The sequence below is a fragment of the Scyliorhinus torazame genome, chromosome 5 (assembly GCF_047496885.1).
Source record: "Scyliorhinus torazame isolate Kashiwa2021f chromosome 5, sScyTor2.1, whole genome shotgun sequence".
NCBI lineage: Eukaryota > Metazoa > Chordata > Chondrichthyes > Carcharhiniformes > Scyliorhinidae > Scyliorhinus > Scyliorhinus torazame.
In genome coordinates, this window is record NC_092711.1 from 310297917 (window position 1) to 310370005 (window position 72089).

Genomic DNA, 72089 nt, shown 5'->3' on the forward strand with positions numbered 1-72089 from the left:
TACTCAGACTGACGAACCAGTCTGCTACAATCCATGTGGTGGGTGTGGTGTGTTTCAAATCAACCCGGTGTACACACTGAGTGTCTCCACTGGAAAGAGGAAGATCATGTGTGCTGTGTCCTTTTATATGGGTTGGTGTAATGCCCTTCTGTGGTGGTGTCACCTCTGTGTGTATCGTGAATGCTCATTAGTCGTGTCCTATCTTACTGACCTATTGGTTGACTGTCTGTGTGTCATATCTCTGGTGCTCCCTCTAGTGTCTAGCTAGGTGTAGTGTATGTGCATTAACCCTTTGTGTACTTACAGTGATGTATATCACCACATGCTGCTGGCCTTGATCTGCATCACAAACTAGCTGTCTAGCCCGCTGAGCTAAATAGTACCCGTTCCTCCACCGATCTCATGGCCCAACATTTTTTTTTCTCCTTCAAATATTTGCCCATCTCCCTTTTGAAAATTCCTGTTCAATCCGCTTCCATTGCCTTTTCAGCCAGTGCAGTCCAAATGACCATAACCTGCTGTTCAAAGATCACCAAAATATTAACAAGTTTTCCTTGTTATCTGAAAAACCTAAACCAGTGTACCTGTTGTGCTTTGAACAGAGCACCTTTGCAGTATTTTATTTCAAAATATAAATCCTTGCCCTTTCTCCTCAGGTGTTCTGTGGTCAAGGCTTTCAAGTTTATGTATATATGTTTGCTGTTTCAATCAAGCATCATAGAATTTACAGTGCAGAAGGAGGCCATTCGGCCCATCGAGTCTGCACCGGCTCTTGGAAAGAGCACCCTACCCAAACCAACACTTAGGGCAATTTTGGACACTAAGGGCAATTTAGCATGGCCAATCCACCTAACCACATCTTTGGAATGTGGGAGGAAACCGGAGCACCCGGAGGAAACCCACGCAAATACTGGGAGAACGTGCAGACTCCGCACAAACAGTGACCCAGCCGGGACTCGAACCTGGGACCCTGGAGCTGTGAAACAATTGTGCTAACCACTACGCTATCGTGCTGCCCTGAAACAGTATCGATAAACAGTACCCTAAATTTATTCACATTGATTATTCTATGTTACAGCCGTCTGATTGAGGGTCCAAGTCTATTCAAATACAATCAATCTCTTTTCTAGTCACTGTTTTCCCACATTTCAGTCAAGAATGGACACCTTGGCTGATATTCCCAACCCTAATCTGTGAATGGTGAGGATAGTTCCACTTTCTCAGCTGTGATTCAATACGCACTCGATCGCCTCTGCGAGCGTCATGAGTTGGAAGGTCATGAGTCCAAGTCTCAAACTGAAGACTTTTAGTTTGCACTTGCTCCTTCATAGCTTTGTCTGTTATTGGCAATCCATACTGACACCCCGATGCAGCACCGAGGGAGTGTATTTGTAAATGTGCAAGTCTTTCTTTCCCCTCCAAATGTGATCTGCGCAGCTGGAAATTCTAAACCTGATTTCTCCTTGCACTCAGAAAGCTGAAGGGAAGTTTTGGGATGTGTTTTTATACCAGTCACTTGAGAGTTTGAGCCTCTGTGATTTCCATATGAATGTCATGTTAACAATGACCACATTGTAAAAAGGTAACTTAGAGCCAAAACTTTCTGTGGCGAGTTTAATTTGATGGGAAAAGAGTAAGGGCTGGATTTACTGTGCAACCCTTAGCGTGTGTCAAGGCGTGGGAGGCTACGCACCATTGGTCAGCGGAGGATCTTCTGGTCTTGCTGTTGTCAATGGGGTTTCCCATTGAATGGACCTGTCACCGCTGCAAAACCTGCGGCAGGGGGGTGCGCCGTCGGAGGGAGAAGGCCAGAACGTTCCAACCCAAATTACCCAGATTAACAGGGAGGTTGAGGACATGATGCTGTTTGTGCAAAACAAGTGGCTGAACGACGTAAACAGAGCAGCAGGTTCTGGAGATATGCAACTTGCTGATTTTTTTTTTCTTAATCCCCAGAATTTTCTCATTAATAAATGAATCTTGCTAATGGCTGATATTTTCTCATCCCCATTCTCCTGCCTTCTCCCCATAACCCCTGCCTTCTCCCCATAACCCCTGATCCCCTTATTAATCAAGAACCTATCTATCTCTGCCTTAAAGACACTCAGTGATTTGGCCTCCACAGCCTTCTGCAGCAAAGAGTTCCACAGATTCACCATCCTCTGGTTGAAGAAATTCCTCCTCATCTCAGTTTTAAAGGATTGTCCCTTCAGTCTGAGGCTGCGTTTTAGGGTTCTGGTTTCTCCTATTCGTGGAAACATCCTCTCTACGTCCACTCTATCTAGGCCTCTCAGTATCCTGTAAGTTTCAATAAGATCCCCCCTCATCCTTCTAAACTCCCAACGAGTACAGACCCAGAGACCTCAATCACTCCTCATGCGGCAAGCTCTTCATTCCAGGGATGATTCTTGTGAACCTCCTCTGGACTCTCTCCAAGGCCAGCACATCCTTCCTTAGATACGGGGCCCAAAACTGCTCACAATACTCCAAATGGGGTCTGACCAGAGCCTTATACAGCCTCAGAAGTACATCCCTGGTCTTGTATTCTAGCCTTCTTGACATGAATGCTAACATTGCATTTGCCTTCCTAACTGTGACTGAACCTGCATGTTAACCTGAAGAGAATCTGGACGTAGGACTCCTCAGTACCTTTGTGCTTCTCATTTCCTGTAATGACACACTGTTATTTCCAGTGAGACCTACTCCAATGTACGTTCAGTGCAACTTGGATACGTTTCTAATGCAATTCTGAGGTAAAGGTTCAGGATGGCGAATAACTCTTCTCTTGCAATGCGTTGCAGCAAGCTTTATGTGGGCCCAGCAGAACATCATTTCTAACCAGTCGCAGACCTGACACCACTCGGCTTTACGATCACAATTCTTACTGGAGGGTGCATGCTGGGAACTACACCACACTCCCTGAATATTTGAAGATGCACGGCTACTTAACCATGTCAGTGGGGAAAATCTTTCATCCAGGTAAGAACTCCACTTCTGCGTAGCATAGGAACATGGATAGGCCATTCAGTCCCTCAGCCCTGTGCTATCATTCAGTCTGGACATGGCTAATTTCCATTGACGCCCTTTGCTCTGTATCCATTCAAGTAATAAATGTGACGGTTTGTGTGGCGACGGGACTTTTATTTTAATGGGGATGATCGAACCAAACAGCAAATCCCACATTTCTCAACCAAACGTCCGAACCACGCCTCTTGAGAAATCTGGAGTGTAGCTATTAGCGGGTGGTCCTCGATGCCGGAGCATGATGGAGACCGCTCCGCATTCTGTTTTACAACACTAGCTGCCGTGTACTGATCAGTTTAAATGTGCCTTTGCTTAAATCCCACTTTGACAAGCTACAGAGAGGAGGTAAGTGCGCAAGGTAAGTGGGTGAGGGGGTTAGGGTGTGTCTGGTGTGAGGGGCTAGTGAGTGGTTAGTGGTAAACATGCATACGGATATGCAAATTTGGAGCAGAAGTAGGCCACTTGATTCAATAGAATCACGACTGATCTGATTGTAGCCTCGAATCCACATCCCCACTTACCCTTTATCAACCTCAGCCTTAAAAATACATTCAATGAATTGGCCTCCGCCCCCTTTTCAGGAAGAGGGTTCCAAGGACTCACAACCCACTTGAGAGAAAGAAATTCTCCTAATCTCTGCCTTAAATGTACAACTCTTTAATTTTAAACTGGGACCACTAGTTCTAGATTCTCCCACAAGAGGAAACACTTTTTAACTTTTAAAAATATAAGTGGCATGGTGGTACAGTGGGTAGCACTGCTGCCTCACAGCGCCAAGGACCCGGGTTCAATTCCAGCTTCGAGTGCCTGTGTGGGGAGAATGTGCAAACCCCACACAGACAATAACCCAAGGCCGGAATTGAACCCGGGTCCCTGGCGCTTGTGAGGCAGTAGTGCTAACCACCGTGCTGTCCCCGTTTTGTGGGGCAGACACACTGGCAAAGACCAGTGATCCTGTTTCTCTGTAATAGCAATCTTTGTAACTACTGCTAAGAAAAGGTTCTCATTGACTATGCATAGGAGATTGAAACAGCTAATTGTAATGATGATCTTTCTGTACCAAATGACCTGGCATAAAAGATTAACATCTGGCTTCATCTTAAAATGGTTGTTCTTTTGCTATATTTCATTTAATATAGTCTTTGAGGCATGATCGGCAAAGTTAAGCTTAACTGAAATGTCTCTCATCTTTCAGGGATTGTGTCCAATCATACAGATGATTATCCATACAGTTGGTCTATTCCTCCATTTCATCCCTCCACGCAGAAATATAAAAATGCTAAGGTAAAGCTTCAATGTTATATTTCGTGAAGGGGATGAAGGTGATGCTGACCATGTTGCTGAGGACATTTAGCCAACCAATGTGTATTTGAGTCTAGCATAAGCCAAGGCTTCTTCCGTAGTACGTCCCAAACCCATGAACGATGCTACTTAGGGGGGCATGGGCAGCCGAGGCGGGGAACACCACCACTGCCAAGCCACACAGCATGCTGATTCTGGCAATGTTCCTTCAGTCTTTCTATCCCAAGGTGATCATCCGTAACCGAGGAAATCTGTTCATGGACCTGTTGGAGTGGAGTGCTGACAAATCATCTAATCTTCACAGATTGCAACTAGTATCACAAATGTTAGAGACCGATTCGGCAGCACTGCTGCAGTTGATGCCTTTGCTCCAGAGCGAAGATTCATTAACTTCATCTTTATCTGATTGTAATTTGTATTTTGACAGTCAGAATAATTTCATCCAAATATCATGCCGTGTGAGACGGGTGAGATTCAGTTTCCTGCTGTTCCATTCACTCCATACTTTGCTTGTATGGGTAGTGTGTGAAGAGTTCAGTACGGATGCAGCTGACCATAGTATAATGTATTTGATGCAAAAAGAAGTACTGTTGCACTGAAAATGTACCATTGAAATTCTTGCAAGTGATGCGTGCCATGACAGCCTATTCAAAAGATGAATGCTGGACACAAGAGAGCTTCATTAACTGAGTGATTTCTCCAGCTAGGTCTGCAGAGGACTGGATGGTAAAAAACACGCAAACTTAGTTTGTCCAGTGGATGTTGAGGAAATGCCAGAACGCACACTGCCTGATATACAGAGCACTGAAGAGGCAATCCGATTGTTAAAGAGCATGAAAAGCCTGGAAAACCCTTTCTTTTTGGCTGTTGGTTATCATAAGCCGCACATTCCACTGAAATATCCGAAGGTAAAATCTCCACAGACTGGTGACAGTTTTGGGAGCTGCCTATTATATATTTCTGTGCGTGCGCATTAGTTTTGCACAATACAGATACTGTAAAGATTGCTGTATAAATATATTAAGTACGTGCTTGTTACGTAACGATCTAATTGTGCTGTTGCCAAAAGGAGCTTGCCCTCCCCGACCTCCGGATATGAAGCACTTTACAGCCAATGGGATACTTGTTGGAGTATAGTCTGTGTTGCAATGTCAAAACTACAGCAACCAATTTGCACACAGTAGCCTCCCACAAACAGTAATGCAATAATGATTAGATAAAGTTTTGGTGATGTTAATCAAGGGATGAATATTGGTCAGGATACCAGGGAGCATTCCACTACTATTTTTCAAAACCTGTGGGGGGGGGGGGGGGGGGGGGAAGGGGGGGGGGGGGGGTAAATGGACCTGAGTTCCTGAAAAGCAGCTGCTCCCTCAGGCAGCACTCCATTGATCCAGGACTGAAACGTTTCCCTAGATTTTCTGCAAGTGAAAATGGCTAGAAATTTGAAATGTTCCATACGAATTGTTCCAAGTTTGTGTGTATCTCTATGCATTTCTGTTCTTCTGTTGTTTACTTGTGGATCAAAGTGGTGTTCTTTGTGTTGCTTATTTAGGATGGATAGCGTAGTGTTCCACAAAGACCACAGTAATGCTTTTACTTAGACAAAGCTACGATTTTATTTACACCACTAAACAGGGTTTCGACACTTCGTACTTTTAGAATACCGAATTGATCAATAACATCTAACTACACTCATCTACTGCTAATCTGGTATAAACTATAATCTAACCTTCTCACACAAACTGCTCTTATGACCTTCACTAGCTGTCTCCTGCATACACTCCTCCCCTAAAACTTCACGGTTTTGTGAAGGGGAGGTCGTGTCTCACTAACTAGAGTTTTGCAAGGAGGTCACAAAGATGATTGATGCAGGTAGGGAAGTGGATGTTGTCTATATGGACTTCAGTAAGGACTTTGACAAGGTCCCTCATGGTAGACTGGTGCAAAAGGTGAAGTCACATGGGATCAGAGGTGAGCTGGTAACGTGGATACAGAACTGGCTAGGCCATAGAAGTCAGAGAGTAGCAATGGAAGGGTGCTTTTCTGATTGGAGGGCTGTGACTAGTGGTGTTCCGCAGGGATTAGTGCTGGGACCTTTGCTGTTTGTAGTATATATAAATGATTTGGAGGAAAATGTAACTGGTCTGATTAGTAAGTTCACAGATGACACAAAGGTTGGTGGAATTGCGGATAGCGATGAGGACTGTCAGAAGATACAGCAGGATTTAGATTGTTTGGAGACTTGGGTGGAGAGATGGCAGATGGAATTTAATCTGGACAAATGTGAGGTAATTTTGGAAGGTCTAATACCGGTAGGGAATATACAGTGAATGGTAGAATCCTCAAGAGTATTGACAGTCAGAGAGTTCTAGGTGTACAGATCCACAGGTCACTGAAGGGGGCAACACGGGTGGAGAAGGTAATCAAGAAAGCATACGGCATGCTTGCCTTCATTGACCGGGGCATTGAGTATAAAAATGGGCAAGTCATGTTGCAGCTGTATAGAACCTTAGTTAGGCCACACTTGGAGTATAGTGTTCAATTCTGGTTGTCACACTATCAGAAGGATGTGGAGGCTTTAGAGAGGGTGCAGAAGAGATTTACCAGGATATTGCCTGGTATGGAGTGCATTAGCTATGAGGAGAGGTTGAATAAACTCGGTTTGTTCTCACTGGAACGAAGGAGGTTGAGGGGCGACCTGATAGAGGTCTACAAAATTATGAGGGGCATAGACAGAATGGATAGTCAGAGACTTTTTCCCAGGGTAGAGAGGTCAATTACTAGGGGGCATAGGTTTAAGGTGCGAGGGGCAAGGTTTAGAGGAGATGTACGAGGCAAGTTTTCTACACAGAGGGTAGTGGGTGCCTGGAACTCGTTGCCGGAGGAGGTGGTGGAAGCAGGAACGATAGTGACGTTTAAGGGGCATCTTGATAAATTCATGAATAGGATGGGAATAGAGGGATACGGACCCCGGAAGTGTAGAAGATTTTCGTTTAGACGGGCAGCATGATCGGCGCAGGCTTGGAGGACCAAAGGGCCTGTTCCTGTGCTGTAATTTCTTTGTTCTTGTTCTAAGATCTAGCATCACTGCTTTATATAGTAGTATCTCCCTCATGTGGCTATTCATGGTACTACATTAACCCTTGTAATGCTGATAGTTATGATAATCCCACAACATGGAATCTGTGGACATCAACCTCGTGCAGAACAATTCTGCATTGGTGGAGACACTGCCAATCAGTTATAGAGCTATTATTGTGCAGTCCACTCTTTAAACCTATTGGTTTGTAGTCGTATGGGATTGAACCTAGATGGAGTTTTGTGGCCCAGTGTCTGAGCCTGCTGATGGTGGCACAGTGGTTAGCACTGCTGTCTCACAGCACCAGGGACCCGGGTTCGATTCCGGGTGACTGTGTGGAATTTGCACGTTCTCCCCGTGTCTGCATGGGTTTCCTCCGGGTGCTCTGGTTTCCTCCCACAGTCCAAAGATGTGCAGGTTAGGTGGATTGGCCACGATAAATTGCCCCTTAGTGTCCAATGATGTGCAGGCTAGGTGGGGTACGATGATAGGGTTCCCGGTTTGTGTCACTGCCTGTGCGGAGTCTGCACGTTCTCCATGTGTCTGCGTGGGTTTCCTCCGGGTGCTCCGGTTTCCTCCCACAAGTCCCGAAAGACTTGCTGGTAGGTAATTTGGACGTTTGAATTCTCCCTCCGTGTACCCGAACAGGTGCCGGAATGTGGCGACTAGGGGCTTTTCACAGTAACTTAATTGCAGTGTTAATGTAAGCCTACTTGTGACAATAAAGATTATTATTATAGGGTGGGGGAGTGGACTTCGGTCGGGTGCACTTTTAGAGGGCCGGTGTAGACTCGATGGGCCGAACGGCCTCCTTCTGCAGTGTTGGGGTTCTATGGTTCTACAAAGATTTAAAACCATAAGAACATAAGAAATAGGCGCAGGTGAAAGGTCACACAGGCCCTCGAGCCCGATCCACCATTCAATAAGATTATGGCTAATCTGCTCTTGATCTCAACTCACTTTCCTTCCTCTCCCTCAAACAAACTCTCAGCTCCCTTGTAGGCCAAACTCTGTCTTACTCGGTCTTGAACATATCCAATGATCCAGCCTCCACTGCTTTCTGAGGTTGAGAATCCCAAAGATTAACCATCCTAGGGAGAGAATATTCCTTCTCATTTTCGTATTAAATGGGAGACCCCTTACACTGAAACTACATCCCCCACAAAGAACATAAGAACTAGGAGCAGGAGTAGGCCATCTGTCCCTTAGAGCCTGCTCCGCCATTCAATGAGATCTTGGCTGATCTTTTGTGGACTCAGCTCCACTTTCTGGCCCGAACACCATAACCCTTTATTCTTCAAAAAACTATCTATCTGAAATCATTTAACGAAGGAGCCTCAACTGCTTCACTGGGCAAGGAATTCCATAGATTCACAATCCTTTGGGTGAAGAAGTTCCTCCTAAACTCAGTCCTAAATCTACTTCCCCTTATTTTGAGGTTATGCCCCCTAGTTCTGCTTTCACCCGCCAGTGGAAACAACCTGCCTGCATCTATCCTATCTATTCCCTTCATAATTGTATATGTTTCTAGAAGATACCCCTGCATCCTTCTAAATTCTAACGAGTACAGTCCCAGTCTACTCAACCTCACCTCGTAATCCAACCCCCTCAGCTCTGGGATTAACCTAGTGAATCTCCTCTACTCATCCTCCAGTGCCAGTACGTCTTTTCTCAGGTAAGGAGACCAAAACTGAACACAATACTCCAGGTGTGGCCTCATTAATACCTTATACAGTTGCAGCATAACCTCCTGAGTCTTAAACTCCATCCCTCTAGCAAGGACAAAACTCCATTCGCCTTCTTAATCACCTGTTGCACCTGTAAACCAACTTTTGGCGACTCATGCACTAGCACACCCAGGTCCCTCTGCACAGCAGCATGTTTTAATATTTTATCATTTAAATAATAATCCCTTTTGCTGTTATTCCTACCAAAATGGATAACCTCACATTTGTCAACATTGTATTCCAGCTGCCAGACCCTAGCCCATTCACTTACCCTATCCAAATCCCTCTGCAGACTTCCAGCATCCTCTGCACTTTTTGCTCTACCACTCATCTTAGTGTCGTCTGCAAACCTGGACACATTGCGCTTGGTCCCCAACTCCAAATCATCTATGTAAAAGGTAAACATCCTTTCAGTACCCACCCCGTCAACAGCCCTCAGAATCTTATGTTTCAATAACATCATTGCTTAATGGTTTTAGCTGTAAGTGTCTTCAGACACTACTCGGACCAGTTTGGTCCCAAGGAATGTACCAGAGACGGCTTGCATTTTTAAAAGATTTGAAGATGCCTTTTTGTCAAGATTGTTTTGCATAAATCTAAACTTGTGTGATTTTCATTCTATTCAGGAATTTTTAAAATTGTATCCACGTGATAAGATCCCCCTGGCACCTGACCACAAAATCCCACTAAAACTACCCCCAGTGGCATATAACCCATGGACTGACCTGAGAATAAGAGATGACGTGAAGGCTCTCAATCTAAGTTTTCCATATGGCCCCATTCCTGATGATTTTCAGGTATGTCTTTAATCTGATCTTAAAGGGAGCATTCGGTTAATGAAAATACCAGATGTTAAGCACAGCTTCTTTTGCACATGCTGAAGAGAATGGATGTGTAGCTTCTCAATGTTTTGGCTGGGTACAGCTGGTAATGTATTCCAAGTCTTGTGATGGATTTTGAAATATTTGGAGAGTTTATTGTCCTCTTTACCAGCCTTCTGTCTGTTTCGCTCAGTGTTGGCTCCTAAAATGGAGCATTTCTGTTAATATTTCAGACAAGGAGGGCAGCACGGTGGCGCAGTGGTTAGCACTGCTGCCTCACGGCGCCGAGGTCCCAGGTTCGATCGCGGCTCTGGGTCACTGTATGTGTGGAGTTTGCACATTCTTCCCGTGTTTGCGTGGGTTTTGCCCCCACAACCCAAAGATATGCAGGATAGGTGGATTGGCCACGCTAAATTGCCCCTTAATTGGGAAAAAAAAATATTTTGGACAAGGATGTTACACTATTTTAGCTGTTGCTGTCGTCAGCAGCCATGATGCTGTGCACCAATGTTTAGGATATCTTGCATATTAATGTGGAATGAGCATGTCACAGAAGCATGCAGCACAGAACTAGGCTGTTACCTGTCACCCACCTAATTTGGAATGGCTTTGTGCCCATCAAATCAATGGGCCGTTCCATCACGCAGGTGGAGGTGGGAATTTTGACCCGAGTGTCGCCACAAAGGATATTGAATTATGAGGCCAGGCGATTTGTAAGCTTTGTATCTCGCAGGTGCTGATTCGCCAGAGTTACTTCGCTGCCGTCTCCTACATGGACACTCAAGTAGGCCGACTGCTGAATGCACTGGACGAGCAGGGACTGGCCAACAATACGGTTGTTGTGTTCACCGCTGACCATGGTGAGCTGTAAATTTGGGGCCAGGTTGGCTGAGGGAGATGCACCTGTTGATAAACAATGATTTTATATATGAGCAATATTTCCTGATTCAATTGAGCTCTGTGCTCCACACAAACTCTCATTTGCGGAGGTGCTGGTGTTGGACTGGGGTGGGCACAGTAAGAAGTCTTGAAATGAAAAATGAAAATCGCTTATTGTCACAAGTAGGCTTCAAATGAAGTTACTGTGAAAAGCCCCTAGTCGCCACATTCCGGCACCTGTTCGGGGAGGCTGGTACGGGAATTGAACCGTGCTGCTGGCCTGCCTTGGTCTGCTTTCAAAGCCAGCGATTTAGCCCTGTGCTAAACCAGCCCCTTACAACACCAGGTTAAAGTCCAACAGGTTTGTTTGGAATCACTAGCTTTCGGAGCACAGCTCCTTTACCTGATGAAGGAGCAGTGCTCCGAAAGCTAATGCTTCCAAATAAACCTGTTGGACCTTAACCTGGTGTTGTAAGGCCATTTCTCATTTAGTCACTGCACTAGCTAGCACTGGTAATCCCATTAATATCAGATCAGTCAACTCGCTTGATGTGCACCAGTGAAAACGATGGTGAAGACAGCAACAACTTATACTTGTATAGCACCTTTTGGTACAGAACAATGCCACATGGAACTTCACAGATGTGTATTTAAACGCAAATTACTGAGGATGCTGGAATCTGAACCTAAAACAGAACGTACTGGAGAATCTCAGCAGATCTGACAGCATCTGTGGAGAGAGAAGGGAGCTAATGTTTCGAGTCTGGATTACTCTTTGACAGGCTTTGAAAGAGTCATCCAGATTTAAAACGAAAGCTCCATTCTCTCTCCCCAGATGCTGTCAGGCCCTCTGAGATTGTCCAGTATTTTCCGTTTTTCTTCACAGATGTGTAACTGGGCAACCTAATCATTGTGCAGCTATGTTACTTGTGAATACTTGGCCAGAGGATGGGAGACGGTGGCGTAGTGGTATTGTCACTGGACTAATAATTCAGAGTACTCTGGGGTCCCAGGTTCAAATCCAGTCACTGCCGATAGTGAAACTATTGTTGATTGTCGTAAAAACCCATTTGATTCACTAATGTGCTTTAAGGAACTAAATCTGCCATCCTTACCTGGTCTGGTTTATATGTGATGTGGAGAGCCCGGCATTGGACTGGGGTGAGCACAGTAAGAAGTCTTACAACACCAGGTTAAAGTCGAACAGGTTTGTTTCAAACACTAGCTTTCGGAGCACTGCTCCTTCCTCAGGTGAATGAAGAGGTATGTTCCAGAAACATATATCATAACATAACATAAACATAACGCAGAATCGCCGAGCAGAAACTTATAGCCAAGTTCCGCACACATGCGTGGGGCCTCAACCAGGACCTGGGATTCATGTTGCATTACATTCACCCCCCACCATCTGGCCTGCGACATCCCATCAACTGTCCTGGCTTGATACAATTCACACCTCTTTAACCTGGGGTTACCCCATCTCTGGATCTGTAAAGATTTAATCACCTGCTAATGCTCGCATTCCAAGCATTGTCTGGCATCTTTGAATTTGTCTATATATATGTTTCTGGAACATACCTCTTCATTCACCTGAGGAAGGAGCAGTGCTCCGAAGGCTAGTGCTAGCGAAACAAACCTGTTGGACTTTAACCTGGTGTTGTAAGACTTCTTACTGTGGTTTATATGTGACTCCAGACTCTCAGCAATGTGGTTGACTCTTAACTGCCCCCTCAAGGGCAATTGGGGATGGGCAAAATATTCTGTCAAAGCCTGCAATGCCCATGCCCCATGAATGAATGAAAAAGACTCCAACATTCATCAGGACAACGGGCAAGAACCCCAAACAATTTTTTTGAAGGATACTTCACTCTGACCAGTAGATATCTTTTATGTTAAAACAAACTTTAATTTAAACACAAAATTAATCACATTAACATCAAAAACAATAGCTTTACAATGATCAGTTAAACAGTTCTTAAACACAGTTTAGTGATTAGTGTTAAACGCCACTGTTCAAATGCCACTTAGAAATAAATGTGTGGACCTTTGGCGAGAGAGACCCTTTCAGGAGCAGAACCGATACACTTCTACTCAACCGAGCAGCATTCGGCAAAACTGCTATACAAGCCAAAATTCCTTTTGCCTTGTCAGACTCAAATCCTATAATGAACAGCAAGACTACAGACAGACCTGGCTCCTCCCATTAATTACATAATCCCACTAAGCTGTCACATGACCTACCTAGCTAGGACTAAATACAGCCCCTCACTCACCAACTGCACTTACATCTAGTAATCCAATGAGCTGTATCACTGTCAGTGGTTCAAGAAACAAATTGCACCACCTTCTCAAGAGCGACCAGGGGTGGACAATAAGTATACAACATCCTGAGAATAGTCCCCCATTGAGCAATGCTGTTCACTAGACCATTATTCCAAAGAACTTTCAGAATAGGTCAGTGAAATAGGAAATTTGCTGCTAAATTCTAAGCACGAAATATCATTGGAAGAGTTTATTACTCATTCAGCATCTTCCTCACACTCTGGTTTTGAACTGATGGAGATCTATCTTCTTGTTTGCTTTTAGGTTGGTCACTCGGGGAACACGGGGAATGGGCTAAGTACAGTAACTTTGATGTGGTCACTCGTGTCCCTTTGATGATTTATGCACCAGGAATGACTGAAGCTTTCCCCCCTCCGGGTCAAAGGATGTTTCCTTTTATTAACCCCTTTACTAATAAAGTGGGGGGTCTGCCTGCAGGTGGGTTGTAACATTCAGTGTAGGTAGGTCTGTTTGAAATGTTTCTATGGAGTTGTAAGGTGGAACATGTTGCTTGTTCTTATCTAATAGTGATGTTGTTATCCCAACTCAACTTGACTGCTCAATGTTCAAATATACTTTGTAGTGAATGTGTACAAAAAGTCCTGACTGCAATAAAGAAAGAGAAAGCAATACTGTGCTCAACCTGGAAACTGATCAACTCCATATTTATAACCACACAATATTTGACTAGTTCACATTGTATTTACTTTTAACATATGACAAAAGCACTTTTGACGAATGTATTAAGAAATGAGTGAAAATTAGCAACATTAATGTGTGAATCAAGCCATTTTCCAAATTCCCCAATTCACCCACAGGCTGGGGGCTGGGTAAGGGGGGTTCAGTCCAGGATGTGGGGGGGGGGGGAGGTCAGTCTGGGAGATGGGGGAGGGGGAGGGGTGGGGGTGGGAGGTCAGGCCGGACGGGAGGGTGGGGGGCAGTCCCGGAGGTCAGCGAAGTGGTCAGTCCTGGAGGAGCTCGTGTCAATCCATGGGGGAGGGGGTCAGGAATCGAACTGTGTTGGCCAGCAGGACCGAGATGCTTTGGGAGAAGGGTGTCGGGACGGGTCAGGCCGGGAGGGGGGTTGTTTTGGCTGCAGGGGTGGCAAGTCAAGGGGGGGGGGGGGGGGTAGTGGGGAGAGTCAGTCCGGGGGGGGGGGGATGTGGCCAGTCTGGACGGAATGTGTCAGGGTCAGTTCAGTCCGCAGTCCGGGACGGGGGTGGGTTGGGGTCAGCCGGGACGGGGTAGGTCAGTCTGGGGGTGGGTTTGTGGCGGGCGGGCGGGGGGGGTGGGGGGGGGTGGTGGTATTGGACCAGGTCACACCACGAGTGGGGGGTCGACCGGGTCATACCAGAGGTGGAGTGGTCAGGCGGGGGGTGGGGGGGGAGGGGGTCGTGTCAGGCTGGGTTGACGTGGGGGTGGGGCAGGTGCTCGCTCGGTGGGGTTCGGTGTGCTGTGTTCCCTGGGGGCGGACAAGAACAAAACAAGTGCAGCACAGGAACAGGCCCTTCGGCCCTCCAAGCCTGTGCCGACCATGCTGCCCGTCTAAACTAAAATCTGCAGCAATTCCGTATCCCTCTATTCCCATCCTATTCATGTATTTGCGAAGATGTCCCTTAAACGTCACTATCGTCCCACCTTCTCCGGCAGCGAGTTCCAGGCACCCACTACCCTCTGTGTAAAAAGAGTTGGAAGAAGTGAATTTTTAATTTCTTTCGGAGTAACTGTTGGGGTAAAACTGGTAGAACCATCCGAAGTTAGCGATTTATATCACTTCTCACAGATGGTTCCCAGCACATTTGTCCAGAGGAAGTTAGCACTTTTGGCCAATTTACGGGTCCCCGATGTGGGAACTTCCAAGAGGTATTCCCCAGGGTGTAATTGGGAAGCCCCCTAAATGCGACGCTGGAGAACCAGGAAGTTATGGATACCTATTTTCCTTGTAGCCTGGGTGTAATTATTTTGTCAAAGTACGAGTTCACCAAGCGTTTGAATTTTGTTACAGGGTCGATGAGGGACGCCAATGTGGAATTAGTGAGCCTCTTCCCAACACTCTGCCAAGTTCTCGGGTTACCTCGCCCGCCAAAGTGCCCAGCATCTTCCTTTCATGTTGACCTTTGTACGGAGGGGCAGAGCATGGCCCATTATTTACACCCGGATGCCACGATTTGGAACAGCGAGTTGATCGCCTACAGCCAGTACCCCCGGCCGGCAGACACACCCCAGATGAACTCTGACCTTCCTTCGCTGAAGGATATTCGAATCATGGGATACTCTATTCGTTCTGTCGGCTACAGGTACACAGAATGGGTTGCTTATAATGCGTCCACATTCAGTGCCAATCTCAGTGACATTCATGCCGGGGAGCTGTATTTTCAGAAAACTGACCCAGGAGAGGATAACAACTTGTACAACAGCATTGAGTTTGCTGGGGTGGTGCAAAAACTTTCAGCCTTACTTAAAACATGAGATTTTATGTGTGTGTGTGTGTGTGTGTGATTTTTGTGGTATACTTGTAACCAGCATTATGACCCCTGCAGTTGGCAAAACTGCCTGAATGATGAATATCCAGTTCTTGTCCACTACTCTTTATTTTAATAAAGACATTTTTAAAAGATTAATATTGCTTTTATTATCTAATATTTGCAGTATAAATTTTAGTCCATTGGATTGGATTTATTTATTGTCACGTGTAGCGAGGTACAGTGAAAGGTATTGTTCTGCATACAGTCCAGACAGATCGTTCCATACATGAAAAAACAGAGGACTTACATAAATGCACAATGTAGTTCATCGAATTTACAGTGCAGAAGGAGGCCATTTGGCCCATCGAGTCTGCACCGGCCCTTGGAGTCTGCACCCTTCTTAAGCCCACACCTCCACCCCATCCCCGTAACCCAGCAACTCCACCTAACCTTTTGGACACTAAGGGGCAATTTACCATGGCCAGTCCACCGAACCTGCACATCATTGGACTGTGGGACGAAACCCGGAGCAGCCGGAGGAAACCCACGCAGAAACGGGTGTAGAGGGTGCCATCTCCGCTACTCCACTACTGGGCCGATATCTGGGGTTTGAATATCTGTGTGTGTCTCTCTCCAGCTGGCACTGAAACTTCAGAGGCCAGGGGATGTCGCACTGGGACACTTCCACTGAAGAGAGCACTGATTCAAGCCTGCCGTTTATTCCTAACCGACAGCCTGAGACTTATATCACACAGATCTCCAGACCCCTACCAATACCCAGGTGATTCTCTCTCTTGCCGGTGGTGCAACAGCCACCCGGTTCCTACTCCACTAGAGTAGCTTTCCCAAGAGAGAGAATAGGACACTGCTGTTTATTCCCTAACCAGCAGTCTGTCCTGAGTGAATCGCTCAAGATGACCCTCGATTCCTGAACCCGGAATTAAGGTGAGGAGTATTTTAACAATGACTTGGTCAGAGATCGCTGGTGAAGGATTGAAGAATTTAAACGACTCCAATTAGCATCAAATCAAGATTTATTGTAAAACCCAGGTCAAAATCATCAACAGAAGAAACACAATAAAATCTTATGCTCTAAAATACACTATGTCTATTCAAAAGTAATATAGCGGACACAACGAAAATTCTTATGCTTACACAGGTTTTAGCAATATTACAAGGTACAAAAAACAGGTTCCCTTCCCCAAAGCCTCAACCACTATTAAAGTCAAGGGAGTTTCGCAAGCTGCTGCAGAGTACTTACGGTCACAGGCTGCAGAGGTCAAGTCAGGGGTGCAGAGGTCGAGCCACGAACGAAGAGCGCCCTACTCGAAAACACAGCCCCTTTTATATAGTTATACCTGGCTTTGTTCTGTGATCGGCCAGCCCCTTTTGCATTGAAAAGGTAAGTTTTTAAAGTTCCCGCTGGTCCCGCCCCCTTTGAGCCGGTCAGAGCTGTATGTTTCCGGGGTATTCCTTGCAGGTCCGCTTCTTCCAGCTAGGCAGACCTGCGCGATTTGAATTTGGCGCTGGCTCCGCCCCCTTCTTTCAGTGAGTTTCTGCCGGTAGCTCCTGTCAAGATTGGAGTACCTCCCCCAGGTCCGCCTCCAACTTGGTTTTTTCTGCCGGTAGCTTCTGTCAAGCTTGGAGTACCTCCCCCAGGTCCGCCTCCAACTTGGTTTTTTTCAGACCTGCGCGATTTGAATTTGGCGCTGGCTCCGCCCCCCTCCTCCCAGTGAGTTTCTGCCGGTAGCTCCTGTCAAGATTGGAGTACCTCCCCCAGGTCCGCCTCCAACTTGGCTTTTCTCTACCGCTGATTTTCTAGGGGCTTTTCCAGCGCAATATGCTGGACTCAGACAGTCTGATTTCTAGTTTTAATGAGGTTAGGCTCTTCTGTGGAGAATTTCAGTGTCTTCCAGCTGCTCCGGAGATGGCTGCTGTTCTCACCTCGCTATGTTGATGGGGTGCTAATTGGATTCTGCTCTGGTGGAGGCCAGGTCATTTACATTTGCATGGGGCTATGACCATCCCATTGTCCTGCTTGCATGCAAGCCTCCTGTGTATTCCCGTGCCCCTTTGTCTGTGTCTTGATGTTATCTTGTTTGTCTGGCTCCTTCTTCCTTGTAGCTCCTAGGGGGGTGTTTGTACATGTTTATGTATTTATGCCCTTACTCAGCTCAGCGGGCCAAGCCTGCTGGGAAAACTGGTTCTGTTCCCTTGGCTGGAAAGTCGGTTTACAGTCTCTGAGTTTCTCCAAAAAGGGCCGAATTGCCCGAAAACCTTACACGGGGGAGGAAGTGCAAACTCCACACAGCCAGACAACCGAGGCCCGAATTGAACCCGGGACCCTTGAGTTGTGAGGCAGCAGTGTTAACCACTGTGCCACCGTGCCGCCCATGTAAATACCTGGACACAGGCATCGGGTGAAGCATATGGAGTGTAGTACTAATCAGTAGAGAAGATGTGTGAAAAGATCAGTACAATCCATAAGAGGGGCATTCAGGAGTCTGGTAACAGCGGGGAAAAAGCTGAGTTTGAACCTGTTAGTGCGTGTTCTCAGACTTCTGTATCCCCTGCCCGATGGAAGAGAGGATAACCCAGATGGGAGGGGTAGATTGGAATAAAAGAAATTGCATTTGTATAGCACCTTGGATGCCCAAAAATTCATCATACTTTTGAACCGCAAACACTGTTGTTAGTTGGGCAGAAATGACAAGATAGTTGACAACGCGGTTCCACAAACATCAACGGCAATTAATGGCTGGTGAATGTACTTTCAGTCTTCTGGGCTGCTGAGTACATTGTTTGCCAAGGACGCCAAGAACACTCCCCTGCTCTTATTCGAATAATGCCATGGCATCCTTTAATGTTGACTTGAAGAGTTTAACATCTCCTCCGCCTGGCACTAATTATTCAGCGTGGAGAGCTTTTAGGTTGTGCGCTTGAAGCGAGAATTTAACTTGCAAACTTTTGGCTCAGAGGCAAGCTTTCTAACTCTCAACCCAAAAACGGCATTATTGTTGCCGGCTGGAGCCGTTGGGATTTCCTGAGATCCTTGATTACTTGTTTTCTTGCCTGTTACATTCTTCGTAGAGACTGATAACTTTCTAAAGGAGAGGAATCACCATCACGTAAAGGAAACAAAGCTGATGGACAAGACTAGATTGAAAAAACTTTCGTACTGCAACAATCAAACCCAAAATTAACATAATTCAATCATTCAAACAGATATTTTGAATGAGATGGTAAATTTTGCTTCAAAAGAAAGATACACCTCACGTAGTTACAGGCACTGCCTGCACAAATGTGGTACGAAGTACAATCTCAATCTTTCCAAATCTTCCTCCAGTGTTTAGGATTTCTCACTTACCCACTCAATCGTAGTGGTCCTCGAGTCACGTTCACCGACGGCTGTATTCCACTCGGGGTCCCCACAGATACAAAGAACAATCCAGTGCAGGGACAGGTCCTTTGGCCCTCCAAGCCTGTACCGGTCATGATACCACCCTCAGCCAGAACCCTCAGCACTTCTAGTGCCGTATCCCTCTACGCCCATCCTGTCCATGTATTTGTTGAGATGCCTTTTGAACACCGTTAATGTATCTGCTTCCACAACCTCCCCTGGCAACACGTTCCAGGCACTCGCCACCCCTCTAAAAAACCTGCCTCGCACATCTCTAAAATTTGCCCCACGGATCTTAAACTTTTGTCTCCCTCCACCCTGGGAAAGAGTGTCCATCCACTCTATCCATGCCCCTCATAATCTTGTAGACCTCTATCAAGTCGCCCCTCAACCTCCGTCTTTCTAATGAAAACAGTCCGAGTCTATTCAGCCTCCCCACATCGCTGACACCCTCCAGGCCAGGCAACATCCTGGTAAACCCCCTCTGCACCCTCTACAAAGCCTCCACATCCTTCTGGTAATGTGGTGACCAGGGACGAAATTCTCTGGTATCGGTGCGATGTCCGCCGATGGGCGCCGAAAACGGCGCAAATCAGTCGGGCATCGCGCCGCCCCAAAGGTGCGGAATCCTCCGCATCTTGGGGGGCCGAGCCCCAACCTTGAGGGGCTAGGCCCGCGCCGGACTAATTTCCCCCCCCGCCAGCTGGCGAGTAAGGCCTTTGGTGCCCCACCAGCTGGCGCGGAAATGACATTGCCGGGCGGCTCATGCGCGGGAGCGTTAGCGACGGCTCACGGCATCCCCACGCATGCGCTGTGGAGGGAGTCTCTTCCACCTCCGCCATGGTGGAGGCCGTGGCGAAGGCGGAAGGAAAAGAGTGCCGCCACGGCACAGGCCCGCGGATCAGTGGGCCCCGATCGTGGGCCAGGCCACTGTGGGGGCACCCCCCCGGGGCCACATTGCCCTGCGCCCCCCCCAGGACCCCGGAGCCCGCCTGCGCTGCCTTGTCCCACCGGTAAGAGAGGTGGTTTAATCCACGCCGGCGGGACAGGCATCCTAGCAGCGGGACTTCGGCCCATCCGGGCCGGAGAATCGCGGGGTGGGGGGGGGGGGCCCGCCAGCAGGCGCGGCGCGATTCCCGCCCCCGCCGAATCTCCGGTGCCGGAGAATTTGGCAACCGGTGGAGGCGGGATTCACGCCAGCCCCCGGCGATTCTCCGACCCAGCGGGGGGGTCGGAGAATCTCGCCCCAGAATTGTGCGCAATATTCCAAATACGGCCTTACCAAGATCCTATACAACTGTAGCATGAAGGCAAGAACTCCATTTCCTTTCTTGACTACTTAGCCCACTTCTGTTGCCACTTTCAAAGATCTGTGAACCTGCACGCCAAGATCTCTCTGACTTTCAATATTCCTAACAATTTTGCCGTTCACTGTATATTTTTCCTCTCTGTTAGACCTACCAAAATGCATTATCTCACATTTGTCCGGATCAAACTTATTTGCCATTTCTCTGCCCAAGTCTCCAACCTATCTATGTCCTGCTGTATCCTCTGACCATCCTCAACACTATCTGCCACTCCACCAACCTTAGTGTCATCCGTGAACTTACTAATCAGACTGGCTACATTTTCCTCCAAATCGTTTATGTGTACTACAAACAACAGAGGCCCCAGCACAGATCCCTGTGGATCACCACTAGTCACAACCTTCCATTCAGAAAAACACCCTTCTACAAATGAAAGATAAACTGTTGGAAGCCTCAGCAGGTCTGGCAGCATCTGTAGGGAGAGAAAAGAGCTAATGTTTCGAGTCCAATGACTCTTTGTCAAAGCTAACCGACAGAGAAAGTGGGAAATATTTATACTGTGGAGTGAGAATGAAAGATGAGTCATAGCTACAGAAACCCAGGGAAACCGGGTGCTAATGGCCACAGAAACCAAGGGCAAAGAGTGCTCATGGCAGTCCCCAGAGATTACTGGCTTGGGTTCGTGCTTCACCAGCTAACCTGTGGACCCAGCCCTATCACTATCTTAGTGAGGCACTCAGCACATGGTCTATGTCTGAGTGGAGCGCTATGAGCTCTGTGCTCTGAGCTATCGCCTGGTAGAATGAGTGGGGACTGTGGTGTTCCCTGTTTTATAGTGCGTGTGCTCTCACTGGTGATTGGCTGCGATGTTATGTGTGTGCTGGTTGGTCCAACTACCTGTCCATCAGCGTGTGTGTGATTGCACCATGATATGCTGATCTGGATATCATGACAGAAGGGACATACGGAAATCCTGTCGGAGAGAAGAGCAGTACTTCATCGGGGTAGGCATTCCTGGAAGAGAGGTGCTCTTCTACTGCTACCCTCTGCCTTCTGTGACTGAACCAGTTCTGTATCCATACATATTTAACACCCAAATAGCACACCACTGCAGAAGCTCCTTAGCTAGGCTCACATCGGTCATGATGGCACAGATTCCCCAGACTCTTTTATATGATCCATTTTAACAGTCTGGTTGGCCCTGGCAAAACTAGGGTCCAAGGAGATTTCTCCCATTCACAATCCTTGCTCCCCCTGTCTTTAGCGTTCTGTCACAAGTACAAACATACAAATTAGGAGCAGGAATAGGCCGCTCGACCCCTTGACTCTACTCCGCTCGTCAATAAGATCATAGAATCATAGAATTTACAGTGCAGACGGAGGCCATTTGGCCCATCGGGTCTGCACCGGCCCTTACACAGAGCACCCCATTGAAGCCCATATATCCACCCTATCCCCGTAACCCAGTAACCCCACTTAACATTTTATGGACACTGAGGGCAAGTTAGCATGGCCAATCCACCTAACCCGCACATCTTTGGACTGTGGGAGGAAACCGGAGCACCCGGAGGAAACCCACGCAGACACAGGGCGAACATGCAGACTCCGCACAGACAGTGACCCAGCCGGGAATCGAACCTGGGCCTCTGGAGCTGTGAAGCAACTGTGCTAACCACCATGCTACCGTGCTGCCCATACAATCAGATCATGGCTGATCTGACTGTTACACCAACCCCACATTCCTGCCTAACCCTGATAACCTTTCACCTCCTTGTTAATCAAGAATCTATCCGAAAGATTTTCAAAAAATATCGAGAGACTCTCAAACCTCAAGGGAAAAGGATTTTCCTCATCCCTATCTTAAATGAGCAATCCCTAATTTTTAAACATTGCCCCCTAGTTCTAGATTCTTCGCCAAGAGGAAACATCCTCTCCATATCTACCCTGTTAATACCTCTCAGGATCTTACAAGTTTTGATCTTACTCTTCGAAACTCGAGTGGATCCAAACCTAACCTCTCCAAACTTTCCTCACGAGACAACGCAACCATTCCAGGAGATCCAGTCTACCTTCTCTGAACTGTTTTGAACACATTTGCATCTTTCTTTAAATTAGGAGACCAATACTGTACACAGTACTTCAAATGTGGCTCAGCCTCACCAATTGTAAGAGCCCTTCCTGTTTATTTCCTTTGTTCCCATGTCTTTTCTTTTATTATTTTTGATCCGTGGATCCATATTCGGAATGTGCCTTTAAGCAGAGGGCTCAAGCTGAAGCAGCCTGCTTGTTAGGACATTGTGTTTCTCGGTTTGGGATTTTGGAGACGAAAAACAGGCTCGTTGGTGCCGAGTGAATCTCGGGAACCAACCTTCAAGGAAGTTGGTTAAATTGGTTGGCTGGCAACCTGTGGTTTGACCAGTCAGGGACAGTGTTCTGCCTGACAACAGTCAATGATTGGTTCCTGTGTGATACTTTCTGAATTACCTTGCCAGATGTGATCAGACCTTGGAAGTGAAAGGGACTCTCTGTGTCTCTCTCTCGCTCTCTTGCCGAAGTAAAGAAAACTGCTTTATTGTTCTAAAACCAGTGAATGCCTGGCTGTAAACCTGAACTAATCCTGAATCTAGACAACCTTGCTAATGTTATGGGTCAGGGCTTAGAAACTACAAAGTGTATTATGAAGTTGACCTGACCTATAACCTTTATGTTGAATTTGGCTAGAATGAGCACAAGAGCCTTCACTTGAGGTGTGATTCAACAGACTTCCTAGGCGCTTTAATCAAAACAAGGCTTTGTTATTATATATATATATAAACGGAGCGCCCGGAGGAAACCCACGCAGACACAGGGAGAACATGCAGACTCCGCACAGTCAGTGACCCAAGCTGGGAATCGACCAGGGTCCCTGGCACTGTAAAGTAACAGTGCTAACCACTGTGCTACCGTGCGCCAACAACTTTATCCAAGTCATTAATACAAATTGTAAAAGTTATGGTCGCAGTCCTGATTCATGTGGCACACCACTCGTCATATCCTGCCAACCAGACAAGTACCTATTTATGCCAACTCTCCATTTCCGGTTGGCAAGCTAATCTTCAATCCTTGCCAACATGTTACGCTGTACATAATGAGCTTTTATTTTCTGCAATATCCTTTGTAGTGGCACCTTATCAAATGCCTTCTGGAATTTAAGTACAGTGCATCCAATGGTTCCGCTTTAACCAAAGCACATGTAACTCCTTCAAAGAACTCTAATAAATAGTTTAAACAGGATTTCCCTTTCACAAAACCATGTTGACTCTGCCTGATTGCCTTGAATTGTCCTCAGAAACCTGCGAGAACATCTTTAATAATGGCTTCTAACATTTCCCTGTGACAGATGTCAGGCCAACTGGCCTGTAGTTTCTTGCTTTCTGTCTCCCCCCCTTTTTGAATTAAGGAGTTAACTCACTCTCTTTCAATCCAATGGTACCTTCCTGGAATCTGGGGAATTTTCTGTTCTGAATGGGCTGTTTCTGGTATATTTTCTGTGTCCTCTGGAGTGAAACCTGATGCAAAATACCGGTTTTATTCATCCTCCATCGCCCTACTTTTTATGAAATGCGGAGCAGACTCGATGGGCCGAAAGCCTAATTCTGCTGCTATGTATTACGATCTTATGGTTTTATTATCAATTCCCCAGGCGCACTTTCTAAATGACTGTCGATCACTTTATTCACTCTTTTCTTATTTAATTATCAATAGACATTCTTACTTTCTTTCTTTATATTACTCTAATTTTCCCTCCTCATCAATCTTTATGTCACTCTTTGCTGTTCTTTATACTATCTCCAATCTTCTGACCTGCCACCGTCCTTACGCACATATATGGGGTGGGCTTCCCGACAGCGCGGAACACTTACGGTATTTTTTTCTGTGGACCCCGTGTGGCGGCTGGGGATGCACCTGTACCGTTGGATGGCACTGCCCATGCCAATGGGGCGCTCCGCCGCTCCTGTCCAGTACCCAGGTAGGGGCTACAGTGGCCGTTGCATTGGGTGGGCCGCCTAATGCCCCGCTGGCGGGTGATGGCTGGGTGGGGGTGGGTATGGAGGAGAGTGGTGTGCGGGGCTGGGTGGGGTGGGGTGGGGTGGGGAGTGACACCCATACAGCCGGTTTCACTCTGCAGAACCAGGGGGCAATGTGGGTGGTCAGAGCTGTGCAGAAAGATGGCTACCTTGCAGGCCACGGCAATGGCGGTCCATGACTGGACACCTCCCCAGCTGGGGGGGGGTTACCCTATCAACTCGGCCAGTTACCCCTTCATCCCCCAAACCCTCAGCCCTGGCAGGCTCAACGCCCCCCCCCCCCCCACAACCAGCTGGGCCAGTGTCTATGTCGGCAGCCCACACTCGCGCCTCTGCATGTCCTACCTGCTCTCTCTCCCTCACCAGCCATGATGCCGGTTTCACGAACCGCGCCGTCGGGAAATCGGTCCATCAGAGGCAGCGAATCGCGGAGGCCCTGGAGAATACCATGTCGGGACCGCTAATAACATGCAAACGGTGTTCTGTACGTGCATTCCGGTACCTATTGGCGCTGCTGTCAAGATGACAGAGATTTGTCAGCAGATTGGCGCCCGACACGATTTCAGCAGCGGAATCTTTTCACGATTTTGGGGTCAGACAATGGAGAGTCCCGCCCTGTATGTTTTCATGAAGAGGTTAGTTATAGCACTTGGGGCAAAGGGGATCACGGGATATAGGGGAGAGGACAGGATTAGGCTATTGAGTTGGGTGATCAACCATGATCATAATGAATGGCAGAGCGGGCTCGAAGGGCCGAATGGCCTCCTCCTGCTCCTATTTTCCATTTTGCTATGTTTCTATAGATGGGCTTTGTCATAATACACACCAGTATATCATGGTGCAGACACACACTGATGGACTCACAGTAGGACCAATCAACATACACAACACCGCAACCAATCACCAGTGAGAGCACACGCACTATAAAGACAGGGGACATCAGAGTTCCCGCTCATTCGAGTAGCAGCTAGCTAGGAGCACAGAGCTTACAGCCTGCAATACAGACATTCACCATGTGCTGAGTGCATCGACTGGTTAGGACAAGGCAAAGGTCTTTAGTTAAAGCTGGTATCGTATTTACCCACAGTTCAAGTATGTTTAAATAGTTAACCTTTTAATAAAATAGTGTTGCACTACTTCAAGTGTTGGTGACCTGTATGTGATCCAGAACACCCAACACATCAGGCTTCATGGGCCACACATTGGCAAGCCTGTTTTTAAAGCACGTGCCATACTTTATTGTGAGTCTGGAACTGTGTTTTTCACTGAAAGGAATAGTAAAAAGAGCATCGATTAAAACACATCCTGCTCCAGTTTAGAAATGATTTGCGACCCTGTGAGATGTTTAATGTGAAAGTAATCGCTGTTTCTTCAAGGCCTGGCTAAGAGAAGGCTCTTTGTTCCTTTTTAATGTAAGACCTCCTCATTCTGATTGACAACACCATAAAATAAGACGGCAATCTTTGAATAGCTTAAAGGTGTTCAGTGATTGAAAAATATCTCAGTCACTTTGCCTTAAGATGATTATAAACTGGCTTTACAGACTAATCAATAGAAGACACCCATAGTGATTTTTCTTTGGGTGAGGGGGGGGGTTGGCAGATAATGAATTTCATCTATTTTAACAGTCCATTTAATAGCCTGTTTCAAAACCTAGCACTATCTTTTGTACTGCACTGTTTATTAGTTAGCTGTTAGAACTGATATGCATCTGCATGCATTGAGTTCTCAAGCAGCTACTGACTACAAAGCTATGAGAAAGGTTAAAGGGTAGGCTATCCAAAGTTCATTAAATGGAATAAAAACAGAAAATGCTGGAAAAAACACAACAGGTCTGGCAACATCTGAGGGGAGAGAACCAGCGTTAAAGTTTCGAGTCAGACAGACTCAAATCATTAGACCTCCCTTGAGGCCAGAACTCCATTGCAAGTCCTCAAACTAGACCTGTACACCTGCTGGCATCCAACTAAACAGTGGTTCATGGTGGCCAAGTATAAACCCTTGATTGGAAATAACCATTACAAGTGGTTAGCACTGCTGCCTCACAGCTCCAGGGTCCCGGGTTCGATTCCGGCCTTGGGTCACTGTCTGTGCGGAGTCTGCACGTTCTCCCCGTGTCTGCGCGGGTTTCCTCCGGGTGCTCTGGTTTCCTCCCACAGTCCAAAGATGTGCAAGTTAGGTGGATTGGCCATGCTAAATTGCTCCTTAGTGTCCAAAAGGTTAGGTGGGGTTTCTGGTTTACGAGGATAGGGTGGAGGCATGGGCTTAAGTAGGGGCTCTTTCCAAGTCTGCCAGTGCAGACTCAATGGGCCCAATGGCCTCCTTATGCACTTTAATTTCTGTAAAGAATCAATTGCCCATTGATACTCTTTTGGTTTTATTCTACTTCGTCAATTGTGGATCTTTTGTGGATTTTTAAAAAGGATTTTCCAGTAAATTTTATATGTATGTATCTAACCATAATTTATTTAAAAAAAGGAAATAAATACAAGGTATGAAGAAAGAGCAGGTGAGTGATTGAATAACTCTCTTAAAATGGGCTAGCATGGGATCAATAGACCGAATGGAACATGAGCTTCCATAAATGATTTTTGTAAACAAATAATTCTTAATATACATACCATGAACCTTAAATAGTTGCTCACTTCTAAGCCTATATTTTTGTTGATATGCAACTACCAAAGCAATGGCTCTGATGATCATTTTAACTCTTGGACTTCCAGTCTTCAAACTGCATTCCAGAGTTGACTAACATTCATACTTTGGCTTCTCCCAGAGAGCGCGAGAGCACAGTATATCCCAAACTCTGGCATACTACCATATGAGCACTTCATGGCTTTGTCATAAATGCCTTTCTCATAGCAACAGCTAAACTTCACTAACATATGAGAGGAACCTCCAGCAAAGACATTGGGTTGACATCAATAGAAAATCCTGGTCTTTGTAATCTTCATGAGGAACTGACAACGGCAGTTGACAAGGCTGCTATAATCCCACTTAAATTTGCATAAATCACGAAACCGGACCAGTGTTGTTAGTAAGGAACAAACTTCAGGATGGAAATTTTGCCACTTTGGGCGTAATTGGGGAATTGCTCCCAAATTCCACTTGAAATTGTGCAGCTTAGGTTAACATTCAAGTTGCTGTTAATATTCGCTTGCAGAATGACAAATCTAAAATCTTCCATGAACAAGTGCAATTGTTCGTAACTGGTTACTTCTTTCTTTGTATTAGAAAGTATTTCCTGCTGGATTTATGGATGGTAAGGTAGTTCAGGTTTCTTTGTTGGTCCCTAGTCGGTTTCTTTTTTGTAAATTAAACTCTTTTCAATGTGAAAAACTTGCCACCGATGAAAATTAGCCGAATTTGAAGAATCTTCCCAAATTAGTAAAATCTCACCCTTTTGATCTGAGGTTTGGGACAATTCTTTGGGTGTGGATTTATCCAGACAAATTGAATCTGGAGCTAATTTGACAGGGAGCAGAAAACACAAGGGTAAGTAGTTATAGAATAATTTCTTGTGTTTAAAATTCATGGATCTTTTGGCTTGCTTCAAGCTAATTTTGCTACTGAAATTACATGTGTAACCAATCGGAAGCTCTACCTCTTGTGTGTTTACTCTCTAATGATTATTTCTTCCTTAAAAGAAAACATTTGTGGAATTTTATTGTTGACTAAATCACTTTGTAATCCAGGTTCGGTTGATTTTATTCAGTTGCATTACATTGAGGATGAAAAGGATTTACAGCATTCTGACATTTTAAAGGCTGCAATATTTGAAGAACTGTTGCCAGAGACAGAACAAGCTGGTCAGCATCCACGATAGGATAATCAAAGAACAATCAATATCCATGCTTCTTAAGATATTGGGCTCTTGCAACCACGTCATTAGCATAATCGTTTCCCGTCGTACCACCATCCATGTTCGCATAGGTTTGGACATTACCTGTTCCAGCATTGTATGCTGAAATCCCACCTGTAACAAAGAGATTACAAATTGCATTTACTACAATAACAGTTTATAGTATACAGTATATAGTATAAAATACAATTTACTACGTAACATTTATATAGCACCTTTCTACTCACATAGATTGGCCATGGTATTTTCTGCAAAATGACTGATTTGGACTCTAAAGTAACGATGAATATGCACACATTGGGCGTTTAATTGGGAGTGCGACGAGGCCGTTAAATGGTCAGAGAGGCCAAAGATGAGAACCGTGCCGGGTTTGTGATTTAACCGGCCCGCTCCCGTTTGCGAAATCAGGATCCCGCCATAGCGTGACGAGAAACCTATAATCACCACTCAAGCCCAATCTCCATACAATTAACGGGAATGACGCCCTATCTAACGGTCTCCCGGGATCTAATGACCTGTCCAGCACGTGGTCACACGGGCGCTGGTTAGTACTCCTTTTTGAACACGTGAAGCTGGCAGCAGGGCAGCTATGGGGATCCGGGGAGGTGAGTAACTTCTGGGTATCTAGGACCAGGCTCATCAGCCATGCAAGAGCGTTCAGAACCCATGATCAATAACACAGTTTCTTAGATGGACAAGAATACTTGTTAGCAAGTGATTGCTGAAGAAGAAGAACATTTGAGTAGACAGGTCACCAAGTCCTCGGCCCTCCCTGTAAAATGCGAAAGCTCTCGCAAACAAATTCAGTAACTACCCACAACACCTCCAAAAACACAACCACGGTGCCTCTACAAATTGCTATGACGACGTTTTGTTTCCAGAGGACTGGAAAGTGGCTAATGTAACACTGCTGTTTAAGAAGGGAGGGAGGCAGAAGACGGGAAATTATAGGCCGGTTAGCCCGACTTCGATCATTGGTAAGATTTGAGAGTCCATTATTGAAGATGAGATCGTGGAGTACTTGGAAGTGCATGATAAAATATGACTGAGTCAGCATGGCTTTGTCAAGGGGAAGTCATGTCTGACAAATCTGTTAGAGTTCTTTAAGGAAGTTAGACAAAGGAGAACCAGTGGTCGTGATTTATTTAGATTTCCAGAAGGCCTTTGACAAGGTGCCACATAGGAGACTGTTAAATAGGTTAAAAGCCCATGGTGTTAAGGGTAAGATCCTGGCAGGGATAGAGGATTGGCTGACTGGCAGAAGGCAGGGAGTGGGGATAGAGGGGTCTTTTTCAGGATGGCAGCTGGTGACTAGTGTCTCAGGGGTCGGTGCTGGGACCACAACTTTTCACAATATACATTAATGATCTGGAAGAAGGAACTGAAGGCTCTGTTGCTAGGTTTTCAGATAATATGCCTGTAGAGGCATAGGTAGTATTCAGGAAGCAAGGGAGCTACAGAAGGACTTGGACAGACTAGGAGAGTGGGCAAAGAAGTGGCAGATGGAATACAGTGTGGATAATGGATAAGTGTGAGGTTATGCACTTTGGAAGGAGAAATGGAGGCATAGACTATTTTCTAAATGGGGAGATGCTTAGGAAATCAGAAGCACAAAGGGACTTGGGAGTCCTTGTTCATGATTCTCTTAAGGTTAACATGCAGGTTCAGTCAGCAGTTAGGAAGACAAATGCAATGTTAGCATTCATGTCGAGTGGGCTAGAATACAAGACCAGGGATGTACTTCTGAGGCTATATAAGACTCTGGTCAGACCCCATTTTGAGCATTGTGAGCAGTTTTGGGCCCCGTATTGTAGCCATCTAAGATGGCCACCTGCAAAGGACCATGGGAATTATGGCCAACCCAGGACTCAGACAGACACAGAGCCTATGTGTATCTGAAACACAGGTAACCAGGCCTGATCGAAACCCCTCTCGTTTGCATTTTAATGGCCCATTTTCCCAGGACAATAGGACTCCAATCAAGCAACCGGTACAGCCACAGACTGATCGGCGCCACTCCCTTGCTCAGAAAGCACAACTGCCAAGGTCAATGACCGCTAAGGACCCGCCCAGCCACCAAGGCACCCGCCCCTTTATTGGCCGAAGTCGAAGAGAGTGATCAGAGCCCTGTCGAACTATTGGGTCCAAGGTTAAGGACCGCCCCAAAGAGCGCGAAATCCCAGAGGGATAGAAGAGAGCACAGCCATGTGTTCTGTCTCCTTTGGATCCGGCCTGTGCCAGCCCGATTGCAGCAGGAACAGCCAGCCAAGTTCAAGACCAACGATCACTACCTGACGGATGAGCCCAGCAGAGAATGAGCCACTTTCTTCGAACCAGCCAAGTGAAATCCAGATAAAGGCCTTATCCATTTGCACCCTGAAGTTAAGTATAGGTTATCGTAGCTGATAGGTGTAGTTTAACTCGTAGTAGATATTGTGTTTGCATGTCGAGGTAACTCTTGTGTATGTAAATAAACCATCTTTTGGACTAACTACTAACTGGTTGTGTGGTCATTTGATCGATATAAGCGAAGGCTTGTGGTTCACCAACATTATTAATAGAGCAACAGTATCTAAGGATGTGTTGGCCTTGGAAAGGGTCCAGAGGAGGTTGTCTAAAATGATCCCCGAAATGAAGAGCTTGTTGTATGAGGAACGGTTGAGGACTCTGGGTCTGTACTCGTTGCAGTTTAGAAGGATGAGGAGGGGGATCTTATTGAAACTTACAGGATACTGCGAGGCCTGGATAGAGTGGACGTGGAGAGAATGTTTCCACTTTTAAGAAAAACTAGAAGCAGAGAGCACAATCTCAGACTAAAGGGACGATCCTTTAAAACAAAGATGAGGAGGAATTTCTTCAGCCAGAGGGTGGTGAATCTGTGGAACACTTTGCCGCAGAAGGCTGTGGAGGTCAAATCACTGAGTGTCTTTAAGACAGAGATAGATAGGTTCTTGATTAATAAGGGGATCAGGGGTTATGGGGAGAAGGCAGGAGAATGGGGGATGAGAAAAATATCAGCCATGGTTGAATGGTGGTGCAGACTCGATGGGCCGAGTGGCCTAATTCTGCTCCTATGATTCATAGTTTCGATCATCTTACCTGCAATGTGGATAGCTGGACTTCTGAATGATGCCACTGGAAGTTCCCGGTTGTAGCTGACTGCATATTGTTTAGCAGTGGGTGAGAGGAGTGAGAGTGGATACGAGCGGTTCAAGATTGAAATTGGTGCATCGCCCCAGATGACCCTTTGTTTGATGTTGGAACTTGGCCATTTATGAAGCTTTTGGCACACACAAAGGCTTTGAGAGCGCCCATCTCAGTGTGGGCTGCTCAGGCTGTGCAGAAAACCATGTGTACCCCATTTGGAAGGTCATGGCCTCTGTAGCTCCTTCCCCAGCACTGCCACACAGCCAGTTTTTCCTGCCTAAAAATGGTTTCTTGCCATATTCACCACCGGATTGGCAGCCATTTTCTAAGCATTCCTAAGAATTGGGAACAGACATGATGCTGCATTGGTCAAACATTAGACCACGTACTCAGCAGTAGTTGGCAGGCAATGGGTGTCTATTCTGTCACAAAATTGCCAGGGATTGAGCACAGGTTTGCCAGAGAAGTGTTACCCTCCTGCAGGACCTCCCAAGTTCAGACTTTAACTGACACAGGAACAAATCACAAGTCTCAAACCTTTGAGTTGCTGCTCTTTGGACCAATTCGGAAACTTTTTTTCAATCTCTTTAATCATCCCAGTCAGTATCTGCGTGGCCTGTGAAATGTGCTCTTCACTGTCCCAAGCTCCAGCGACTTTATGGTATCTTTTGTCAACCTGAAATAAAGCACAAAAACATTTTCTTGCCGTGCATCTTGCGTGTTCCATTTCTCAAAACAAAGAAAATAAATTAAAGCCGAAGGATGACGATAATGCTGTGGTCAAAGCGGTGCCGTCATTGATGAAACCTCGGTCATTTGACGGGCTATCCCAGCATGTGTGCGTGACTCCCATAGCAGGACCCAACATCGCTCAACACACGAAACCCAATGTGGATCCGTCCCCCTCCGTGCTCCCAGCGATTTCCAGCACTGGAGAATGTTATGAACAATGTCGTAAGAAAGAAGGGTTTGCATTTACACACTGTGGTAGTCACCAGTGTTGTATTATATCGCATAAATGGGTATTACGGTAAGGCCCCTGTACTACAGGAACTGGGGTAGATCCCTGCCTGCTGACTCCACCCAGGGGGCGGAGTATAAATGTGGGCACTCTCCGAACAGCAGCCAATTCGTAAGCTGCTGTAGAAGGCCACACATCTGTGTAATAAAGCCTCGATTACATTCTACTCTCGTCTCGTCGTAATTGATAGTGCATCACACACAATCTTTCATGAACACAGGACAATTCAAAGCACTTCACAGCCATTGAAGTATGTTTATGCCGTTACTGTTGTAGGAAACATGGCAGCCAATTTGTGCACAGCAAGCTCCCACAAATAACAATGTGATAATGCCCAAGTAATCTACTTTAAAAGATATTGGTTGTGAGGCAAGTATTGGCCTGGACTGGAGGATAATACCTTTGTTCTTCCTCACTATAGTTTTGGGGATCTTGTCCTGAGGGGCGAGCAGGGTCTTGGTTTTAATAGCACACCCAAAAAGCAACGCCTCAGACATTGCAGCATCACTACCGCACTAAAGAATCAGTCTTGATATCATGCTCGAGCCCTGTTTCGAGACTTGAACCTTCAATCTTCAGAGGCAGGAATACTACCAACTTGAGCCATGACCGACACACAGCATTAACAACGATCTCAAGATTCATCACTGTCCACCTCGCAACATCCCAATTCCAAAACAATATCTTGCCCAGTCTTTCGTCATCAATGAGTCATAATCTTGGAAATTATCAACTGCACCCCACTGGAGGCACCGTGTCACCTCAAGAAGGCCCAGTGCCAGCACCTCGGGTCAGCTCAGGGTGGAATTTGCTCACTGCCCGTGAACAACTTACAAATTATTGATTTCACTGGCCATAAAATTTGTGACCAGCAATTGGACTAATCGGAGACAATTCAATGATAAATTTGTCTTCCTTTCTTACATTTTAAACTTTGTTCTAGCTTCCCCTCCCTATAAAATCCCGAAAGGAATGTAATCAAGAAGTACTTTTACTACACCAAGCATAGGAAGAATTTGGAATTCTCCATCCAATAGGTTTGATCAGGGCTTCAGAAAGTTTTCGAGCTGCGAAACCCCTAGTGACCACCCAAATGCAGCAGGAATATCCAAATATTCTGATAAGGTTTGTGGCGACCTTTGTGTTGCTTATTTCAGGATGGTTGGTGTAGTGTTCACAAAGACCACAAATAGCTTTAACTTAAACAAAGCTATACATTTATTAACACCGCCAATTTGGATTCAACACATACTCCTAAAGAATACACAGTTGATCAATGGCATCTAAACTACACTCATCTACAGCTAATCTCACTGTTGGTTCAAACTATAATCTGCTCACTTACACTGTCTGTACTTCTGACTCTCTCTCGCTATCTCCTGCACATTCTCTCCCACAAGGCTTAGTATCACTGCCTTATATAGTTGTAACTGTAGCACCCTCTAGTGGCTACTCTCGACACTTCTGCGGTTCTTACAGTTTTGATAATACCACAATGTTGACACCCATTTTTTGCCACAAAATTGGAGCGAACACCGAAATCAAATGTAAACAAGTCTTTTCTCGCATTATCAATGCATATGTTCGGAATTGGGAAGAGGCACACAGTCATAAATACATTGACCAGCTACTTGGCCCCCTCACATTAACCCTTGGAGGTTTAATCCACTTTGAGTGGGAGATCAAAAAAGTTCCCTTATTTAAAAATATTAAGTCTGAACTTTTGTCATTTTTAATGGGAGGAGTGATGCTGGAAGGTTGACTCATATTGGAGGCACGCACCTCTCCCTCGCACACACAGATCATCTCTCTCGCACACAGATGTGTTTCTCTCCCTCTTAGACATGTCTGCCTCTCTCACACAGAAAAACACACGTCTCCTCCCTCAAACACACACACACATACACACTACTCCTTCTATCTTGCGCAAACATACACACGTCTCCCTCTCTCACACATCCCTCCCTCTCACACACAGTCCCCTCTCTCACACACACAGTCCTCCCTCTCTCACACACACTGAAGAGGTAGAATTCCGAACGGACTACAGAAGATACAAAATGGATGCCGCCTGATATAAAATGGACTCCGTCAATGTTCTTTACCCTATGTTATCAGTGTCTGCTGCTGAAGTAGTGAAGCTTTGTGCAAAACAAGTGATCCACAACCAGATGCATCCGGAAAGACAATGAGCCATTGGTGACCTTTGCCCAATGTCTGTATTCTTAGCTACTGGTAACTGACAAAGGGGCCCTAAATTAAGGAGCTAGCAAGGAATGAGGAAGGACATGTTCAACGTGGCTGGACTATTGACCCCATGACTTTATGTCACCGTTATCTATGTAATGAATTGACCGGGAAAGGCAAACTGCCAATTAGAGGCTATAGGAGCAAACTTGTAACCATTTATGGCATTGAAGATGCATGTTATGAATTGTGACGTGAACAGAATTGATTGGGTATATGTAAATGCGAATGCAAACTAATTCCGCTTTCCTTCTGTATATTAACCCAGTGCGACCTCAGCTCAGGCGAGAAAACATGCTGCACAGACCCTGGGGGTCAAAGGCCTTTTCTCCCAGTGCTCTGAAAATTAATAAATTGCTTCTTTACTCACTCACAGGTCTATTTGTAAATATTTTCACCTACAACACGCACACACACCTCCCTCTCTCAGGGATACAGATTTCGGTTGAGAAGTGATAGATTTAGAACTGAGATGAGGAGGAACTACTTCTCGCAGAGGGTGGTGAATTTGTGGAAGTCGCTGCCCCACAGTGCGCTGGAATCTGAGTTATTAAATGTTTGAAGAAGGAGACAGATATAAGTCTGATGAAAAAAAAATGGGTAAAAGGGAAAAGGAGATTGGAGACCAGGAAGAGATCAGGCATAAGATAAAAGTGAATTACTGCAGATGCTGGAATCTGAAACAAAATCAGAAAATACTGGACAATCTCGGCAGGTCTGACAGCATCTGTGGAAAGAGAAGGGAGTTAATGTTTTGAGTTTGGATGATTCTTTGTCAAAGAGATCCGCCATGATCTGATTGAATGGTGCAGCAGACTCAGAAGGGCTGAATTGCCAATTCTGCTCCTAATTCCTATGTTTCTATGTTCTCACACATGCACACACACACAATCTCTCTCTCACTCATACACACACGTCTCTCACACACACACACGTCTCTCACACACACATCTCTCTCTCACTCACACACACACACACACACACACACGCGGTCTCTCACAAACACACACGTCTCTCTCCCTCTCACTCTCCCCCCCCCCCCCTGTAGCCATGTCTCTCTCTCCCTCTCACTCTTCCCCCCCCCCCCCCCTGTAGCCATGTCTCTCTCCCTCTCACTCTTCCCCCCCCCCCCCCCCCCTGTAGCCATGTAAAATGGCTGCGTTCCGATTAATCTGTCCAAAACCCAGTTTAAAACGGCTAACCCGAAAGACTGCTGGGAAAAGCAGCCAAGAAGACACAAGCAGGCAGCTGCAGACAGTTTTGCATATTTGGCTCTGGGAAGGTAGCCCAGATCGATACTCAGGGCTATCAACAGCCCATCAACCCAGGTATTCACAGTTGCATTCAGGACTGTTTGCAGCCCATCTATTCAGACATCCACAGTTAAATCGGCTATCCCCGGGAACAATTGCAACATATTAGCAATAGAATACCGGGCCAGACCTGTCGGCGCCTGCAGTGGCCGAAACAAAGACAGGTGAGCAACCACCCCCCGATCGAGGAATCGCCTCACCATTGGACACATCGACCCCAGAGATTGGGGACAGAATCCAATCACTTGGGACTCAGGGTCAAGGGCCGCCCCGGGAGGCGGGAAGCCCCATGGCCCTATAAAAGTGAAGGTCCAAGTTCAGATCTCTCTCTCTCTCATCTTCGCCTGCTCGAGACCTTCGCAAGACCAGCCACCGTGTATCGTAAGTTTGAATCCAACGATCGCTATCCGGTAGAGACACCTAGCCACCGACCTGTAGCAGCCGTTTGAATCCCGCGGGCCAGATTTGATTGGACAAGCCATTCGTCTCCCTGACCTGGTGGGCTCTTCCGAAGTTAACTATTGGCCAGTAGTGATAGGTTTATTATATAAATAGCAGTATTAGCGTATTAATATTGCTTGTTGTATATAATAAATGACCGTTGTTTTAATCCTTACTAAGCGGTGTGCTGTGTTATTAATCATAACCTGAACTTGAACCACGTGGCGGTATCATAAAGATACCTGGCGACTCATGATTTAAGGTGACCTAAACAGAACAAATAGACTAAAGCTAGAAAGAGCAACACCCCCACACACATATCTCTCTCCCTTACACTCAAGTCTCCCTCTATCTCAGTGGAGAGGCAGGTGCAGCAAGCAATTTGGAAGGCAAATGGTGTATTGCCTTCATTGCCAAAGGATTTTAGTTCAGAAATGTCTTACTGCAGTTATACAGAGCCTTAATAAGACCACTGTGGTGTTCTTTGTGCTTTGTTTATCGGGATGGATGTTGTAGTGTTCACAAAGAAACGGAAGCTACTTACTTTTATAGTAAACAATAATGAAAGTACTCTACACTCTACTAACACTAGTCTCTACAATCTAACTCTCACTGTACTGTATCCTCTCTAGATCTCTCCTATGCACTCTACTCCAGCCTTGCCTCTCCCAGAAGCCGGAGAGTCAGTGCTTTATATATTACTGCATCTAGTGGTTAATTGTAACATAACATTAACTCTTTATATTATGACCATTTCTCTAATGCCACAACCACAGCTGGAGTATTGTGTGCAGTTTTGGTCCCCTACCTAAGAAAGAATATACTTGCCATGGAGGGAGTATAGCAGATGTTCGCAAGGCTAATATTGGGTTTGATGGGACTGTCCTATGAGGGGAGATTGATTGTACTGGGTCTGTATTCACTAGAGTTTAAAAGGATGAGAGGAGATCTTACTGAAATGTATAACATTCTGACAGGGCTGGACAGACTAGATTTAGGGACAAAACTTTCCCTGGTTGGGAAATCTAGAAAAGAGTACAACCAAGTGTACAATTCTGCTGCTGATGGTGGTCCACAGGGCCTCATGCTTGGCCAGTTTAGAATTTTAAAAGATTTAGCATTTGTCACATAACACGATGGAGGATTTCCTCAATGTGAAGATGGGGCAATGTCTCCATAATAAGAACAAGAACAAAGAACACAGAACACTACTGCACAGGGCCAGGCCCTTCGGCCTTCCAAGCCTGCGCCAATTATGATACCTGACTAAACTAAAACCTTTTGCACTTCCAGAGTCCATATCTCTCCATTCTCATCCTATTCATGTATTCGTCAAGATGCCTCTTAAACATCACTATCGTGTCTGCTTCCACCACCTCTCCCGGCAACACATTCCAGGCACCCACTACCCTCGGTGTAAAAAACCTGCCTCGCTTATCTCCCTCTCACACACACACATCTCCCTCCCTCCCTCCCCCCCCCCACCACCTCTCACAACATACACACTCCCTCTCTCTCTCCCCCCCCCCCCCCACCCCACCCCACCCTCCACTCCCTCTATCTCTCACACACACACATCTCCCTGGGAAAATGCATCTGACTATCCACTCTGTCCATGCCACTCATAATTTTGCAGACCTCTCTATCAGGTCGCCCCTCAACCTCCATTGTTCCAGTGAAAACAATCGGAGTTTATCCAACCTCTCCTCATAAGTTAAAACCCTCCAGATCAGGCAACATCCTGGTAAACCTTTTCTGTACCCTCTCGAAAGCCTCCACATCCTCTGGTAGCGTGGCGACCAGAATTGTGCTCAATATTCCCAATGTGGCCTGAGGTTCTGTACGGCTGCAGCATGACTCGTCAATTTTTATCCCTGATGCCCCGACCGATGAAGACAGGCCTGCCCTCTTGATAAAATTCTCCACCTACGTTGCCACTTAGTGACCTGTGGACCTGTGCACCCAGATCTCTCTGCCTGTCAATACTCCTAAACGTTCTGTTTACTGTATATTTCCCACCTGCATTCCACGTTACAAAATGCATCGTCTCACATTTGTCCGGATTAAACTCCATCTACCATTTCTCCGCCCAAGTCTCCAACCGTTCTATATCCTGCTGTATCCTCTGACAAATCCTTGTCACTATCTGCAACTCCATCAATCTTTGTGTCATCCGCAAACTTACTTATCAGACCAGTTACATTTTCTTGCAAATCATTTACATATACTAAAAACCATTTACATGAATCATTTATATATATATACTGCGAACAACAAAAGTTCCAGCACTGATCCCAACGGAACACCACTCGTGTTGGTCACTTCTGATAGCACGGTCATGGACTGATACAACTGCCATTGGCAGATTGGTCAGGATGCGGTCAAGAATGTTTCTCCCTCACCACCTGCTGCAGACCCAGTCTCGCAGTTGTCTTTCAGGACTCAGCCAGCTCAGTCTGTAGTGATGCTACATAGTCACCCTTGGGTGATCGACACTGCAAACCCGTACCCGGAGTATATTCTGTGCCCTTGGCCCCTTCAGTATTTCCTTCAAATGGCACTCAAAATGGAGGAGCACTGATTCATCAGTTAAGGGTGGGGTGTGGCCACAAGAGCAGGAAGGTGGTGGGAGCTGCTAACCTGTGCAAGTTTGATCTGATGCCATGAGAAGTCTGGAGCCAATGTTGAAGACTCTCTCCCCAACTGTGTACCACTGTGCTCCAGCCTCTGGTGACTCGGAATTGCTTGGGATGGTGATAATGGTGTCTGGGACATTGCCTGTAACATATGATTCTGTGAGTGTCATTAGGTCAGGCTGCTGCTGGACCAGTCTGTGGGACAGCTCTGACAATTTTGGCTCAAGCTTCCCACCCTCGATGTTAGCATGGAGGAATTTGTTTTTTTTTTATTAAATATTTTATTGAAAATTTTTGGTCAACCAACACAGTACATTGTGCATCCTTTACACAATATTATAACAACACAAATAACAATGACCTATTTTATAAACAAAAAATGAATAAATAACAAAAATGAAAACTAGCCCTAATTGGCAACTGCCTTGTCACAAGTTACACTCTCCAAAAATATAATTTAACAGTCCAATATATAATTAACTGTAGCAACGACCTATACATACTATACAGTATATATTAACAACCCTGAGAGTCCTTCTGGTTCCTTCCCTTCCTCCCCCCCCCCCCCCCCGATCCTGGGCTGCTGCTGCTGCCTTCTTTTTCCCATTCCGTCTATCTTTCTGCGAGGTATTCGACGAATGGTTGCCACCGCCTGGTGAACCCTTGAGCCGACCCCCTTAGGACGAACTTAATCCGCTCTAGCTTTATAAACCCCGCATGTCATTTATCCAGGTCTCCACCCCCGGGGGCTTGGCTTCTTTCCACATTAGCTATGTCCTGCGCCGGGCTACTAGGGACGCAAAGGCCAAAACATCGGCCTCTCTCGCCTCCTGCACTCCCGGCTCTTGTGCAACCCCAAATATAGCCAACCCCCAGCTTGGTTCGACCCGGACTCCTACTACTTTTGAAAGCACCTTTGTCACCCCCATCCAAAACCCCTGTAGTGCCGGGCATGACCAAAACATATGGGCATGATTCGCTGGGCTTCTCGAGCACCTCGCACACCTATCCTCCACCCCAAAAAATTTACTGAGCCGTGCTCCAGTCATATGTGCCCTGTGTAATACCTTAAACTGAATCAGGCTTAGCCTGGCACACGAGGACGACGAGTTTACCCTGCTTAGGGCATCTGCCCACAGCCCCTCCTCGATCTCCTCCCCCAGCTAGTCTTCCCATTTCAGTTCATCTACCATAGTCTCCCCTTCGTCCCTATCCACCCATGTCTTTGAGATCACTCTGTCCTGCACCTCTTGTGTCGGGAGCTGCGGGAATTCCCTCACCTGTTGCCTCGCAAAAGCCCTCAGTTGCATATACCTGAATGAATTTCCTTGGGGCAACCCATATTTCTCGGTCAGCGCTCCCAGACTCGCGAACTTCCCATCCACAAACAGATCTTTCAGTTGCGTTATTCCTGCTCTTTGCCACATTCCATATCCCCCATCCATTCCCCCCGGGGCAAACCTATGGTTGTTTCTTATCGGGGACCCCCCCCAAGGCTCCAGTCTTTCCCCTATGCCGTCTCCACTGTCCCCAAATCTTCAGTGTAGCCACCACCACCGGGCTTGTGGTGTAGTTCCTCGGTGAGAACGGCAATGGGGCTGTCACCATAGCCTGTAGGCTAGTCCCCCTACAGGACGCCCTCTCTAATCTCTTCCACGCCGCTCCCTCCTCCTCTCCCATCCACTTACTCACCATTGAAATATTAGCGGCCCAATAATACTCACTTAGGCTCGGTAGTGCCAGCCCCCCCCTATCCCTGCTACGCTGTAAGAATCCCTTCCTCACTCTCGGGGTCTTCCCGGCCCCCACAAAACCCATGATGCTCTTTTCAATCCTTTTTAAAAAAGCCTTCGTGATCACCACCGGGAGGCACTGAAACACAAAGAGGAATCTCGGGAGGACCACCATCTTAACCGCCTGCACCCTCCCTGCCATTGACAGGGATACCATATCCCATCTCTTGAAATCCTCCTCCATCTGTTCCACCAACCGCGTAAAATTTAACCTATGCAATGTGCCCCAATTCTTAGCTATCTGGATCCCCAGGTAACGAAAGTCCCTTGTTACCTTCCTCAACGGTAGGTCCTCTATTTCTCTACTCTGCTCCCCTGGATGCACCACAAACAACTCACTTTTCCCCATGTTCAATTTATATCCTGAAAAATCCCCAAACTCCAAGTATCCGCATTATTTCTGGCATCCCCTCCGCCGGGTCCGCCACGTATAGTAGCAAATCGTCCGCATAAAAAGATACCCGGTGCTCTTCTCCTCCCCTAAGTACTCCCCTCCACTTCTTGGAACTCCTCAACGCGATCGCCAGGGGCTCAATCGCCAGTGCAAACAATAATGGGGACAGAGGGCATCCCTGCCTTGTCCCTCTATGGAGCCGAAAATATGCAGATCCCCGTCCATTCGTGACCACGCTCGCCACTGGGGCCCTATACAACAGCTGCACCCATCTAACATACCCCTCTCCAAAACCAAATCTCCTCAACACCTCCCACAAATAATCCCACTCCACTATCAAATGCTTTCTCGGCATCCATCGCCACTACTATCTCCGTTTCTCCCTCTGGTGGGGCCATCATCATTACCCCTAACAACCTCCGTATATTCGTGTTCAGCTGTCTCCCCTTCACAAACCCAGTTTGGTCCTCGTGGACCACCCCCGGGACACATTCCTCTATTCTCATTGCCATTACCTTGGCCATGACCTTGGCATCTACATTTAGGAGGGAAATAGGTCTATAGGACCCGCATTGTAGCGGGTCCTTTTCCTTCTTTAAGAGAAGCGATATTGTTGCTTCAGACATAGTCGGGGGCAGTTGTCCCCTTTCCTTTGCCTCATTAAAGGTCCTCGTCAGTACCGGGGCGAGCAAGTCCACATATTTTCTATAGAATTCGACTGGGAATCCATCCGGTCCCGGGGCCTTTCCCGCCTGCATGCTCCTAATTCCTTTCACCACTTCTTCTACCTCGATCTGTGCTCCCAGTCCCACCCTTTCCTGCTCTTCCACCTTGGGAAATTCCAGCCGATCCAAGAAGCCCATCATTCTCTCCCTCCCATCCGGGGGTTGAGCTTCATATAATTTTTTATAAAATGTCTTGAACACTCCATTCACTCTCAGCTCCCCGCTCCATCTCTCCTTCCTCATCCCTCACTCCCCCTATTTCCCTCGCTGCTCCCCTTTTCCTCAATTGGTGTGCCAGCAACCTGCTCGCCTTCTCCCCATATTCGTACTGTACACCGTGCCTTCCTCCATTGTGCCTCTGCAGTGCCTGTAGTCAGCAAGTCAAATTCTACATGTAGCCTTTGCCTTTCCCTGTACAGTCCCTCCTCCGGTGCTTCCACATATTGTCTGTCCACCCTCAAAAGTTCTTGCAGCAACCGCTCCCGGTCCTTACTCTCCTGCTTCCCTTTATGTGCCCTTATTGATATCAGCTCCCCTCTAACCACCGCCTTCAACGCCTCCCAGACCACTCCCACCTGGACCTCCCCATTGTCATTGAGTTCCAAGTACTTTTCAATGCACCCCCTCACCCTGAGACACCCCCCCTCATCTGCCATTAGTCCCATGTCCATTCTCCAGGGTGGGCGCCCTCCTGTTTCCTCCCCTATCTCCAAGTCCACCCAGTGTGGAGCGTGATCCGAAATGGCTATAGCCGTATACTCCGTTCCCCTCACCTTCGGGATCAATGCCCTACCCAGCACAAAAAAGTCTATTCGCGAGTAGACTTTATGGACATAGGAGAAAAACGAGAACTCCTTACTCCTAGGTCTGCTAAATCTCCACGGGTCTACACCTCCCATCTGCTCCATAAAATCTTTAAGTACCTTGGCTGCTGCCGGCCTCCTTCCAGTCCTGGACTTCGACCGATCCAGCCCTGGTTCCAACACCGTATTAAAATCTCCCCCCATTATCAGCTTTCCCATCTCTAGGTCCGGAATGCGTGCTAGCATCCGCCTCATAAAATTGGCATCATCCCAGTTCGGGGCATATACGTTTACCAAAACCACCGTCTCCCCCTGTAGTTTGCCACTCACCATCACGTATCTGCCCCTGTTATCCGCCACTATAGTCTTTGCCTCGAACATTACCCGCTTCCCCACTAATATAGCCACCCCCCTGTTTTTCGCATCGAGCCCCGAATGGAACACCTGCCCCACCCATCCTTTGCGTAGCCTAACCTGGTCTATCAGTTTCAGGTGCGTTTCCTGTAACATAAGAAACTTAAGGCAGATGTGGTTAAGGTGTGCGAGTACCCGTGCCCTCTTTGTCGGCCCGTTCAGCCCTCTCACGTTCCACGTGATCAGCCGAGTTGGGGGGCGTCCTACCCCCCCTTGTCGATTAGCCATCACCTTTTTCCAGCTCCTCACCCGGTTCCCACGCAGCTGTTATGTCCCCCAGGCGGTGCCCCCCCCCCCCGCCCATCCTCTCCCATACCAGCTCCCCCCTCTCCCCAGCAGCAGCAACCCAGTAATTCCCCCCTCCCACCCCCCCCACTAGATCCCCCGCTAGCGTAATTACTCCCCCCATGTTGCTCCCAGAAGTCAGCAAACACTGGCTGACCTCAGCTTCCCCCCGTGACCTCGGCTCGCACCGTGCGACGCCCCCTCCTTCCTGCTTCTCTATTCCCGCCATGGTTATCATAGCGCGGGAACCAAGCCCGCGCTTCTCCCTTGGCCCCGCCCCCAATGGCCAACGCCCCATCTCCTCCACCTCTCCTCATCACCACCTGTGGGAGAGAAAAGTTACCACATCGCAGGATTAGTTCATAAAACCCCTCTTTGCCCCCCACATTCGCCCCACCACTTTGTTCGAACGTTCTTTTTAATAACCCGCTCATTCCAGTTTTTCTTCCACAATAAAAGTCCACGCTTCATCCGCCGTCTCAAAGTAGTGGTGCCTCCCTCGATATGTGACCCACAGTCTTGCCGGTTGCAGCATTCCAAATTTTTTCTTTTTATGAAGCACCGCCTTGGCCCGATTAAAGCTCGCCCTCCTTCTCGCCACCTCCGCACTCCAGTCTTGATAAACGCGGATCACCGCGTTCTCCCATTTACTGCTCCGAGTTTTCTTCGCCCATCTAAGGACCATTTCTCTATCCTTAAAACGGAGGAATCCCACCACTATGGCTCTGGGAATTTCTCCTGCTCTCGGTCCTCGCGCCATCACTCGGTATGCTCCCTCCACCTCCAACGGACCCGCCGGGGCCTCCGCTCCCATTAACGAGTGCAGCATCGTGCTCACATATGCCCCAACGTCCGCTCCCTCCACACCTTTAGGAAGACCAAGAATCCTCAGGTTGTTCCTCCTTGCGTTGTTTTCCAGTGCCTCCAACCTTTCCACACATAGTTTCTGATGTGCCTCCTGCGTCTCCGTCTTCACCACCAGGCCCTGTATGTCGTCCTCATTCTCGGCTGCCTTTGCCTTCACGACCCGAAGCTCCCGCTCCTGGGTCTTTTGTTCCTCCTTTAGCCCTTCGATCGCCTGTAGTATCGGGGCCAACAGCTCTTTCTTCATTTCCTTTTTGATCTCTTCCACACAGCATTTCAAGAACTCTTGTTGTTCAGGGCCCCATGTTAAACTGCCACCTTTCGACGCCATCTTGGTTTTTGCTTGCCTTCCTTGCCGCTGTTCTCAAGGATCCACTGCAATCTGGCCACTTTCTCCTCCTTTTTCCATCTGTATCCAAGGGGGATTCCCTTCTGGTTTACCGCACAGTGTTTTTAGCCGTCAAAATTGCCGTTGGGGCTCCTATCAAGAGCCCAAAAGTCCGTTTCACAGGGAGCTGCCAAAACGTGCGACTCAGCTGGTCATCGCCGCATCCGGAAGTCTCGCATGGAGGAATTTGTAGGGTCAGCAGGGCTGGGTGTGCGGTTGTCTTTTCTGGCGTCTAAGACGATGCCAGACTGTCTGCAATCCTTATTGACTTTGTAACAATTTGTTACAAAGGAGTGAGTTCAGAGGGTATTTGACTGTCAGCCACGTAGCTGTGGGTCCAGAGTCACATGTCAGCCAGACCGGGCAAGGATGGCAGATTTCCTTCCTTGAAATGCCATTGGTGAGTCAAATGTTTTTTTTTTTTTTTTTATTAACACCAATCAACACAAATCCCAGATAAATTAACCGAATGTTGGGATTCAAACCCATATCCCCAGAGCATAAGACTGGACCACTGGATTATTAATCCAGTAACATTATCACTACGCCACTGGAACAGGCTCTGGCTGGCTAACAGATTGTTCATCTGCAAAGTGGAGAGAAAGCCAAGAGCCACGGCTGCTGTTCTTTACCAACATTTGCACCACCCCCGCCCCTCCACACAAAGTAGAATTAAACTTCGCCTCCGGTGTTCTAAAACCGCTTCCTTCCCATGTAATTGAATTAAACTAAAAGTGATGAAAGAGAACATCTTTGTCAAAGTAAATTCTTGTTCTGTCGTTTTGATATCTTTCAGTTTAAAAGCTGTTCGCCAGTTGTGCTTTTCAATAAGTCTGTGTATCCAGTACGAGTGAGTTGTCAGCTGGAACACGCCCGGTGGCAGACATATCAATACATGTTAGTATTCTCAAATGACCTCAATACCAGAACCACCCTAATTCTGTGGGCTGACTTTTCGGGCTGGTATACTCGTTCACCCAGAATTTCCAGTTTGATAAGAGTCAGCCAGCTCTTTATTTCTTTCCCCACCCAGATTAAAGTCTTTCCCCTGAGTACCTCTTGAGCTTCAGCCACACCAATTTCCCACTCTCAAAACTGCTTCCATTTTTTCTTTTTGGGGGATGAAGAGGCCCAGCACTGGTCTCCTACTCATCCTCTGCATCTCACTCCCTTGATAGAATCATAGACTCCCTACACTGCTGAAAGAGGCCATTCGTCCCATTGAGTCTGCACTGACTGTCCGAAAGAGCACTCTACTTAGGCCCATTTTCCAGCCCTATCCCTGTAACCCCACCTAACCTTTGGATACAAAGGGGCAATTTTATCAATGTCAATCCACCTAACCTGGACTGTGGGAGGAAACCAGAACACCTGGAGGAAACCCACACAGACACAGGGAGAAAGTGCAGACTCTACACAGATAGTCACCAAGGCATCACCCGAGGCTGGAACTGAACCCAGTTCCCTGGCACTGTGAGGCAGCAGTGCTATGCACTGTGCCACCGTATTAGAGATTCAAACATTAAAATGTATCTCACAGCGAAGTTTGTCGCAGTCTTTCTTTTTTTTTAAAAAAATATGTTTTATTTAAATTTTTTTCCCAAACAACAATTTTTCCCCTCTTACAAAGCAAATGCAACAATAACAATACAGAAATTTTTAACAATACACAAGTAACAAAACCCCTTTATCTTTGACCTAAACTAAACTAACCCCCTCCCCCCCCCCCCCCTTCCCCCTGGGTTGCTGCTGCTGGTCATCTGTCTTCCCTCTAACGTTCCCCTAGGTAGTCGAGAAATGGCTGACACCGCCTGGTGAACCCTTGAGCCGATCCTCTCAGGGCAAACTTTATCTGCTCCAGTTTAATGAACCCCGCCATATCATTTACCCAGGCCTCCAGTCCGGGGGGTTTTGCCTCCTTCCACAGGAGTAGGATCCTGCGCCGGGCTACTAGGGACGCAAAGGCCACAACGTCGGCCTCTTTCGCCTCCTGCACTCCCGGCTCTTCCGCAACTCCAAATAGAGCTAACCCCAAGCCTGGTTTGACCCGGGCCTTCACTCCCTTCCAGTGCCGGGCACGCCCAAAACATATGTGCGTGGTTTGCCGGGCTCCCGCCACACCTCCCACATTTGTCCTCCACTCCAAAGAACCTGCTCAATCTTGCTCCTGTTATGTGTGCTCTATGTAGCACCTTAAATTGAATCAGGCTAAGCCTGGCGCATGAGGAAGAGGAATTTACCCTGCTTAGGGCATCAGCCCACATACCCTCCTCCATCTCCTCCCCACTTTCCTTTTAGTTCGCCCACCGACTCCTCCCCCTCTTCCCTCGGTAAATCTCTGACACCTTGCCCTCTCCGACCCACACCCCTGAAAGCACCCTGTCCTGTATCCCCTGTGTCGGGAGCAACGGAAATTCCCTCACCTGTTGTCTAGTAAATGCCCTCACCTGCATATATCTCAAGAAATTTCCCCGGGGCAACTTATACTTTTCCTCCAATGCTCCCAAGCTCGCAAAAGTCCCATCTATAAATAAATCTCCCACCCTCCTAATTCCCAACTGGTACCAGCTCTGAAATCCTCCATCCATTCTTCCTGGGGCGAACCTATGGTTGTTCCTGATTGGGGACCCCACCAGGGCTCCCCGCACCCCTTTCTGTCGCCTCCACTGTCCCCAGATATTCAATGTTGCCGCCACCACCGGGTTCGTGGTAAACTTTTTAGGTGAGATCGGTAGCGGTGCCATCACCAGCGCCTCTAAACTCGTCCCTTTACAGGACTTTCTCTCCAGTCTTTTCCACGCCGCTCCCTCACCCTCCATCATCCATTTACGTATCATTGCCACATTGGCGGCCCAATAGTAATCGCCCAAGTTCGGTAGTGCCAATCCTCCTCTGTCCCTACTACGCTGAAGGAACCCCCTCCTTACTCTCGGAACTTTCCCTGCCCACACGAAGCTCGTGATGCTCCTGTCTATTTTATTAAAAAAGGTCTTGGTGATTAGTATAGGGAGACATTGAAATACAAATAAGAACCTCGGGAGGACCATCATCTTAATTGCTTGCACCCTGCCCGCCAGCGATAGAGGCTGCATGTCCCACCTCTTGAAGTCCTCCTCCATTTGTTCTACCAACCGTGTCAGATTAAGTCTGTGCAAGGTTCCCCAGCTCCTAGCGATCTGAATCCCCAGGTATCGGAAGTTTCTTTCCACTTTCCTTAGAGGCAAGCCTTCTATCTCTCTACTCTGGTCCCCTGGATGTATCACAAATAATTCACTCTTCCCCATGTGTAGCCTATACCCCGAGAAATCCCCGAACCCCCTCAAAATTCGCATAACCTCTATCATCCCCCCCGCTGGGTCCAACACGTATAACAATAGGTCATCCGCGTATAACGAGACTCGGTGTTCTTCTCCCCCTCTAATCACCCCTCTCCATTTCCTGGAGTCTCTCAACGCCATGGCCAGAGGGTCGCAGTCTTTCTAACGCACGCCACAGGGAGAAGTTTCTTTCTGCCATGTCACAAAGTGACACCCTACCTGCATGAGACCAAACCCGTTTCCATGGTCGCCCCAGCCATTTTCTAAGACATTCCCACCGCGGGATTCACGGGACATGATCGCACCAATGATGGCTGGATCGATCTGGTTAGCCCCGGCCACTTTATTTATCGTAGTCTTGTACTTGTTGACTCTCCCCAAGTCAGTCTCCATCATCTTGTGAGATGCGGCCACACCTGTAAAAACGGAAACAGTAACCCTTCAAAATCACTTTCCATTTGATTTTGTCTCACCTGGCTGGACAGATTGGTGCTGTGGATCTTACATCTAACATGTGAAACAAGCCACACCATCCCAATAACTCAGCCCTAACTTAACTTGCAACTGCAGCAATTGCAACGTTTTATCCATGTTCCTCCCCAGTTTTGTCATGGTGACGTGTGAGGGTTGTCATGGTGACGTGTGAGGGTTGGATGTTCAGGCACCTCTCCCTAATCCACCACACATTCTTTTGTGTTTGAATCTGCACAGCGATGGGCCAGCAGCAAAATGTGGCTGTGTTCCGTCTTGTCCTGGTCTAACACTTGCCCAATTATTTTTTGAATACCGGTTCTGATGAGAATGTGGGAACATGTGACCTTGTCCACCTCGGCAAGAAGAATGAAAAAAGGCAGCATATTATTCAAATGGGGGAGATATTGCAGAGTTCTGGGGCACAGAGGGATCTGGGACATGAATCACAATGGTTGTATGCAGGTTCAACAAATGCTCAGGAAGCTGATTGAAATGTTGGCCTTTCATGCAGGAGGAATGGAATATAAAAGTAGGGAGGTTTATATGAAAGTTGGACAAGGTGTTGGTGAGACCACGTCTCGAGTAATGTGTACAGTTTTGGTCTCCTTTTTTTTTTAAATAAAGAAAATGGTCATTGCGTCAGAAGCAATTTTGAGAAGGTTCACTCGATTGATTCTTGGGATAGGGGTTTGTCCTTGAGGAAAGTTTAGGCAGGTAATTAGGGATGGCAATAATGCTGGCTGGACCCGAGACAACCACATCCTATAGATTAATATATTTAAAAAAAAGGTTGATCCATTGGAGTTTAGAAAAATGAGTGATCTTATTGAAACATGCGAGATCCTGAGGAGACTTGAAGATGTGGACACGGAGTGGCTGTCTCCCCTTGTGGGAGATACTGTAATGTGCCTTTAAGGAATTGTAGCATGACATCACTTGAAGGAAGTGTGTCACATGATCCAGTTTTGAGTTGCTTAACTTGTCTTCAAGCTTTCTACCTTTTGTATGTTGGTTCTCTTGTGCCTGGTCTTAATAAAATAACCCACATCATTTTCACCCAATCACTGACCAGTGATTATCTCTGACAAAAAACATGACAGGAGACAGTGCAAATTTTCAAAAGTAGCAGTCTCCTAAATGGGAGATAAGGATTTTCTTTTCTCCCTCGAGAGTTGTGAATCTATAGAACTCTCTACCTCAAAAGAGCAATGGAGGCCGGGTGACTGAATAGTTTTAAGGCGGAGTTAGAGGGATTCTTTATTGGCAAGGAAGTTGAAGGGAACAGAGGGAAGAAGGACAGTGACGTTGAGGCTACAATCAGCTTTACCATGATTTTATTAAATGGTGGACAGATTAGAGGGGCTGAATAGTCTGCTCCTAAATCATATGTACATGTGTTCCTTGCTTATATCAAGTGCCCAAACTAGGCCCCTCCTCCCACCCACAACCCCTAGCCCCACCTAAACCTTCGACACTAAGGGCAGTATAGCATGGCCTATCCACCTAACCTGCACATCTTTGGACTGTGGGAGGAAACCGGAGCACCCGGAGGAAACTCACGCACACACGGGGAGAAAGTGCAAACTCCACGCAGACAGTCACCCGAGGCCGGAATTGAACCCGGGTCCCTGGAGCCGTGAGGCAGCAGTACTCACCACCATGCCACGGACCCCCTGGAATTTAAACAGCAAATATCACATGTCCATGTTGTATGACCACCTGAGACTTTAGTGTTTTCTTAGTAGCTAAAAGGAAGAATCCCAACTCCTCCCCCCTACCCCACAATGCTGCGGTCTATCACTCCAGGTTCATACAGTAATCTAACTTGTCTGGTCAATATAAATGATCGTGCTGTGGATCTGGATAAAGGTCACATTATGTAGGATACCTTTCTATTCTCTTCGAACCTCGGTACCTGAATGAAAAGAATCCCTGATAAGATTAGTGGAAGTTTCCAATTCTGGGCTACTGCACTTTGACCGTAAAATGCAGAATATGTGAGGTAGTGATAGAAGTGACTGCGAATAGAGTACAGACTGCGAATAGAGTACAATCACTGACAAGATACTTCTACACATCGCAGCAACTCACGTGTATCACAGCAGCTGTTAATTATATCCATTCCTCACCTTTTTCACTTAGTTTGTCCTGTCTTGCTGTCTCGTCGGAAGCACCAGTTGTCTCAACCTTTGTGATATCGCCATAGATGGAAGATGCTAGTATATTGGACAAAAATGGCTAAGTTACACTTAAATGACGAACAGAAACTGACCGCGACAATAATGTTTCTACTCCGCCTTTGATCACGTATCAGATGAAGCGTTTGCCTGGGGGGGGGGGGCAACTTCACAAGCAGCCCCCTGATGCACCCCGCCCTACAACATTAAGGTGGCTGATGTTTGCAGAACATCAATTGTTTTGGGTAATTCCCGGAATAGGAAGAAGGAAAGGAAGAATCGATCCTCCCATTGGAGATGCTAGGCATATTCCCCCTCCTTGCAAATCAATAATAATAATAATAATAATAATAATAATAGTGTCACAAGTAGGCTTACATTAACACTGCAATGAGGTTACTGTGAAAAGCCCCGAGTTGCCAAATTCCGCCGCTCGTTTGGGTTAACAGAGAGAATTTAGAATGTCTAATTTACCTAACAGTACGTCTTTCGGGACTTTTAGGAGGAGAAACTTTCAAAAAGGGTTGGCAGGGCTGGTTTAGCTCAGTGGGCTAGATAGCTGGTTTGTGATGCTGAACAAGGCCAGCAGCGCGTGTTCAATTCCCGGAGCAGCTTACCCCAACGGAATGTGGTGATTCGGGGCTGTTCACTAGGCGCTGGAATGTGGTGACTAGGGGCTTTTCACAGTAACTTCATACTTGTGACAATAAAAGGTCCTTATTGTTATTAGAAAAGGACAAATTGCCATGGCCATGGGAAAAGAGCCAGTGAGTGGTATTATTTGGATAGGTCATAGATATCATAGAATTTACAGTGCTGAAGGAGGCCATTCGGCCCATCGAGTCTGCACCGGCCCTTGGAAAGAGCACCCAACCCAAGCCCACACCTCCACCCTGTCCCCATCGCCCAGTAACCCCACTTAAGCTTTTTTGGACACAAAGGGCAATTTAGCATGGCCAGTCCACCTAACCTGGACTATGTAGTTATATGTAACTATTTTAAATGTAATATTTGGGATGTGCGGGTGAACTCCTGAACATAACACAGTGAAACACTGGGAGTTCAGCATGGGGCTCGTAACTTGCGACATGCCTGTGCCATGTAATTCCAGGTGGAGATCATACAATTCCCGTGTACCCACCTCATTTGCATGACTGCACCATTGGGCCGAAAAGCCTCTACGCACAGCAGCAGGCGCTGTGGCCTGTTTGCGGAACACATTGTCCAGCCATCCGGCTCCAGTGAGTTCTCCCAGTGAGCCAGAGAAGACACAGCCAGAGTGAGACAGCATAGAGTGAGTTTGGGAATTTGAATCTAGGTGGGAATTCAAAGCTGGGTGGGGAGGAGGTGCTTTTTTATCCCTGGTAAGTGACTGGCAAGTAGTTTTTCTTTTCATTGTCTATTAGTTTTTTGGAATTGTAGTTGTACAAGTTTACCTAAGGTTTAAGACATGGCAGGAGATCTCAGACCCATGTCATGCTCCTCGTGTGCAATATGGGAGCTCAGGGACACGTCCACTGTCCCTGGCTCCTTCATATGCAAGAAGTGTGTCCAGTTGCAGCTCCTGTTAGACCGCTTGATGGCTCTGGAGCTGCGGATGGACTCACTTTGGAGCATCCGCGATGCTGAGGAAGTTGTGGATAGCACGTTTAGCGAGTTGGTCACACCGCAGGTGAAAGGTACTGAGGGAGATAGAAAATGGGTGACCAAAAGACAGAGCAAGAGTAGGAAGGCAGTGCAGGTGTCCCATGTAGTCATCTCCCTGCAAAACAGATATACCGCTTTGGATACTGTTGAGGGAGATGGCTCACCAGGGGAAGGCAGCAGCAGCCAGGTTCATGGCACTGTGGCTGGCTCTGCTGCGCAGCTGGGCAGGAAGAAGAATGGCAGGGCTATAGTCATAGGGGACTCAATCACAAGGGGAATAGACAATCAGTTCTGTGGACGCAATCGAGACTCCAGGATGGTATGTTGCCTCCCTGGTGCAAGGGTCAAGGATGCCTCGGAGCGGCTGCAGGACATTCTGGGGGTGGGCTGGGGGAGGTTGAACAGCCAGCTGTCGTGGTGCACATAGGCACCAACGATATAGGTAAAAAATGGGACGAGGTCATACAAGCGGAATTCAGGGAGCCAGGAGTTAAACTAAAAAGTAGGACCTCAAAAAAGGTAGGAATCTCAGGATTGCTACCAGTGCCACAAGCTAGTCAGAGTAGGAATGTCAGGATAGATAGGATGAATGCGTGGCTCGAGAGATGGTGCAAGAGGGAGGGATTCAAATTACTGGGGCATTGGAACCGGTTCTGGGGGAGGTGGGACCAGTACAAACCGGACGGTCTGCTCCTGGGCAGGACTGGAACCGATGTCCTAGGGGGGGGGTTGTTTGCTAGTGCTGTTGGGGAGGGTTTAAACTAATGTGGCAGGGGGTTGGGAACCGATGTGGGAAGTTGGAAGGTAGTAAAACAGGGACAGAAACAAAAGGCAGTAAGGGGGAAAGTGTAAGGCAGAGAAGCCATAGTCAAACATCAAAAAGGGCAGCAGTACAAGGTACAGTGACTGAGGGGATCTCAGTGAATAGGACCAGTAATACTAAAAGGAATAAAACGGGAAGTAAAAGCATTAATGGTAAGCGACGTGGCAGGTTATTACATGAAGATATGGGTTCAACGACAAGGAAAATTAGGAGAAAGCTTAAGAGGAAATATAACTTAGGAGAGGTTACTGATCGAGGTGTTAAGATTCAAAACAGAGGTAAAAAAACAGAGGTAAAAAAGCCAACATAAGTGTACATTACCTGAATGCTCGTAGTATTCGGAATAAGGTAAATGAGTTGATGGCGCAAATCATCGTGACTGACTATGTGTAGTGGCCATTACTGAAACATGGTTAAAGGATGGTCACGACTGGGAGTTAAATATCCAAGGGTATCAATATTCTGAAGGACAGAGTGGATGGTAAGGGAGGTGGTGTAGCGCTGTTATTTAAGGATGACATCCGGGCAATAGTAAGGGATGACATCGGTACTATGGAGGATAAGGTTGAATGCATTTGGGTGGAAATCAGGAATAGTAAGGCAAAAAAGTCACTGATAGGAGTAGTCTATAGGCCACTAAATAGTAACATTATGGTGGGGCAGGCAATAAACAAAGAAATAACAGATCCATGTAGAAATGGTACAGCAGTTATCATGGGGGATTTTAATCTACATATCGATTGGTTTAACCAGGTCCGTCAAGGCAGCCTTGAGGAGGAGTTTATAGAATGTATCCATGATAGTTTCCTAGAACAGTATGTAATGGAACCTCTGAAGGAACAAGCGGTCCTAGATCTGGTCCTGTGTGATGAGATAGGATTGATTCATGATCTCATAGTTAGGGATCCTCTCGGAAGGAGCGATCACAATATGGTGGAATTTAAAATACAGATGGAGGGTGAGAAGGTAAAATCAAACACTAGTGTTTTGTGCTTAAACAAAGGAGATTACAATGGGATGAGAGAGGAACTAGCTAAGGTAGACTGGGAGCAAAGACTTTATGGTGAAACAGTTGAGGAACTTTCCAAGCAATTTTTCACAGTGCTCAGCAAAGGTTTATACCAACATAAAGGAAGGACGGTAGAAAGAGGGAAAATCGACCGTGGATATCTAAGGAAATAAGGGAGAGTATCAAATTGAAGGAAAAAGCAGGAAAAAGCATACAAAGTGGCAAAGATTAGTGGGAGACTAGAGGACTGGGAAATCTTTAGGGGGCAACAGAAAGCTACTAAAAAAGCTACAAAGAGTAAGATAGATTATGAGAGTAAACTTGCTCAGAATATAAAAACAGATAGTAAAAGTTTCTACAAATACATAAAACAAAAAAAAAAGAGTGGCTACGGTAAATATTGGTCCTTTAGAGGATGAGAAGGGAGATTTAATAATGGCGGATGAGGAAATGGCTGAGGAACTGAACAGGTTTTTTGGGTCGGTCTTCACAGTGGAAGACACAAATAACATGCCAGTGACTGATAGAAATGAAGCAGGTGAGGACCTTGAGAGGATTATTATCACCAAGGAGGTAGTGATGGGCAAGCTAATGAGGCTAAAGGTAGACAAGTCTCCTGGCCCTGATGGAATGCATCCCAGAGTGCTAAGAGATGGCTAGGGAAATTGCAAATGCACTAGTGATAATTTACCAAAATTCATTAGAATCTGGGGTGGTCCCGGCAGATTGGAAATGAGCAAACGTGACACCACTGTTTAAAAAAGGAGGTAGGCAGAAAGCGGGTAATTATAGGCCAGTGAGCTTAACTTCGGTAGTAGGGAAGATGCTGGAATCTATCATCAAGGAAGAAATAGCGAGGTATCTGGATGGAAATTGTCCCATTGGGCAGACGCAACATGGGTTCATAAAGGGCACTTCATGCCTAATTAATTTAGTGGAATTTTTTGAGGACATTACCAGTGCGGTAGATAATGGGGAGCCAATGGATGTGGTATATTTGGATTTCCAGAAATCCTTTGACAAGGTGCCACACAAAAGGTTGTTGCATAAGATAAAGATGCATGGCATTAAGGGGAAAGTAGTAGCATGGATAGAGGATTGGTTAATTAATAGAAAGCAAAGAGTGGGGATTAATGGGTGTTTCTCTGGTTGGCAATCAGTAGCTAGTGGTGTCCCTCAGGGATCAGTGTTGGGCCCACAACTGTTCACAATTTACATAGATGATTTGGAGTTGGGGACCAAGGGCAATGTGTCCAAGTTTGCAGACGACACTAAGATAAGTGGTAAAGCAAAAAGTGCAGAGGATACTGGAAGTCTGCAGAGGGATTTGGATAGGCTAAGTGAATGGGCTAGGGTCTGGCAGATGGAATACAATGTTGACAAATGTGAGGCTATCCATTTTGGTAGGAAAAACAGCAAAAGGGATTATTATTTAAATGATAAAATATTAAAACATGCTGCTGTGCAGAGAGACCTGGGTGTGCTAGTACATGAGTCGCAAAAAGTTGGTTTTCAGGTGCAACAGTTGATTAAGAAGGCAAATGGAAGCTTGTCCTTCATTGCTAGAGGAATGGAGTTTAAGACTAGGGAGGTTCTGCTGCAATTGTATAAGGTGTTAGTGAGGCCACACCTGGAGTATTGTGTTCAGTTTTGGTCTCCTTCCTTGAGAAAGGACGTACTGGCACTGGAGGGTGTGCAGAGGAGATTCACTAGGTTAATCCCAGAGCTGAAGGGTTTGGATTATGAGGAGAGGTTGAGTAGACTGGGACTGTACAGGTTGGAATTTAGAAGGATGAGGGGGGATCTTATAGAAACATATAAAATTATGAAGGGATCAGATAGGATAGATGCGGGCAGGTTGTTTCCACTGGCGGGTGAAAGCAGAACTAGGGGGCATAGCCTCAAAATAAGGGAAAGTAAATTTAGGACTGAGTTTAGGAGGAACATCTTCACCCAAAGGGTTGTGAATCTATGGAATTCCTTGCCCAGTGAAGCAGTGGAGGCTCCTTCATTAAATGTTTTAAAGATAAAGATAGATAGTTTTTTGAAGAATAAAGGGATTAAAGGTTATGGCCTTCGGGCCGGAAAGTGGAGCGGAGTCCACAAAAGATCAGCCATGATCTCATTGAATGGCGGAGCCGGCTCGAGGGGCCAGGTGGCCGACTCTTGCTCCCAGTTCTTATGTTCTTCTTAGGGGCAAGCTGCACCTTAAGAGGTGAACTGCATGAAAATATTGCTATCACAATTTTCAAATTATTGCATAATGACCTTGATTAACTGGTGGCCTCCGTACGCAGCAAGATGTTGGGGGTGGGGGAAACCAGTAATGGTGGCGTTATTAAGTGGTCAATCTGTTTGGTAAAATGCTCTCTAATATGGGACGGGATTCTTCGGAAACCGGCGGTGCGGGCAAATCCGGCGCAAAGGAGTGGCGTGAACCACTTTGGCGTCAGGCCGCACTGAAGGTGCTGAACCCCCACACTTTCAGGGGCTAGGCCGGTATTGGAGTGGTTTGTGCCGCGCTTTGGCACCATGCCAACCGGCGCCAAAGGGCCTCAGCCGGCCGGCGCGAGTTGGCGCCTGCACGGGAGCGCCAGCATGTGCTGGCGTCATCCCAGCGCATGCGCAGGAGGGGTTCATCGCTGCGTCGGCCATCACGGACTGTTACACCGGCCAGCGCAGAGGAATAGAGTGCCCCCATGGCACAGGCCCGCCCGCGGATCGGTGGGCTCCGAACGTGGGCCAGGCCACCATGCGGGCACCCCCCAGGGCCAGATCCCCCCCCACCAACCCCCAGTGCCAGATCCCCCCCCTCCAGAGAACCACAGAGGCCGCCTACGGAGCCAGGTCCCGCCGGTAAGTACCTGTTGTAACATACGCCGGCAGGACCGGCCGAAAACGGGCAGCCACTCGGCCCATCACAGGCCGGAGAATCGCCGGGGGGCGGGCCGCTGCCAATGGCCCCCAAACTGCGCGGCGCGATTCCCACCCCGCCAAACCCCGGCGCCGGAGAATTTGGCAGCTGGGTGGGGGGGGGGGGGGGGGGGGATTCACACTGCCCCCCCGACGATTGGTCGGAGAATCCTCCCTTGGTCTTTAAATGTGGAAATTCACCGCCCGCAAGCTGTCTGTCAGCCACCGGTTTCGCTCTCGGTGCAATGTCACACGAATGGGAATGTGTCAGAAGAGGAGCCAATCCAACGCGGCTCCCTGAGGCTTTACTGTCACCAGTCCGCCCGCTCCTCGGAGACAGTAACATTCAGGCCACCTGGACAGGTGGACTGCCGGGCCAGAGCATACAGACTGGTTGGCGACAGAGCAAATTTTCTGGAAAGAAAAGAGACAGGGCCATTGCAACCACTCAGCAAACGAGCCGGTCACTTTGACCTTCCAAATGTGGAGGGGCAGGGCAGGAAAAACTGAATGAATTGTTGATGAATTCTGCTGATACCCATCCACATATCCTGACAAAAATAGAGATTGCCATGGTATTTATATCACAATCGTTCACAAAATGTCATATTATATTACTCATACTGTTTATGTGACAGTTTTACAATTTGGTCAACTACAGGACTATTCCAAAACTGCAAATATAAAACATTTAAAAAAAAATAATATAAATTTGGAGTGCCCAATTCATTTTTTACAATTAAGGGGCAATTTAGCGTGGCCAATCCACCTACCCTGCACATCTTTGGGTTGTGGGGGTGAAACCCACTCAAACACGGGGAGAATGTGCAAACTCCACACGGACAGTGACCCAGAGCCGGGATCAAACCTGGGACCCCGGCACCGTGAGGCAGCAGGAGAGAGAGGGTCTTTGGTAGATGTCGGGAAATTGACCTTGGCCAGGGTGTGGTTTCCCCAACAGAGCGAGGGTATTTCCCCAGTCTCTGAGTCACCAGGCGACAGAAACCACACTTCCTGAATATATTCAAAGTCTTGCAGTCTTAAAATTGCATTTTTAAAGTTAACTTGCAGGCACTATCTGTGGAGAACTATGTAGAAAGCTTAGTGTAGAAGAAAGCTATTTGCTCGGTCTGCAGAATGCTGGCACATATATTCCACACAAGCTTCCTCCCACACACTTTATCTAACTTAATCAGAGTGTCCTGTTGCCTATTTGAACTCCAGTGTTATTAAAGTTGATGAGAAACACTAATCTCTAATGGAATATCAGAAGGAAAGACTTACTTGCTCCAGTGGACATTGTTGCTCTTACTCGTTGTCACTGCCAGTCGAATGTCCTTTAGCTAGAAAATCAAGTGGCCAGGCCTTTATAAAGAGCTTACACCACACATTGGCTAATAACATCAAACTGTTTCCCAAAATAGGCAAAGGTTGGTACAATCAGGTTGTTTAACATGCAATAATTTTTTTTTTGAAGCAATCACTCAGAGTCGCTCCACCCTCCACTTAATTGTTAATTATGGCGCAAGCAAGGCGTGCTCAGCGCAATTTATAAACTGCCAGGAATCATACAGTGAAAGTTTGGTTCTGACACCAACTGGCGGACAGATTCCGGACCTCACACCCGCCCCTCCACAGTGTGGCTCTCTGACCCGGGCACCAGAAAGGCTAATTCAAAACCCAGCGCTCCCACTGCCCAGAACCGGAAAACAGCAGGTTAAAAACAAAAGCGGATATACTTTAAGTGTCGGGTTGCTCGTGACTGTTTGAATTTGCGGAAATAACATTTAAAAAGTTACATCCTGCACTGGGCAGTCTACTTAACGGGCTCTTGAGGAGGGGCTGGTTATTTGGCAATGAGCCCCTCTTCCCTTCTTCGCTGTCCCTTTGTAAATTGCAAAATGTCTCGGGTCCCGAGACGTCCGACAGTCTGGCGATTTTCAAATCATACCCGCACCACATACTGACCCCAATGTTTGGGGAACAGGCTTGCATCAGAATTGGAAAAAGTTAGAGATGGTAACATGTTTTGAGCAAGTGAAGAGGGGCATATGGGAAGAAGAACAAAAGGTTTGCAATTCATAAAGTTCTTACAGGACAGAAGGAGACAGTTCAGCCCATCGAGCCCATTCTAGCTCCTTGATCAACAATCCAGTCCCATTTCTATGCTCTCGGCGTCTCTTGTTTGTCCAGTTGCCAAACCAGGTCCTGCTCTAAATGGAACTTAGTCCCGCAGGAGACTCCCAAGAGGACAACTGGATTGCTTTAGGGACATCCTCACAGCATTCCCGAAGAATCATAGAAGCATCATACATTCCCTGCTGTGCCGAAGGAGGTCATTCAGCCCATCAAGTCTACACCAACCCTACAAAGGAGAACCCTATCACCGTAACCCTACTTAAACATTTTAGATACAAACAGGCAATTTAGTATGGCCAATCCACCCAGCCCGCACAACTTTGGACTGCGGGAGGAAACCGGAGCGTCCGGAGGAAACCCACGCAAACAAGGGGAGAATGTGCAAACTCTACACACACTGACCCAAAGCCGGAATTGAACCCAGTGCCCTGGCGCTGTGAGGCAGCAGTGCTAACCACTATGCCACCGTATTAGAGATTCAAACATTAAAATGTAACTCGTAGCTAAGTTTGTCTCGGCCTTCCTAATGCACGCCACAGGGAAAGGTTTCTGCCTGCCATGTCAAAAAGTGACACCCTACCTGCATGAGACCAAACCCGTTTCCATGGTCGCCCCAGCCATTTTCTAAGACATTCCCACCGTGGGATTCACGGGACATGATCGCACCAATGATGGCTGGATCGATCTTGTTAGCCCCGGCCACTTTATTTATCGTAGTCTTGTACTTGTTCAATCTCCCCAAGTCGGTCTCCATCATCTTGTGAGATGCGGCCACACCTATAAAAACGGAAACAGCAATCCTTCTACAAAATCACTTTCCATTTGATTTTGTCTCACCTGGCTGGACAGATTGGTGCTGTGGATCTTACATCTAACATGTGAAACAAGCCACACCATCCCAATAACTCAGCTCTAACTGACTCGCAATTGCAGCAATTGCAACCTTTCATCCATGTTCCTCACCAGTTTGGTCCTGGTGACGTGTGAGGGTTGGATGTTCAGGCACCTCTCCCTAATCCACCACACATTCTTTTGTGTCTAAATCTGGGCAGCGATGTGACAGGAACAAAATCTTTCTGTGTTCAGTCTTGTCCTGGTCTAACACTTGTCCAACACTTTTCTGAATACTGGTTCCGACTGACAATGTGGGAAAATGTGAACTTGTCCACCTCGCCAAGAAGAATTTAAAAAAGCAGCATCTTATTTAAATGGGGGAGATATTGCAGAATTTGGGATGCAGAGCGATCTGGTACATGAATCATATAAAGTTAGTATGCAGGTACAAGCGATCAGGTAGGCAATGGAAATGTTGGCCTTTGCTGCAAGAGGAATGGAATATAAAAGTCGGGAGATTTTTACGAGTTGGACCAGGTGCTGGTGAGACCACGGGCGGGATTGTACAATAATGGGGCTATGTCCCCACGCCAGCTTCAAAATACGGGCGTTAAAGAAATTTACAGGGGGCTGGCAGGGCCCCGGAGTGCTTCTCACAGCTCTGGCTGCGGATACGGGGCCCTGCATTTCCAGTTGGAAGTCCCGCATGCGCACGGTGGCGGCCTGCGTTGGCCGCCCCGTGAGACATGACGGACTCACTGGACCATGATGGACAAAGTAGGTCTCCCCTCGATCGCGCGTGCCCACGGATCGGTGCCACCCGATCGCTCGCCTGGCCGTCTGTGAGGACCACCCTCCCCCCTCCCCCCCCCCCCCCCCCCCCCGGTGAAGGATCCCCCAGCCCCCCACCAGGGCGGCCGCGGATTTCGGCGTCAATGCCCATTCTCCGCCCCCGCGCTGATCGTGATTTCGGCGAGGCAGCTCGGAGAATCCCGCCCCACGTCTCGAGTGCTGTGTACAATTTTGGCCTCCTTTCTGAAGAAAATGGTCATTGCATCAGAAGCAGTATGGAGAAGGTTCACTCGATTGATTCGCCCTGCTGAAGATTTTTATTTTTTCCAATTTCAAGAATTCTGCCAGTTGGACAGCCAGTCCGTGGCCTTGGGTGACACTGCTAATCTCCAGCCAAGCAGGAGCCTACGGTGGGTGACCAAGGAGGCAAAGGCTAGGTTGTTTGCCCCGCTCCCCATAAAGAGTTGTGGCTGTTCCGACACCCGGAAGACCGTCACTAGTGGGCATGGCTCTGCCCTCGCCCCCACAATCCTGGACATGGCTTTACAAAAGGCAATGCAGTACCCGCCAAGTTCAGGCCAGGCCCTGAACATGTGGCTGTGTTTGGTTCGGCCTCCCTGACACCGTTCACATTTGACCACCACCTCTGGGAAGAACCTGCTCATGCGAGTCATGGTCAAGTGTGCCCTTTGCACTACCTTTAGCTGTGTTTGGCTCAGCCCTGCACATGAGGAGGTGGAGGTTACCCTGTGCAGAGCTTCATTTCAGAGTCTTCCCTATATCTCCATGCCCAGCTCATCTTCCCACTTTTCCCATGCCTCATCCAGCGGCGCACTTGCTTCCTCTAGCATTCGGCTGTACATGTTGGCACATTCTGTCCCTTAATTTGCCCGCTGCCAGCACTCTGTCCAATAGGGGATGTCCGGGTAACTGTCCACCTAACCTGCACATCTTTGGACTGTGGGAAGAAACTGGAGCTCCCGGTGGAAACCCACACAGACACGGGGAGAAGGTACAAACTCCACACAGTCACCCAAGGTCGGAATGGAACCCGGCTCCCTGGCGCTGAGCGGTAGCAGTGCTAACCACTGTGCCACTATGCTGCGGACCCAGGACACTGCTGGAACCTGAACAGCTAATACCCCATGTCCATCTTGCATGACCTTAACATTTGAGGTTTTGTTAACAGGTGAAAGGGAAGAATCCCAGCTCCTCCTCCCAACCCCACAATGCTGGGTCTATCTGTCCAAAGTCCACAGAGTAATCTAACTTGTCTGGTCATTTTAAATGATAGTGCAGTAGATCAGGATAAAGGTCACCTTACGGAAGATACCTTTCTATCCTATTCAAACCTCTGTACCTGAATGAAAAGAATCCCTGATAAGACCAGTGGACATTCCCAATGCTGGACTACTGCACCTTGACTGTAAAATGCAGAATATGTGAGGTAGTGATAAAAGTGACTACGAATAGAATACTATCACTGACAAGATACTTCTACACATCGCAGCAACTCGCGTGTATCACAGCAGCTGTTAATTACATCCATTCCTCACCTATTTCACTTAGTTTGTCCTGTCTTGCTGTCACGTCGGAAGCACCAGTTGTCTCAACCTTTGTGATATCGCCATAGATGGAAGATGTTAGTAAATTGGACAAAAATGGCTAAGTTACACTTAAATGACAAACAGAAATTGAACACGACAATAATGTTTCTACTCCGCAATTTGATCAGATGAAGCGTAGGGATGGGGGGGGGGGGCAACGTTCACAAGCAGTACCCCCCACCCCCCCCCCCCCCCCCCAACACACAACATTAAGGTGGCTGATGTTTGCAGAACATAAATTGTTTTGGGTAATTCCCTGAAAAGGAATAAGGAAAGGATTTGAATTACATAGAATTTACAGTGCAGACGGAGGCCATTCGGCCCATCGAGTCTGCACCGGCTCTTGGAAAGAGCACCCTACCCAAGTCCACACCTCCACCCTATCCCCATAACCCAGTAACCCCACCCAGCACTAAGGGCAATTTTGGACACTAAGGGCAATTTAGCTTGGCCAATCCACGTAACCTGCACATCTTTGGACTGTGGGAGGAAACCGGAGCACCCGGAGGAAACCCACGCAGACACGGGGAGAACGTGTAGACTCCGCCCAGACAGTGACCCAGCGGGGATTCGAACCTGGGACCCTGGAGCTGTGAAGCAATTGTGCGAACCACTGTGCTACCGTGCTGAAGAATCTTTCCTCCCGTTGGAGATGCTACGCATCTCCTTACAAATCAATAGAAACTTTCAAAAGGGAATTGATGCACATAAGAAGAGGACACATTGCCCTGGCCATGGGAAAAGAGCCAGGGAGTGGTACTACTTGGATAGTTAGACATAGAGATTTTCAATGTAATATTTGGGATGTGCGGGTGAACTCCTGAACATAACACAGTGAATCACTGGGAGTTCAGCATGGGGCTCGTAACCTGCGACATGCCTGTGCCATGTAGTTCCAAGTGGAGATCATACAATTCCCGTGTACCGACTTCGTTTGCATGACGGCAGCATGAGACCGAGATATGATGACGTTAGTAAGTGGTCAATCTGTTCGGTAAAATGCTCTCTAATTTGGCCTTTAAATGTGGAAATTCACCGCCCGCCCCCTTGGAGCAGGCTGCCTGTCGGCCACCGGTTTCGCACTCGGTGCAATGTCACGCGAATGGGGATGTGTCAGAAGAGGAGCCAATCCAACGCGGCTCCCTGAGGCTTTACTGTCACCAGTCCGCCCGCTCCTCGGAGACAGTAACATTCAGGCCACCTGGACAGGTGGACTGCCGGGCCAGAGCATACAGACTGGTTGGCGACAGAGAGAATTTTCTGGAAAGAAAAGAGACAGGGCCATTGCAAGTAAACATATTCTGCTGATATCCATCCACATATCCTGACACAAATAGAGATTGCCATGGTATTTATATCGCAATCTTTCACAAAATATCATATTATATTACTCATACTGTTTATGTGACAGTTTTACTAGACGACTATTGCAAAACTGCAAATATGAAACATTCGATCTCGCCCACTTCATTGTGAAGATCACTGATTGTGTAAACTTGGGTTGAAGGACAGTATGGTTTCCTTTCTGTCTGTGTGTCGATCCTCAGCCGCAGCAAAACTCACTGCATTTACCGGATTAAACCTGGCACAGAACAATCACACTTTTCACAAACTTTTCATATCGATGGAAAACCCCGCGAACTCTACAGGAACTCACGGCCTTTGTCTAACTCCTCCCCCCAAAAAAGACTCTTGCATCGTTAAGTGATATCAGTCCTCACAGCAGCCTTCTCGAGTTTAAAACTGTATCCTACTCTCACAGTTTAATTGACTGTAAAGTTCCAGATTAATCTTTCCCAACTCCTTATTCGCAAAAGTCTTCTTCCCAGATCAGATGAGTAAACTCTCCAACCTGGAGCGGGATTCTCCACAAACCAGCGGGCGGGACGCACTGGCGCCGAGGAGTGGCGTGAACCACTCCGGCGTTGGGCCTCCCCGAAGGTGCAGAATCCTCCGCACCTTCAGCGACTAGGCCGGCGCCCGAGTGTTTGGCGCCACGCCAACCGGTGGCGAAGGGCCACCGCAGGCCCGCCGCGAGTTGGCTCATGTGCGGGAATGCAAGCGTGTGCTGGCGTGATCCCAGCGTGATTCAGCGGCCGGCGTGGAGGGAAAGAGTGCCCCATGGCACAGGCCCGCCTGCGGATCGGTGGGCCCCGATCGCGGGCCAGGACACCATGGGGGCACCCCCTGGGGCCAGATCCCCCCGCGCCCCCCTCCCCAAGGACCCCGCAGGCCACCCGTAGAGCCAGGTCCCGCCGGTACGGACCCGGTTTGATTTACGCCAGCGGGACAGGCCGAAAACGGGCGGCCGCTCGGCCCATCGCGGGCTGGAGAATCGACGGGGTGGGGGGCCGCTGCAAGCAGCTGCCGACCGGCGCGACGTGATTCCCGTCCCCTTCAAAACCCCGGCGAATTCGACAGCCGGCGTCGGGGCAGGATTCACGCCGCCCCCCCCCCCCCCCCCCCCCCGGCGATTCTGCAACCACCCGGTGGGAGGTCGGAGAATCCCACCCCTGGTGTTAGTCTTCCTAAAAGCTACCTGCAACGAGGAGACCGAGGGAGTGTGTGTGCATGTGGAGAGTTTGCAGTGTAGGGGTCTGCGCTTGCTTCTCGACTGAAATGGTCATTGAGACTCTTGTTGATCCTGAAAAGCTGCTCAATTTAAGGTTAGTTGATTGAAAGACTTCAGTTCAGGTCAGGGAAGAATCAGATTGACTTCTGACGATCAGATGTCCCTTTACGCGGCTTCAGTCTTCTTCGTCTGATGGTGCCAAATTACAGCTAACCATCTGGCTTGCTGCTGGGATGTCTGCTTCTCGCTCCTGGGCCACGCAATATCTCCCGTTACAAAAGCCACTCTTTCTGTTCACCTTCTTGCTGAACCTACCCAGTAGTTGGGATACTTATATTAATTTCAGGGTGCACCGTGACCCTTTTTACACCTGCCCATGACCCACCCGTGGCCCACTTTAAAAAAGGGTTTAAAAAGTGGAGGGTGTAAATGTTAGTGGAAGTGGTGCCAATAAAGCGGGCTGCATTATCGTGAGTGGTGTCGAGCTTCTTGAGTTTTGTTGGAGCTGCACTCATCCAGGCAAATGGAGAGTATTCCATCAGACTTCTGCCTTGTTCCTTGTAGATGATGGACAGGATTTGAGGAGCCATGAGGCGGGTTACTCACGTCAGGATTCCTAGCCTCTGACCTGCTCTTGCAGTCACAGTATGGTTGGTCCAGTTCAGTTTCTGGTTAATGGTAACCCCCAGAATTTTGATAGTGGCAAGTTGGCATTGGTAATGCCATTGAATGTGAAGTGGCAATGGCAGCATTCTCTTTTGTTAGAAATGGCCATTGCCTGGCATTTGTGTGGTGTGAATATTACTTGCCAATTGTCAGCTCAAGACTGGATATTTCCAGGTTTTCCTGCATTTGGAAATGGACTGCTTCAGTAAATGCCGAGTCATGAATGGTGCTGTACATCGTGCAGTCATCAGCAAACATCTTCACTTCTGACCTTATGGTGAGAGGATGAAGCAGCTGAAGATGGTGGGGCCGAGGATACTGAAGATGGTGGGGCCGAGGATACTGAAGATGGTGGGGCCGAGGATACTGAAGATGGTGGGGCCGAGGACACTGAAGATGGTGGGGCCGAGGACACTGAAGATGGTGGGACCGAGGACACTGAAGATGGTGGGGCCGAGGACACTGAAGATGGTGGGGCCGAGGACACTGAAGATGGTGGGGCCGAGGACATTGAAGATGGTGGGGCCGAGGACACTGAAGATGGTGGGGCCGAGGATACTGAAGATGGTGGGGCCGAGGACACTGAAGATGGTGGGGCCCAGGACACTGAAGATGGTGGGGCCGAGGACACTGAAGATGGTGGGGCCGAGGACACTGAAGGTGGTGGGGCCGAGGTCACTGAAGATGGTGGGGCCGAGGACACTGAAGATGGTGGGGCCGAGGACACTGAAGCTGGTGGGGCCGAGGATACTGAAGATGGTGGGGCCGAGGACACTGAAGATGGTGGGACCGAGGACACTGAAGATGGTGGGGCCGAGGACACTGAAGATGGTGGGGCCGAGGACACTGAAGATGGTGGGGCCGAGGACACTGAAGATGGTGCGGCCGAGGACACTGAAGATGGTGGGGCCAAGGACACTGAAGATGGTGGGGCGAAGGACACTGATGAGTATATGTTATCAGTTTCAGAAGGGAAATATTGCCTACAAAACCATAGCTAACAATCAGTTTTCACACTGTCTTCCATTTTTCCAATTCTCATCTCAAAATTGCCTTGACTCTCTGTTTTGCAATGTGGCTGATCAGGTGAAAGTGTACATCTTCTGACAATTCAACCTCAGTAATACATTTTTTTTTAAAACACTGGAAACTCTCGGCAGGTCAGGCAGCCTCTGTGGAGAGAGACTGGGCAGGATTCTCCGGCCCTTCCCGCTGGTGGGTGCCACCTAAGTCGATCCCTGTCGCAGGTTCTCCAGGGGCAGAACAGACGAGCCTTGCGAAACATTAATGGAGAGCACCTCCGTTTGGGGGAGTGTTGGCGGTGGTGGTGGGGGAGAGGCGGTGTGGCGGGGGGGGGGGGGAGGCTGTGTGTTTCAGATTGCGGTGACTGTTCGTCACTCTGGGACTTGCTGACCACAGGAGGTACATTGATAACTTGATCAACAGGTTGGTTATCAGTCTAAAAATCATTCCAATGCACCTGATGGCAGACGGTAAGAGCGGGAGAGTTTCTTGGTCAACCACACTGCAGTCAGCGATAGCAAATAATGTAGCATAATCATCGTAGACTAATCCAATGGAAGTCCATGGTTGCTAATGCCCTCTGAGGGCATGGTACCAAAAGGAGGAGGATAATAAACTTCAAAGGAAAAGAACAACTTTTAATCATTTTATTAAGTGAAAAGAAATACAAAACTTTAATCATAAAAGATTAAACCAAAACTGATCCTACACATATGTGGTGTACGCAACTAGGGCATCTTACAATACACGCAGGAGTTTATAAACAACGGCTTCTAATTCTGGAGTCTCCCAACGTGCGAACGTTTGTGTTGTTGCTGTACTATGATTCAATCAGCTCTGTGTCATAGCTGACAGATGCTTATGAGCTCTGACCCCTGCTGGAGGATGAAGAGAAGCAAACTAAATTATGAATGTTTTTCTGAGATACAACAGTGTAGCCTTACATATTTAATTTGTGCTGGTCTATATATGCTGTGATATTTATTTTCTAATGCACTGGATCGTGGTTTGGCATCAGGTTAGGTAACCAGTTTAGGTCATCTCTGATGAACATTAGGTAAAGTTATAGCATGTTAATTTTGCTGTTTAACTTCAGTTCCTGGGTTAGATTATGTGCAGTCAAGTGATGTTCGCATAGAATCTCACAGAACAGAGACCTGCCAGTCGAATTTGGGTGACTGTCTGTGTGGAGTTTGCAATTTCTCCCCATAGGGATGGGGAGGGGCGTGGGTCTAGGCTGGTTATCCTTTCCGAGGGTCGGTGCAGGCCCGATGGGCCGAATGGCCTCCTGCACTGTAAGATTCTATGATTCTATGAATTCAACTGGTTTGTACCATTATTCTGCACGTGAGCTTCCTCTCATCCCTATTCATCTAACCCCATCAACGTAGCCTTTCTCCCTTGTGTACCTATCTAGTTTTCCCTTAATGCGATTCACCTCAGTGACTCTTTATGGTTGGAACTTCCACATTCTAATCACTCTAAACAAATAACGTTTCCCTGAAATTCTGGCAACATTTTATAACCTTACTTACTTCAAATATGATTTACAAGCATGCTGAAGCAAAATATAGATCATGGTTTATAAAATAAAATCCTCAGAGTGGTAAAGGAGGCAACCGGGACTCCTTTGACCAGACTTGAGTGGAAAGGCTTGCAAGAGGTATGCAGCTTATTGACATTGTGTCTGGCGTGCCCAATGAACAGGAACTTATGTTAAAGTGAAGTCAGGTATGGAGCAGTCCACAAAGATAGCCTGTCTGCAATTGGGCTCTCAATTTTATTTTACACAGAATTTTAAAGAGATTTTGTTCAGTTATTAACGTGGTTTTTCTCCGCCGCCTGCCGCTGGTAGTGGAGTCCCCAATGGGAGAAACCAGGTTCGACATCCGTTGCGATGCTCCAGTCTCCCTGCTGGTGGCAGCAATGAGGTTTCCAACCCCCATCAGAGTGAGCATGCAAATGCATCATTAGGTAGGCACGGTAGCATTGTGGATAGCACAATTGCTTCACAGCTCCAGGGTCCCAGGTTCGATTCCGGCTTGGGTCACTGTCTGTGCAGAGTCTGCACATCCTCCCCGTGTGTGCGTGGGTTTCCTCCGGGTGCTCCGGTTTCCTCCCACAGTCCAAAGATGCGCAGGTTAGGCGGATTGGCCATGATAAATTGCCCTTAGTGTCCAAAATTGCCCTTAGTGTTGGGTGGGATTACTGGGTTATGGGGATAGGGTGGAGCTGTTGACCTTGGGTCGGGTGCTCTTTCCAAGAGCCGGTGCAGACTCGATGGGCCGAATGGTCTCGTTCTGCACTGTAAATTCTATGAAATCTATTTGAAGCTATTTGCATCGTACTAACAGGCTAGACACTAGATTCTCCATACCTCATTGATGCCTTTTGGGCTGGGATTCGTGTGGGAATGGATTGGTGCAAGTATTTACCAACATATCCCTGACCTGGTGGATCTCGTTGTGGGTCAAGGGGGTGCGTATTTAACGTTGATGACCCCAAAGACCAGCACATCAGAGACACCCCCCAAATCAGAGATCCCCTCCTCCACATATCAGATAAATAGCTTTTAGTAGGCTGTAATTGACAGGTTAATAGATTCCAGACAGCAGGTGCCTGTATTGTTTATTTTAATTTCCATTCATGCTTGAATGCATCCCAAAGTACCCCACTTTGAATCTAACCAGAATGTTTATAACATCAAGAGTTAAGAGGTTTTTCTCAGCAGAAATTACGTGACTGCTTTTGATGTAGTCAGGAGCTGTCAGTCAGCTAGGTGCTTATAAAATTGTGCTTCAGATCAAAACAGGGTACTTGAGAAGCATTCAAGCATGAAGTGAAATGACAATAGACAATCCAGACACCTGGCAGTCCGGAGGCTTTTTAAAAAATCTTTGAAAGTGAGCAGAAATCTTGCAGATCAAAGGATCTGAGGGGGTTTAAAGTCTTGTGATGTGGTTTTGTCTTTCACACAAGTAACAGCTGCTGCTTTCTATACCATGGTCTGAGGCAGCAGATGTAAGAGACAGGTATTTTTCACTCTTTCTGTTTGGACTGCTCTTCATCAGCTAATGTGCTGACTTTGGGTCTTCACAGGGGTGCCTCAGGAATCGGCGTGCTGCCGGCGGGAATTTTCATCAGGTATGTGACTTAAATTCAACCTGGGTGAAATGTAATAAAATGGCAGAATGTGAGCTGGTATGTTCTTTTCCTTGCTGTGAGACTAAGAGCGGCCCTTAAACAGCTGCCGTGAGTTGGTCAGAAAAGTCTCAGTGGTCGGTGTATGATGATTCTTTTTTGCGGGGCCGAGCTTCTCGATGTGAACATAGAACAAATGCAATGATCTGCATGAATTTTCAAATGTTGGAGGAGGATTGGGTGATCAGCCATATTGAATGATGCAGGAATATCAAGAAGGGCGAGGAAAGACGATGTCCCTTGGCCACTTTCGAATAGGATGCCTTCCAGGACGTTGGCTCGGGATATTTTAGTGCTTTGTGAGAGGTGGGAACTAGGCTGGAGGGATTGAAAATTTGAAAATGGGAAATCATGAGGGGAAATGGCAAAAGTCTGCAGGCAATTCCCTTGGAAAGGAAGCCTGGGGTCAAAGTGTTCATAGTGTAGCCATCTAAAATGGCCACCTGCAAAGGACCATGGGAATTGTGGTCAACTTGGACACAGACAAGTACACAGCCTCTGTGTATTGTGCAAAGAAGCCAGACCTGACCAAAACTTGCACTCATTAAGAGTCAATCACCATTTCCCCCAGGACAATGGAGTTTGAATCAAGGAGCTACAACAGTAGCAGACTAACCAGCCCCACTTCCCCTTATTTTGGAAAGGCCTACGTGCCTAGGATGATGATAGCTAGGACCCGCCCAGCCACCGAGGTATCCGGCCCCTAATTGGCCAGGATCAATGAGGGTGATCGAAACCCTATCGATCCATTGGAGCTGGAGATAAGACCGCCCAAAAGAGCGCGAAAGAGAAGAAGGATGAGAAGCCCTGCGCACTAGGGATCGGCCTCTTTTGGACCGAGCTGTGTGCGGCCAATTGCAGCGTTTCAACCAGCAGGGCGCCGCCGTGTGCATGCGCAGCCACAGACCCGGTAATTCTCCGGTCATATCTGCAGGTAAAGCCGGGGGCTTTACGCTGCGCGGCTGCTCGCCCCCGCCAGACGGAGAATTGGTGCAGCTTTTTCGCCATTTTCCGGGAGTAAAATCCCACTGTTCCCACGCCGGCGTCAGCACGTAGTCTTCAAATCGGATAACCCAGCCCCTTGTTCTTTAATACACTTAGAAAACTTTGCCTGATTATGCTTAATCATACGATCAGTATCTGTGTTCCTTGCACAATATGTTCCATACTGTCCCAGTTTCTGACCATGTAATGGGGATATTCATCAACCAAAGAATTGGTCACAAAATTATAGTCTTGGGATTAAATCTTCAGAAACTGAATGAATAATTAAACCATGAACACGAATATTCTGTTACTAATTATGTAACCAAATGCCTAACACTACGTGATTACTTGGGACCAAATCTGTCTATCTGGGCAGAGCTGTTAATAATAATAATAATCGCTTAATGTCACAAAGGCTTCAATGAACTGTGAAAAGCCCCCAGAAATAAACTGTTGGAAAAACCCAGAAATGATATGCAGGGCTCTGCTAATTTTCACAATTAGAGAAAAGACTTTTCTGCTTGACACAGCAGACTAACTGGCCCAAAGACTGCTCTCAAAATAATGGTGAGGCTAATAGTGGTGTCAAGTTCTGAAGTTCTGAAAGGTGCTATAGAAACGCAAGACTTGCTTACTTTTCTGTGACGATTCTGTGAGGATTGGTGCTATCAATCCAGCACCCCAGCCTCAGACTCACATCACGCAGCCTGTAACTGAGCTTCTCCACTATTAATGGCACAAAATGTACCGGAGATAACAAACAGTTGATTGGTTTTTGTACTTTGTGTTGAAATCTGAAACGGAGGCACCACCTGCTCTCTCAGCTGGGTGTAGAAGATTCCATGGCACTGTTTCAAAGAAGCCCAGAAAGAGTTCCTCTGGTGTCCTGAGCAATACCTATTCCTCACGCAACATCATGAAAAAGAAATTATCTGGCCTGCCGAGGGAGCTTGCATTTCACAATTGGGCCATTATGTTTTCTACATGAAAACAGTGACTGCACCTCAAAAATACTTCATTGGCTGTTGCCTGAAGTGATAAAAGGTGCTTTATAAATGGAAATCTCATTCATTCCCATCCATAATCCTGATCTGCTCTCTTGGGGTCTTTGCAAGGATAACCCTGGCATCTGCCTGTTTCAAGGACCACATTGAGTTCATAATGTGGAGATGCTGGCGT

The 72089-nt window shown here is 47.4% G+C and overlaps 2 protein-coding genes across 4 annotated transcripts in view; one reads left to right on the forward strand and one right to left on the reverse strand.

Moving 5' to 3' along the window:
• The window catches only part of ids (iduronate 2-sulfatase), a 25205-nt gene extending 9427 nt beyond the window's left edge, over positions 1-15778 (forward strand). For 2 of the 3 annotated variants that reach the window (XM_072505913.1, XM_072505914.1), the window contains exons 3-9: positions 2802-2979; positions 4220-4308; positions 5034-5234; positions 9762-9932; positions 10690-10816; positions 13422-13595; positions 15163-15778. In XM_072505913.1, the coding sequence (XP_072362014.1) occupies positions 2802-2979; positions 4220-4308; positions 5034-5234; positions 9762-9932; positions 10690-10816; positions 13422-13595; positions 15163-15626 (1404 nt within the window). In that variant the 3' untranslated portion in view covers positions 15627-15778. The remainder of the gene's footprint in view (positions 1-2801; positions 2980-4219; positions 4309-5033; positions 5235-9761; positions 9933-10689; positions 10817-13421; positions 13596-15162) is intronic. The other variant, XM_072505915.1, reaches the window with a different exon arrangement.
• Positions 15779-28079: 12301 nt separating this feature from the next.
• On the reverse strand, positions 28080-58795 carry lygl1 (lysozyme g-like 1). The gene is made up of 5 exons (XM_072505916.1): positions 58374-58795; positions 50650-50736; positions 48266-48462; positions 31943-32081; positions 28080-28372 (listed from the first exon to the last, which is right to left on the reverse strand). Exons 1-5 carry the CDS (start codon positions 58387-58389, stop codon positions 28239-28241), a joined length of 573 nt encoding a protein of 190 aa, XP_072362017.1. The 5' UTR covers positions 58390-58795; the 3' UTR covers positions 28080-28238.
• Positions 58796-72089: the final 13294 nt, after the last annotated feature.

Excerpts from the sequence above, each read along its gene's own strand:
- lygl1 (XM_072505916.1), bottom strand. Across the intron at positions 32,082-48,265 it reads ACGGGTTTGGTCTCATGCAG|GTTGACAAAAGATACCATAA; the intron begins GTAGGGTGTCAC and ends GCTTTATTTCAG. Across the intron at positions 28,373-31,942 it reads CAAAGAGCAGCAACTCAAAG|GTGGGATTTCAGCATACAAT; the intron begins GTTTGAGACTTG and ends TCTTTGTTACAG.